The sequence below is a fragment of the Oncorhynchus masou genome, chromosome 31 (assembly GCF_036934945.1).
Source record: "Oncorhynchus masou masou isolate Uvic2021 chromosome 31, UVic_Omas_1.1, whole genome shotgun sequence".
Lineage (NCBI taxonomy): Eukaryota > Metazoa > Chordata > Actinopteri > Salmoniformes > Salmonidae > Oncorhynchus > Oncorhynchus masou.
In genome coordinates this window covers 45,357,736-45,429,824 of record NC_088242.1, presented here as the reverse complement: position 1 = coordinate 45,429,824, position 72,089 = coordinate 45,357,736, and the positions used below count along the sequence as shown (strand labels likewise).

At 42.2% G+C, this 72,089-nt stretch overlaps 2 protein-coding genes and 2 pseudogenes across 2 annotated transcripts; 2 read left to right on the top strand and 2 right to left on the bottom strand.

Annotated features, from left to right (window-relative positions):
* Positions 1 to 2,944: 2,944 nt before the first annotated feature.
* LOC135523998 (pyridoxine-5'-phosphate oxidase-like) lies at positions 2,945 to 9,629 on the bottom strand. Its single transcript, XM_064951069.1, has 7 exons — positions 9,408 to 9,629; positions 7,129 to 7,253; positions 6,932 to 7,031; positions 6,214 to 6,267; positions 5,900 to 6,028; positions 3,724 to 3,794; positions 2,945 to 3,609 (listed from the first exon to the last, which is right to left on the bottom strand). Exons 1-7 carry the CDS (start codon positions 9,594 to 9,596, stop codon positions 3,444 to 3,446), a joined length of 834 nt encoding a protein of 277 aa, XP_064807141.1. The 5' UTR covers positions 9,597 to 9,629; the 3' UTR covers positions 2,945 to 3,443.
* A 750-nt stretch (positions 9,630 to 10,379) lies between these two features.
* On the top strand, positions 10,380 to 11,352 carry LOC135524955 (large ribosomal subunit protein uL10m-like; annotated as a pseudogene).
* An 8,106-nt stretch (positions 11,353 to 19,458) lies between these two features.
* On the top strand, positions 19,459 to 34,664 carry LOC135525211 (oxysterol-binding protein-related protein 7-like). Its single transcript, XM_064952941.1, has 20 exons — positions 19,459 to 19,599; positions 19,858 to 19,998; positions 20,078 to 20,131; positions 20,221 to 20,334; positions 21,659 to 21,820; positions 21,945 to 22,098; positions 27,809 to 27,930; positions 28,411 to 28,509; positions 28,800 to 28,823; positions 29,304 to 29,475; positions 29,578 to 29,669; positions 29,802 to 29,964; positions 30,548 to 30,831; positions 31,113 to 31,250; positions 31,356 to 31,419; positions 31,593 to 31,671; positions 31,765 to 32,060; positions 33,939 to 34,065; positions 34,248 to 34,370; positions 34,517 to 34,664. The coding sequence occupies exons 1-20, from the start codon at positions 19,459 to 19,461 to the stop codon at positions 34,623 to 34,625; spliced, it is 2,658 nt and encodes an 885-aa protein (XP_064809013.1). The 3' UTR covers positions 34,626 to 34,664.
* A 6,460-nt stretch (positions 34,665 to 41,124) lies between these two features.
* On the bottom strand, positions 41,125 to 59,759 carry LOC135523997 (eomesodermin-like; annotated as a pseudogene).
* Between the last annotated feature and the right edge of the window lie 12,330 nt (positions 59,760 to 72,089).

Below are 72,089 nucleotides of genomic sequence, written 5' to 3'. Positions count from 1 at the left end.
TACAATGATGGCCTACCAAAAGTCAAAAGACCTCCTGCGGGGACAGGGGCTGGGATTAAAAATCAAAATTATATATAAATACAGGACAAAACACACATCACGACAAGAGAGACAACACAACACTACATAAAGAAAGACCTTAGACAACAACAACACACCATGCTAGCAACGCAACATGACAACAGCATGGTAGCAACACAACATGGCAGCAGCACAAGATGGTATCAGCACAAAATAGGGTACAAACATTATTGTGCACAGACAACAGCACAAAGGGCAAGAAGGTAGAGACAACAATACATCACGCAATGCAGCCACAACTGTCAGTAAATGTCCATGATTGAGTCTTTGAATGAAGAGATTGAGATAAAACTGTCCAGTTTGAGTGTTTGTTGAACCCTGAGGACCTCAAATTACAATGGCTTGAGAAAGTATTCACCCCCTTGGCATTTGTCCTATTTTGTTGCCTTACAACCTGGAATTAAAATAGATTTTGGGGGGGTTTGTATAATTTGATTTACACAACATGCCAACCACTTTGAAGATAAAAATATTTTTTCTTTTGAAACAAACAAGAAATAAGACAAAAAAACAGAAAACTTGAGTGTGCATAAATATTCACCCCCCCAAAGTCAATACTTTGTAGAGCTACCTTTTGAAACAATTACAGCTGCAAGTCTCTTGGGGTATGTCTCTATAAGCTTGGCACATCTAGGCACTGGGATTTTTGCCCATTCTTCAAGGCAAAACTGCTCCAGCTTGTTCAAGTTAGATGGGTTCCGCTGGTGTACAGCAATCTTTAAGTCATACCACAGATTCTCAATTGGATTGAGGTCTGAGCTTTGACAAGGCCATTCCAAGACATTTACATATTTCTCCTTAAACCACTCGGGTGTTGCTTTAGCAGTATGCTTAGGGTCATTGTCCGGCTGGAAGGTGAACCTCTGTCCCAGTCTCAAATCTCTGGAAGACTGAAACAGGTTTCCCTCAAGAATTTCCCTGTATTTAGTGCCATCCATCATTCCTTCAATTCTGACCAGTTTCCCAGTCCCTGCAGATGAAAAACATTCCCACAGCATGATGCTGCCACCACCATGCTTCACTGTGGGGATGGTGTTCTCGGGGTGATGAGAGGTGTTGGGTTTGCGCCAGACAAAGCGTTTTACATGATTGCCAAAAAGCTCGATTTTAGTCTCATCTGACCAGAGTACCTTCTTCCATATGTTTGGGGAGTCCCCCACATGCCTTCTGGCTCACACTAAATGTGTTTGCTTATGTTTTCTTTAAGCAATGGCTTTTTTTCTGTGCCACTCTTCCATAAAGCCCAGCACTGTGGAGTGTACGGCTTAAAGTGGTCCTATGGACAGATACTCCAATCTCTGCTGTGGAGCTTTGCAGCTCCTTCAGGGTTATCTTTGGTCTCTTTGTTGCCTCTCTGATGAATTCCCTCCTTGCCTGGTCCATGAGTTTTGGTGGGCAGCCCTCTCTTGGCAGGTTTGTTGTGGTGCCATATTCTTTCCATTTTTTAATAATGAATTTAATGGTTCTCCGTGGGATGTTCAACGTTTATGATATTTTTTTTATAACCCAACCCTGATCTGTACTTCTCCACAACTTTGTCCCTGACCTGTTTGAAGAGCTCCTTGGTCTTCATGGTGCCGCTTGCTTAATGGTATTGCAGACTAGTTAGACTGTAAACTCTCCTTCCAGACCCACATCAAACATCCCCAATCCAAAGTTAAATCTAGAATTGGCATCCTATTTCGCAACAAAGCATCCTTCACTCATGCTGCCAAACATACCCTTGTAAAACTGACCATCCTACCAATCCTCGACTTCGGCGATGTCATTTACAAAATAGCCTCCAATACCCTACTCAACAATTTGGATGCAGTCTATCACAGTGCCATCCGTTTTGTCACCAAAGCCCCATATACTACCTACCATTGTGACCTGTACGCTCTCGTTGGCATGTTTTCATCAAGATCCTCACTGAACTTCTGGAGAGTTTGCTGCACTGAAAGTAAAGGGGCTGAATAATTTTGCACGCCCAATTTTTCAGTTTTTGATTTGTTAAAAAAGTTTGAAATATCTAATAAATGTCGTTCCACTTCATGATTGTGTCCCACTTGTTGTTGATTCTTCACAAAAAAATACAGTTTTATATCTTTATGTGTGAAGCCTGAAATGTGGCAAAAGGTCGCAAAGTTCAAGGGGGCCGAATACTTTCACAAGGCACTGTATAGGCACTGTATATATATATATATACACACACCTTGATATACCTTAACATACGTCTATTTCAAAGGCAGTTTTATCCACAGACATGGATTGCCTGTGGAACCAATCCATAACAAATTCAACACAAGGACTTCATGTCACACCCTGGTCTTAGTATTTTGTGTTTTTCTTTATCTATTTAGTCAGGCCAGGGTGTGACATGGGTTTTTGTATGTGGTGTGTTTTGTCTTGGGGTATTTTCACATGTATTGGGATGGTAGCTTAGTGGGGTGTTCTAGGGGAATCTATGGCTGTCTGAAGTGGTTCTCAATCAGAGGCAGGTGTTGATCGTTTGTCTCTGATTGGGAACCATATTTAGGCAGCCATATTCTTTGAGTGTTTCGTGGGTGATTGTCCTTATTGTCCTGTTCCTGCACCAGATAAGACTGTTTAGGGTTTTCACATTTCTTGTTTTTTTTGTAGTCAGTTGTTCATGTGTACATTACGTATTAAAAAGAACCATGGACACTTACCACCCCGCATATTGGTCCTCTGATCCTTTTCTCCTCTAATAGGCTATCGTTATTACATTATGACAGAGAAACTGCTGTGGATGTGGTCCATTAAAAGACATATTAACAGCTAGACAGAACATGTAGGCTATCCCTGCTCCAATAGAATGGAACTCATGTACGAACGTTAAATAACTGACACAGTACTGGAGCTTTTTACAAGTACAGTTTCTAGAGGTTGTAGAGGCCTGTGGAAACACATTGCTGATTTTCTGTCAATCATTACAGTGACTACTCTACTAGACAGACTTTGCACTTCATGAGTCAGACAATGCAAAACATTCCATATAGCATATTCAGATTAGTAAAACCTTGTGTCACAGGTTATGTGCCAGACTGTATAGTACATAGTTGCATCACATGAATCATGCTCCATTGTTGCCTTGGAGACAATAGACAATCAGGCCTCCTAACCAACCAGAAAATGTCTCCTTTATTTGGTATAAAACAATACCAATACCAATTGAACAGAACAGCAAATTATGGCTTAATAAGATACACATCATAGAGCACTTAGTTATTCAACATCAAAATGTTCCTCATGTATTGAAATAATGGTGGTTTGATTGATGATGTTGACATCATGAGTGAGTTGTACGCCAGCCCCAATCTCCAGCCTGCTCTTTAGTCCATTTCCCCTAACCGTCCTTGTCAAGGGGATAGCCTCTGGTACACCCAGCCCGCCTCAGCATGATGTTGATGCTCTTCTAGAACACTCTCTCCATTTTTTGGCCGTGTGAAAACAATACGGTCATGTAGCCTGTTGGTCTGACCCTGCCAGAACTCTACCATGTAAGGCTTGACGATATAGCCTCCCCTGTTGGAAGACAGGCAAAAACAAGAACAGGCTTACATGATAAGACCACTTACTGCACAGGTTTGGCATGGCAAAGTCATGTAGAATTCCTGGTGATTTGATAGCAATACTAACCAATAGTCAGGCATTGGGACATCTGTGTCCTTGTACTTTTCCTCCAGCTCCACATTTTTCTGTCTCAGGTACTGCAGAGTGAAACAAAACCGTCAAATGGGCGATTCCACGCCAGGACAGACCAAGAATATTTTGTGTATCTCAGATTCTGGCAATTCTCACAAAGAAACTTCATTGGGAGGAAGGATGTTTGACAGTCTTTTACATTTGTATCACTCTTTTTTTTTATCACGATGAAAGTGGTCATTTTAGGCCCTTTGAAAAACTAGTTTTAATGACTCCAACCTAAGTGTATGTAAACTTCCAACTTCAACTGTATGTCTTAAACCACTCCACAAATTTCAACCACTCCACAAAATGGGGAGGTTTGCAAGCCGAAGAAAACCATCCCAACCATGAGGCATCATGTTGTGGGGGTGCTTTGCTGCAGGAGGGACTGGTGAACTTCACAAAATAGATGGCTTCATGAGGGAGGAAAATTATGTGGATATATTGAAGCAACATCTCAAGACATCAGTCAGGAAGTTAAAGCTTGGTCGCAAATGGTTCTTCCAAATGGACAATGACCCCAAGCATACTTCCAAGGTTGTGGCAAAATGGCTTAAGGACAACAAAGTCAAGGTATCGGAGTGGCCATCACAAAGCCCTGACCTCAATCCCATAGAAAATTTGTGGGCAGAACTGAAAAAGTGTGTGCGAGCAAGGAACTGAGTCAAATCTGACTCAGTTACACCAGCTTTGTCAGGAGGAATGGGTTCACCCATCTTATTGTGGGAAGCTTGTGGAAGGCTTCCCAAAACATTTGACCCAAGAGAATCAATTTAAAGGCAATGCTACCAAATACTAATCGAGTGTACGTAAACATCTGACCCAAATAAATAAAACAAATCAAAGCTGAAATGAATCATTCTCTCTGCTGTTATTCTGACATTTCCCATTCTTAAAATAAAGTGGTGAGCCTACCTGACCTAAGAAAGGGAATTTTTAATAGGATTAAATGTCAGAAATTGTGCAAAACTGAGTTTAAACGTATTTGGCTAAGGTGTATGTAAACTTCCGACTTCAACTGTATACTGCACATGCCTCCTGTAAGACCCTATGATCTGTGAACCATACATGATACGAAAACATGTCATTATACTTCTTTATAGTGTGCTTTCGAGTATGGAGTATTTCGAGCTTCTAAAATAAAATGTTTAACATTCATTTATTCAAGATAAACAACATGAATAACTCAAAAGTACCCTTTTTGATACATTGTTTGGAATAATATCCTCTTCAAACACATACAATTTCCAGAGTGGGCTCTCTGGTACCATTGAAGATATGACAAATGTAATACATAGACATGTATATTATAGGTCATTACCAATCACAGCCCTCCTTTAGGATTGCACATTCACAAAAAAAACTTTTTTTTTTACTGTGTATATTATTATTTTTATTCATTTAACTAGACGAGTCAGTTAAGAACAAATTCTTATTTACAATGATGGCCTACCAAAAGGCAAAAGGCCTCCTGCGGGGATGGGGGCTGGGACTAAAAATAAAAATAATTTAAATAAAAATATAGGACAAAACACACATCACGCCAAGAGAGGTCAAATGCAACACTACATAAAGAGAGACCTACGACGACAACATAGCATGGCAGTGTGGGTGATGCTTATAAAATAATAACTTAAAAATGGTATGCACTTGTAGAGTATGTCTTAAAATTAACTAAATCAAAAAGGGTACTTTAGAAATATTATTTTTCATGTTGAATAGATTCATGTGAAGAAGAAAAATCTGAATCTAGAGGTACTCCATTATGTTAGAGCATACTAGAAGCATACTATAAGGAGTATAATGACACCAAGATGTTGTCTGTATCATCTACGGTTCACAGATTATAGGGTCTTACAGAAGGCATGTATAGGTTTAAAAAGGACCTAAAATAGCCAATTTCATTATCATTTTCAAAAAAATTGTTTGTCATACATGTCAAGCATCCTTCCTCCCAATGAAGCTTCTATGTGAAAATTGGCAGAACAATCTGCGATACCCCAAAATATTTTTGGGCTATCCTGGCCTGGAATTGCCCAGATTTCATTAATTTCCCTAATTTTGAGGGAATAAGTCCCTCAATGGTGGATGGCAATAATACAGTGGAGTAGCATGGACTGGTTCTTACATTTCTGTCAGGGACGGCAGTGCTTTGTCTGCTCACAATGGCCCCGATCTGGCTACTCTTGGGCCGGGAGTGGAAGTAGTCACAGGAGCTCTGGTAGGGGATTCTCTCCACATTGCCCTCGATACGGATCTGCACACACACATTCTCAAGGGTAGTGCCAACTACTGTACAGCAAATTCAGTGTCATCCTGCATTAGTTAATTAATTAAAAAACCACATCACAATGTGTTTTTGAAAATCAAAGATATTTGAAGATATTAAAACAATGGGTTGACAAGTAGGCTACATTTTAAGAGGTAAAATGAAGCACATACCTGCCTGTTGATGGGCTCCCAGTAAAAGCACAGACATGCATAAGGGTTGCTCTCCTACAGGAAGGGAAAGTAAAAATTCTGATGTAAAGTCTGCAAACAGAAGTATAGGGCTGGGCGATATGGCCCAAATATCATATCACAGTAGTTTTTAGTGTTGATGGTATTTGACTATTTTTAATTTATTTTTAAATAATAAAAGTTCTACATTTGCTTTATGAGTAGTGCGTGATGCTATGGTGGCAACACACATTCTACATGATTTTAATGGGTCTTTCTTCCTTCTGATTGTTTTATACTGTTCAATTTAACTTCAACCTAAAATAATTTCCTGCATTTTTGTCAATTTCTGCATTTCCTCCACTCATTTTAGATAATTTCCACACTGCCAGCTAACTAGCGATTAGCAGCTAACAGGATTTGGCTAAAACGTGCTAAGAAAAGACAATGTAGCTGTTTGCAGATGTAACACAAACTAATTGTGTAATTATAGAACGCTTGTGGATTTAAATTAAGAAGACAAGTGGAAATAACATCGTTGTCATCAACGTTGTTGCATGTGCTGGATTGACCATGCAGACTGAATGGAAGTGTCTCGTGGTCAAGCAACAACAAATGCGCTCCTTGAGTGACAAGGGGCGGGGCTACATCTGTGTGGAAAGCGGCATAGATAAAAAGAGCGGAGAAGGATGCCTGCATTATGACAGTAGCAGACACTAACCAGCTCTCCACCTTTCCGGCTCTCGTAGTTGGTAAAGAAGCGGAAGCCTTCATCGCTGTAGCCTTTTAACAAGACCATACGAGCAGATGGACGTCCTTCTCTTCACAGAGAAATAAGCAGATTGATAGAAAATGTGTTACAATTTGAGCTTAAGAAGCAAGCATTGTGTTTGATGGAGTATTTATGGGGGTACTCACTTAGTGGATGTGGCGATGCACATTGCATTGGGCTCTCCAATTTCAGGACATTTTGTGGCTTGATCAAACCAATCTCCAAACTGCTTGATGGGGTCCAGAGACACGAGCTGATTCTCCTCAAAGCACTACGACATGTTAATATAATGACACTTTTACATCAAAATGCACATTACATTGAAGACATAAGCAGACATTGACATTTAAGGAAATACATGTTGAGCAATGTCTACTATGCCATCTTCAATACATTTCTGATATCTCTCCAATTACTTGGGTGTATGCAGTGAGGTGAACCTTCATAACATTGTAGATGATAAAGATGGTATGAATAGAGGTGACACAATTCTCTATTCTAGTATGTGGACAGCTGCTTGTTGAACATCTCATTCTAAAATCATGGGAATTAATATGGAGTTGGTCCCCCCTTTGCTGTAATAACAGCCTCCACCTTTCTGGGAAGGCTTTCCACTAGATGTTGGAACATTGCTGCGTGGACTTCCTCCCATTCAGCCACAAGAGCATTAGTGAGGTCAGGCATTGATGTTTGGCAATTAGGTCTGGCTTGCAGTCGGTGTTCCAATTCATCCCAAAGGAGTTAGATGGGGTTGAGGTCAGGGCTCTGTCCAGGTCAGTCAAGTTCTTCCATACCGATCTTGACAAACCATTGCTGTATGGACCTCGCTTTGTGCACGGGGGCATTGTCATGCTGAAACTTGAAAGGGCCTTCCCCAAATTGTTGCCACAAAGTAGGATGCACAGAATCGTCTAGAACATGGCTCATCAATTAGATTCAGCCGCGAGCCAATTTTATCTTGAGGTGATGGTCGGGGGACCGGGAACATAATTACAATAATTTGTATATGGCAAATTGACCTCAAGAAATACAGTATGACTGAAACAGAATGATTTCTAACCATGCTTACATTTGTATATGGTCACGTTTCTCTCTATTATGCGTGGGACTACATGGGAACAGATTTTTTTAAGTAAAATAATTTTTAGCTGATTTCCTGGTGTTTTTAGTCTAATATGTTTAACAACAAAACATGTATGTATTTATTTTCTCAGAAAAATTGGGTGGACAAATAAAACCACCAAAGGGCGAAATTCGGACAGCGGGCTGCCAGTTGGGGAAACCTGGTCTAGAATATCATTGTTTACTGTATTGTTAAAACTTTCTTCACTGGAACAATAAAGGGCCTGAACCATGAAAAACAGCCCCAGACCATTATTCCTCCTCCACTAAACTTTACAGTTGGCACTATGCATTGGGGTAAGTAGCGTTCTCCTGGCATCCATCCACCAAACCCAGATTTGTCCGTCGGACTGCCAGATGGTGAAGCGTGATTCATTATTCCAGAGAATAATGCTCCAGAGTTCAAAGGCAGCAAGCTTTACACCACTCCAGCCATGCTTGGCATTGTGCATAGTAATCTTAGACCTCTGTGTGCCTTTTCGGCCATGGAAACCCATTTCATGAAGCTCCCGAGGAACAGTTTTTGTGCTGACGTTTCTTCTAGAAGCAGTTTGGAAGTTGGTAATGAGTGTTGCAACCGAGGACAAAATATTTTTACGCGCTTCAGCACTCAACGGTCCCGTTCTGTGAGCTTGTGTGGTCTACCACTTCGCAGCTATGCCATTGTTGCTCCAAAGACGTTTCCACTTCACAATAACACCACAGGACAGCTCTTGCAGCGCAGACATTTTACAAACTGACTTGTGGGAAAGGTGACATCCTATGATGGTGCCACGTTGAAAGTCACTGAGCTCTTCAGAAAGGCAATTCTACTGCCACTGTTTGTCTACAGAGAGTGCATGGCTGTGTGCTCGATTGTATACACCTGTCAGCAACGGGTGTGTAAGATGAAATACCGGAATCCACGAATTTTAAGGGGTGTCCACAGACTTTTGCATATATAGTGTATATTATAGGGCCGTTATGCTCCCTTTCGCCAGTGGTGGAGCTGTTGGGAGATGCCCCTTCATTACATCACAAGACGTTGCACGTAAGCAAAGTCAGCTTTGTAAGCAGATTTTACATTTGACTAAAGTGCAATGTGATGGAAATGTTGGGGTCATCAAGGTCATGTACACTCCAAAACAGTGCTAAATAATACACCACTGAAACAATGTGGGCAAACTGGATAGGCATTGTTGTGCCGCTGGAATATGCAAGTATCTGCATTTGCCATTGACATTCAACCCAAATTAGAAGGGTAAGTGAGGTAGCTTGTGCCATAACAAGAATGTAAGGAATAAAAACTCTTGTTTATTCTCACCTCTTCGTCTCCTTTGTATTTTTTCCGCATGCCACTGAGATCCATGGCTGTAGAATCACTCGTAGATTTCGTGCAAAAGGACCGAGAAAATAAGGCTCGACAGCAAGCTGTCAAAGAGGCATGGGGATGAAAGTATTGACCTATTTCACTGATATTCTTTAATGTACTGCAACTGGGTATGCGCCTCATGCTTGTACAACAACCACGCAAAGCCTGACTGACGTAATCACGTTCACTGTCTCACGTAAAATATTACGCAAACATTCGCTGACTTTTTTAACCATAAACAATACTGCATGAAGAGAGGCAGAAACTGCTTCTCCAGGAGAAATAGGTGGCAAGCTAAGCTTATACGCAGAACTACGCATATTCAAACTACGCATATACAGGCCGTCAAATCAAATGATTTTTTTTTTACGAAAATGAAAACGTGTCAGTTTGTAATTTGCACGAGGTTGGAGGAATAACATGTTCAACTAGTTAAGGCATTTGCTCGAATCTTGTTTGTTCCTTTAGATTTCGAGAAAATTACATTATTAAATGAATACAGCTACATGTCGAGTCAAACCATGTTGTTGGAGCACGAGTCTATGTCCTCGGTTGTACACAGTGTACACCGCATGACTTCCTAACTAGCCGTCATTAGTTAGTTACACCGGCTAGTTACATTGTAGCAAGTGCATAGCATCAACAGCCTTCAAAAAAACACATGGAGAAAAAACAAATGGCAACTTCATGCTTTACTCTTGGGTGGAAAGTTATTACAGAAAGCTTGATGTGCAAAATGCTGTACACTACCATCATATCCATCCTTTCTTTGATGTCAAACCTGAGCCAAGACCATCACTGTACAAAGATAATCACATTGACAGAAAGATGGATTGTATAACTCACACCATATACTGTATTATTGGAATGTATACACATGAACACTTTTATTCCATGCAACACAGGTTTTATTGCCTGCATAGAATGGTAGGGCTCCTGAGTGGTGCAGCGGTCAAACCAGTTCAGGAGGTCAGTGAAGTCCAGAGCATGTGTTTATAACTCAAAAACAAGCACAAGCAACCTGTCAATGTTCGTGTGCATACTGGAGCTGTCTTTTCAGCACCACACAAACACACATCTATAGTTGTGTAGCGATGAAAGGAGAGCTCCTCCATCCAGTCAGTTAGGAATAGCATTTGGTCAGTTAGGAATAGTAGTGATGTGAGCTGGTATCGAGATGTGGACTGATTTATGAGTCCTGGTTTATTCACAGGAAAGTGGCCTGGTGTTGCTCTTGAAGGATTTGCAGACAGTGTTCCAGGACTGTAAGATGATCGCTGTGATCCAAAACAACCCCACCAATTTAAAGGACATTCTGCTTCTCAAGCACAGGCTCTGCTAGCATGGAATCAACATTAAGTTTATTTATATTGTGCCTTTGAGGCAAATTGTATAGCCGTTTGCATTTGGAAAGATTTTAATATGACGTTTTTTACATTGTTTAACCACAGGTGATAAGGTCCTACCTGCCAGACAGCCCTTACATTAACATGCGGCCTCTATTCATTGGCCAGACTGTTATATTTATTATTAAAGAGCCAAAGGTGAAGCAGATGTTTCTGAATTTGAGGACCAGCCCCCAGGTGGTATTATTGGGTAAGTACAATCTGATGGTCTTACTACCAGTATAGCAAAACTGTATTACATGACTTCAGTGGAGATACTATAATACAAGCAATTGTGTAATGTCTTATTTTTCCTCCCACTGTTTTAGGGGCCCGTAAATGGAAGACATTACTGAGTCGGTAGGGGGTGTTGAACTATTGCCAAGCTGTCGTCAGTGACCCTGGTCCAGGGAAAGCTGGTGAGCGTCCTGACCGTGATGACCCCTCAGACAGCCTCCATGCTGCAATGCCACCCCGCCCACCTCTCATTGCTGCTCCAGCAAAAAAAGTAAATGCACCAACCTACTTGGTTAAAGAGGTTAAGAGGTAATCGTCTGGGGTGATCCTTTTTTTAATATATCAAAATCTGAGTAGACATTTGCAAAAGTCATTACCAAGAGTCATGCATGTTGCAATAGTAATGAGAATCAGTCTAGCCAAAATAAACACAACTGGTCTCGGGGAGATGCTGACAAATGCTAATCTGGGGATTACAGAATGTTCACCTGGGTCAGTCTATTACCGATTACTGCTGCTATTCTGGGTTTGTGGGAGAGAACCTAACATATTCATCTCAATTCAATATCAGTCTGTCACAGGGCAAGCCCTACTAACCCACAGGGTTGTGTATTAATTGAATGTGTGTGTGCTATATCACATGAAGTATCCTGTTCAAATAGCCCTTTTGAGTTTCTAATTTAACTATAGAAAATAGCTTTTCACATGATGTCAAAACATTGGATCATGTGTATTCTATGCTGCAGAACAACATTGAAGAGACTTGATTTAAATGTCTTGTAAACATGCAGTTATCCAATGGAGATGTAGAGACAGACAAGCCTAGGTGCACCATAAATTGCCAGGTCTACATGTCTAGCAACACCCCATAAGCACATCTAATTCCTTAAGCTAATGCGGATAATGCCCTGGCCACATTGCGCAGTGGCACTGCTCTCCATGGATTTGGGGGATGCACATTTTACTCATTGCTTGATGACAGGGAAGCCGTCATTGGCCGTTTCTACAACACTTTTTAAAGGCATTTCTTTTTTTTCCCGCATATTTGTTGAGAAAGCCATGGTCAACGATATGGTGAGGCTCTGTGATTTGACAAACAAATGGGAAATCACAAAGTTTGTTGGACATTTGAAGAAAAAATAATTACCATGATGAGAGTGGTCACACATGAACTTCAGGTAAGCACACAGACTGATATTTGCATTTATTGAATGTGTAGTTTGACGAGATGACTTTTCAAGAAAGGGGAATTTCCAAGAATTGTATATGAATTGCAATTTCAACATTCACACTTTAGCCAACTAAACAAACAACCACATAACCAAAACAAGCTACAGTATTTATTGGGTTGACCTATTTCAAAGTGTTGTGATTGGACAAAAATATTGCAATAAATCAGATCATTATAGATTTGGCTAGTATAGAATACATTTGTTTTAACACTTTATTAAGCTCATCATTAATCAGACTAGGATCTTATGGCTATGAAGGAAATGTTTAATCAATAGATGGTTGGAGAAAAAAAATCCCACATTTTAAACGTGTGCCATGCTTAATTAAAATGGTTTTGTTCAATTTAGACCATGAGTCAAGTTGTGTGGGACAATTTATAATGGGCTTTAGATAAGAGCCTCCTTGCCCCTATTTAACCCTTGTGATGAGGCCCAAGGTTATGCCTTTTTGCATAGTGCTTTCTTGAGAATAACAAGTAGTTTGTATTATTTAACCACATAGCAAGTTGACTCACTTGTTTGATCACCACCTTCATCCTGTCTGTGGTACACTCACGCAATTGTCAGACAGTGGCATCAGAGTTTTCAATCCCAGAGGCACAATATCGCGATACTTCCAGGAACGCATCGCAAAGCAGACTCGACAGACCATACCGAGGTTTGGCAAGTCATTGGAAGAAAAAAAAAATGTGTTTAATTAAACATTTTCTAATTCAAAAGGCAAAACCTAGGTTCGAACCTATATAGTGCGTTAGGAAGGTATTCAGACCCCTTTACTTTTTCCACATTACAGCCTTATTCTAAAATGGACGATTTTTTTTCCCCCTCATCAATCTACACACAATACCCCATAATGACTGAGCAAAAACAGTTTTTTCCTTTCAATTTTAGCAAATTTATTTAACCCCCCCCACATTTACATAAGTATTCAGACCCTTTACTCAGTACTTTGTTGAAACACCTTTGGCAGCTATTACAACATCAAGTCTCCTTGGGTATGATGCTACAAGCTTGGGTCACCTGTATTTGGGGAGTTTCTCTCATTCTTCTCTGCAGGTCCTCTCAAACTCTGTCAGGTTGGATGGGAAGTGTCACTGCACAGCTATTTCAAATCAAAGTGTATTTGTTACGTGTGCCGAATACAAACAGGTGTAGACCTTACAGTGAAATGCTTACTTACAGGCTCTAACCAATAGTGCAAAAAAGGTATTACGTGAACAATAGGTAGGTAAAGAAATAAAACAGTACAAATTACAGTAGCGAGGCTCCATACAGACACCGGTTAGTCAGGCTGATTGAGGTAATATGTGCATGTAGATATGGTTAAAGTGACTATGCATATACAGTATGAACAGAGAGTAGCAGTAGCATAAAAGAGGGGTTGACGGGTGGTGGGTGGCGGGACACAATGCAGATAGCTCGGTTAGCCAATGTTGCGGGAGCATTGGTTGGTCAGCCCAATTGAGGTAGTATGTACATGAAGGTATAGTTAAAGTGACTATGCATATATGATAAACAGAGAGTAGCAGCAGCGTACTGTGGTCTTTGACAATTTTTAGGGCCTTCCTCTGACATCGCCTGGTGTAGAGGTCCTGGATGGCAGGCAGCTTAGCCCCAGTGATGTACTGGGCTGTACGCACTATCCTCTGTAGTGCCTTGCGGTCAGAGGCCGAGAAATTGCCGTACCAGGCAGTGATGCAACCAGATGCTCTCGATGTTGCAGCTGTAGAACCTTTTCAGGATCTCAGGACCCATGCCAAATCTTTTTAGTTTCCTGAGGGGGAATAGGCTTTGTCGTGCCCTCTTCACGACTGTCTTGGTGTGTTTGGACCATTCTAGTTTGTTGTTGATGTGGACACCAAGGAACTTGAAGCTCTCAACCTGCTCCACTACAGCCCTGTCGATGAGAATGGGGGCGTGCTCGGTCCTCCTTTTCCTGTAGTACACAATCATCTCCTTGTCAACACAACCAAATATCAACATTTGAATGATACTTATCTTGGATAATCCCATATGTGCTACTGTGCCACTGTCTGGTGTTAATTCTAGTTTGTCTACAATGAATAATTGATACGTTGGATTCACGTCTCCATCTCAACCAAACATCCTATTCTTTAACTTAGATTTTTGAAATGGAGATGTGAATCCAACATACACATTATTCATTTGAAAACAAACTGGAATTAAATCCAGACAGTGGTACAGATGGAACTATCCAAGTAAAATATACATCTCCTTCAAATGTTGATATTTGGTTGCGTTGACAACCAAACACAATTCAATATCGCTAATTATACCATGGCATTGTTGAATACTTGTTTCTGATTGGCTTGAAGGGCATTCTAGAGCGTGCATTATGTAAGGGATAGTCAAGGGGCTTTGCTTTCTATGGAAAATAATAATAGAATGGCCTTCAAGCTAATCAGAAACGAGTATTCAACAATGCAATGGTATAATTATGCAATAAGGCCAGAGGAGGTGTGGTATATGGCCAAAATACTACGGGTAGGGTCTTGTTCAGTGCAACACGGAGTGCCTGGACACAGCCCTTAGACGTGGTATATTGGCCATACAAAACAAACCCCCAAAGTTCCTTATGAACTGGTTACCAACATAAGAGTGATAAAAATACATGTTTTTTTGCATACCCGTCATTTACGGTCTGATAAAGTGCATTCGGAAAGTATTCAGACCACTTGACTTTTTCCACATTTTGTTACAGCCTTATTTTAAAATGAATTAAATAGTTTTTCCCCTCATCAATTTACACACAATACCCAATACTGACAAAGCAAAAACAGGTTTGTATAAATGATTGCAAATTTATAAAAATACAAATAACTGAAATACCACATAAATAAGTATTTAGACCCTTTTCTCAGTACTTTGTTGAAGCACCAGCTGAGATGGTTATCATTCTGCAAGATTGTCCTATCTCCACAGAGGAGCTCTGTCAGAGTGACCATCGGGTTGTTGGTCACATCCCTGGCCAAGGCCATTATTCCCCGATTGCTCAGTTTGGCCGGGCGGCCAGCTCTAGGAATGATGGAGGCCACTGTGTTCTTGGGGACCTTCAATACCGTAGAAAGGTTTTGGTACCCTGCCCCAGATCTGTGCCTCAACACAATCCTGTCTTGGAGCTCTGCGGACAATTCTTTCTACCTCATGGCTTGCTTTTTGCTCTGACCTGCATTGTCATCTGTGAGACCTTATATAGACAGGTGTGTGCCTTTCCAAATCATGTCCGATCAATTAAATTTATCACAGGTGGACTCCAAATTATAGAAACATCTCGAAGATGATTGATGGAAACACAATGCACCTGAGCTCAATTTCTCATAGCAAAGGGTCTGAATACTTATGTAAATAAGGTAATTCCGTTTTTTATTTTTTATATATTTGCAAAAATGTAAAGAAACAGTTTTCGCATTGTCATTATGGGGTGTGTAGATTGATGAGGCTCTTTTTTTATTTAATCGATTTTAGAATAAGGCTGTAATTAAACAAAATGTGGAAAAGTGTAGGGGTCTGAATACTTTCTGAATGTACTGTATACCACGGCTGTCAGCAAATCAGCATTCAGGGCTGAAGCAATTTATAATAATGCAATAAGGCACAAGGGAGTATATTGGCCATATACCACAACCCTCTGGCCTTATTGCTTAAATAACGCAAAGAGTATATCGGGGCGGCAGGGTAGCCTAGTGGTTAGAGCGTTGGACTAGTAACCGGAAGGATACAAATCTGTCGTTCTGTCCCTGAACAGGCAGTTAACCCACTGTTCCTAGGCTGTCATTGAAAATAAGAATCTGTTCTTAACTGACTAGTTAAATAATGAAAAAATAAAGATAAAATAAAAATATCAGCGAGGTAGAATAGTTCTTAATTCCCCCAACGTTGATTCCACCAGTTTGTGCCCAGTTGGAAGTTTGTTCGAACTGATTTGTGTTCAAGTGGCAGCGGAGTCAATGGGAGTAAATTAAGCATAGTGAGCAGAATAAGCAAGGAGGTGGGCAGAGCCAAGCATGCGCTAGCGAGATCCTATTGGCGTGTTCTAGCATGTATTTGCATATTTCTGTTAGGGAACGCCTTCTCTGTGAAGTACACGTATACAATAACTAAATTCACCCTTGCACACCTTGTAAACAACATTTTGGCAAAGGGTCACGTCTACAAAACTTTGTTTGCAACTGATAATAGTTTTGGGAATCGAAAACTGTATTGAGATCTGATTTTTCTTTGGTGAGAAAATCATCCGAATGTAGGCCCAGTGCCACCTCACTCCATACAGATGTATACATATGGTGAAACAGCTGGCCTCTTGTTCTATCTGTGAACTCACAGTGACAGCACTGAGCAGCACCTGAAAATCCGGAACCGCAGCCACTCCGCTATGGGTTGTAGCCTATAGTTTTTGTATTTTTAGGGATATAACTTCTTGCCACTGTGAGGCAGTAATACATAAGGTGATGGGTCAGGTCATAGGTTTGGTTAGTTATAAACGTAGACTCATCGAGATGGCGTAGATGCACAAACTAAACCGCAGTAGTGGGTACATTTCCGTAACAACAAAGAGCAATTAAAGGCGAGGCCTAAAGGATAAGTTTTTTTTATGTTATAGAAAGGTCCAGACATCTTTTTTTGAGATTTCACTTGTTTTTGAGAAACTTACCCCAACAGTGAATCGTCCTTTTAGAGACGGCAAAGCTCTCAGTATCATGATGCAGCTCTTTAGATGTTGTACACATGAAATTGTCATTCCAAACTTCATCTGCAATATTATATTCCAGTTTTCCCTTACACTGCTGTGCAGGCCGGGTGTGTCTATGTAGTATACGAATATAATTCATGATTTTTACTTTATTTTAGTTTGTTTTGGAGTCAAAGATAATAGTTTCAGTAGAGTTTTAGTTTTTCAAATGGGTTTGTTAATTATTTAATTTAAGTTTACTAAATAGTTTTTTCATTATTCTTTTTTTGTTTCATCTTTCGTTTACGATAATAACCTTATAGTAAAGGTTACTATGGGTGCGAAATACGTCAGGACATGTGTATATTTAGCATTTTATCAGGAATCAGGTAAGACCCAGATGCCGACCATGTCGAAGTAAACATGTTTATTAGAGCAACAGGGGCAAAGATACAGGACAGCAGGCAGGCTCAGGTCAGGCAGAGGTCGGTAATCCAGAGGTGGGGCAAAGGTACAGGGTGGCAGACAGGCTCGGGACAGGCAGAGTAGGCTTGAACAAACAAGACGAACTGGCAACAGAGACAGAGAACACAGGTATAAATACACGGGGGATGATGGGGAAGATGGGCGACACCTGGAGGGGATGGAGATAATCACAAAGACAGGTGAAACAGATCAGGGTGTGACACATTTATCCTTTTGACGTGATATGAAAGTAGAGGGCCTTATGTTTCTAGAACCGAGTTGCAATTGTGAATCGATTCACGCTTAGATCGTGCCGGCCTATTTGACGGTTTTGACTGACATATCCTTCATCCTTCATTGACTCCCTGTCAAAATAAAATAAATTGATTCAGTTAGTTGGAAGTGGTCCCTTGAACATATAGATAATTGGTGTGATCAAATATAAACCATAAACATCACCAAGCATGCGACATCCCCACATAGTATTCATAACCCAATGGATAAATTGCCCGCTTAAAAATGCCATGCAAGGCAATACACGGAGCATGCACTGTAATTGTGTATTTTTCTGTGTTGAGTAAGAAAGCTTGAAGCTTGGCTAGCAGCAAATCTCATTATCCAGTTCCTTCCACATGCTTTCCTGACTGAGGTCAGAGAGGCACCCATCCCTACCTCTGTCCTCAACCATCACATGTAACACCAAGCCAAGCCAAGCCTGCATGGGTGCACATGGACACACAGCCTCACAGCCTAACACACATCATCTATTGTGTTTTTGATGGCTGTAGACGTGTCACTTTTGCATAGGCCTAGCACTCCCATACATAGGCCTCAAACTTTGTTTTGTTGTCACCACTAGCTTCAGTGTTCTCTGCCTTGTGATATCATTATTGCATGTGCAGGCGGGGTGTTGCTAAAAAAGACTTGGCTAAGCCAATTAGAAGGAAGGTTGCTAATCCCGTTCTCAGATTCCCAGCCTGAGCACAACTCTTACCAGCCTACAGGCAATGGCCTCTGATATCATGGCTCTTCCTTTACTGTATATTGAAATGGAAATGGTTATTACACTAGATGGGAAATCTGACATTGATCTTAAATAGCTTAGTAGCACAAATACCTGTAGTTCAAGGCTGAGAGGGATCTCAGGTTCTGTCACAAGCCCCCATTGAAACCATTTGCCAAGACCTAGATGTGGTTTTAGTTATTTAGAAATAACACCTGCTGTCAAGTTATGAATACAGGCCTCATATCTTCATGCAATGACCTCAGACAAGAGATTTGTGAATCTAACATGTTGAAGAGTCTCTTCAGCCTCTTATTCACATAATTGCAGCAAACAATTGTCCTATTCAGAATGGGCAATTTACTCAAAAAAAGCTACACGCCAGTGCTGATGGTCCCTTTCCACACCCATTTGGTCTACCCCAGATGTTGATGTGAGGCTGGCTACTATTGCAGAATTATAGCACTGCCTATATTTGTCTTTAGTGAGAGAGTATTTGTTTCCTGACAAAATCCAGTCTTTCTGAGGTGAACAAGGTAGATCCAGTACAATACAGGTAAGCCAAGGCCATGTGTTCAAGTGAAGCATCTCTCTGGGAACCAGATTAGAGTGAGTCCCCTCAAGTCCTCCGAAGTTTAGTATGTTTCACAGATTTGTGTCAGTGTTTGGGTGTGTTGGACACCTCTGGGGGAAGGGTGCATAGGATTTAGTATTCTTTTTCGGCCAAGAATGCAGCTCTGTTGAGATGCCATTGAGATCATCTTAAATAACAACTATTTCAAAACCTTCCACGTACAGTGTCTGTGTTGTCCACATAAGTCATTGTTTTTTTCTGTAAAGGTTGTTTGATTATTGCTCACATTTCATGTGTTTTACTTTCTTTCTCAGACCCATACCCTCCTGAGATGACAGGGATTTTGTAGCAGGACAGTCTCACTGAAAAATCTACCATTAACACAAGGGAGGGAAGCCTGACATTATAATTTCAAAAATGGAATCATTTCAAAATCCTTACGGGGCCACGCTCAACCGCAGCCAATCGCTGATGAGTGGCCTGGAGAAGAACCCTCCCACCTGCAACAAGCCCACCCACTCTCGGAGCAGTAGCACTGCCTCCTCCCGTCACTCCCGGGTGAGTATGTCTCTTCCACCAAGAGAGTCACAATGACAAAGAATCAACATCAACAAATTCAATAAACAATCAACACATTCACAGTCACTGACAAAACTAATTAAATTCTATATGTAAGGGGTTTTAGGCCCATCCTGCACTTGTTTAAATATCAAATATCCAAACAAAACTTCAAACTGGATGTTAACATTTCACAAACAACAGGACTGTCTCTAGATGGTTGTTGATGTGTCTGTTATGGTGTTGTCTCACCCTCAGAACATTAAAGATTGGGAGGTGATGGACGACCTTCAGGTGGACGTGACGTCAGGTGACAACCCCCAGGACCTGACCATCCCAGGCATCTGTGAAGGATACCTCCTCAAGAGGAGAAAATGGCCCCTGAAAGGCTGGCACAAGGTCAGCAAACTGTCCATTCATCACTATTTTGGAAATTAGTTCATTTTGGCCTTAATTCATGTGTTTATCCTACTTTCAGAGGTACTTTGTGTTGGAAACAGGGATCTTGCGATATTCCAAAACCCAACAAGATGTAAGTGCACATTCCCTTAATTATATATTTTAGTTAAATTATGAAAATCTCCCCATTAATAATGGAAAGCACTTATTTTTACTTTAAAGATCACAAGGGGAAAGCTCCATGGTTCATTAGATATCAGCCTTGCAGTCATGTCAATCAACAAGAAATCCAATCGTATCAATTTGGATGCAGGAGACATTCTATATCACATGAAGGTATGCCCCGTCCTTTCACCTTATTTTAGCTTGTTGACTGTGCTATTCAAAAGTTTGGTGTCACTTAGTGATGTCCTTGTTTTTGAAAGAAAAGCAACTTTTTTTGTCCATTAAAAGAACATAAAATTGATCAGAAATACAGTGTAGACATCGTTAATGTTATAAATGACTATTGTGCTGGAAACGGCAGATTTTTCTATGCAATATCTACATAGGTGTACATAGGCCCATTATCAGCAACCATCACTCTTGTGTTCCAATGGCACGTTGTGTTAGCTAATCCAAGTTCATAATTTTAAAAGGCTAATTGATCATTAGAAAACCCTTTTGCAATTATGTCGACACAGCTGAAACTGTTGTTCTGAATAAAGAAGCAATAAAACTGACCTTCTTTAGACAAGTTGAGTATCTGGAGCATCAGCATTTGTGGGTTCGATTACAGGCGCAAAATGGCCAGAAACGAATAACTTTCTTCTGAAACTCATCAGTTTATTCTAGTTCTGAGAAATGAAGGCTATTCCATGTGAGAATTTGCCAAGAAACTGAAGATCTCGTACAACGCTGTATACTACTCCATTCACAGAACAGGGCACACTGGCTCTAACCAGAATTGAAAGAGGAGTGGGAGGCCCCAGTGCACAACTGAGCAAGAGCACAAGTCCATTAGAGTATCTAGTTTGAGAAACAGACACCTCACAAGCCCTCAACGAGCAGCTTCATTAAATAGTACCAGCAAAACACCGGTCTCAACTTCAACAGTGAAGAGGCGAATCCGGGATGCTGGCCTAGGCAGAGTTCCTCTGTCCAGTGTCTGGATATCGCTTTTTCTTTGCAAATCTGCCTAGTAGGCCAACATCCCGGATTCGCTTCTTCACTGTTGATGTTGAGACAGGTGTTTTGCTGGTACTATTTAATGAAGCTGCCAGTTGAGGACTTGTGAGGCGTCTGGAACACAGGAGTGATGGTTGCTGATAATGGGCCTCTGTACGCCTATGTAGATATTCCATAAAATATTCTGACGTTTCCAGCTACAATAGTAATTTACAACATTCACAAAGTCTACACTGTGTTTCTGATCAATTTGATGTTATTTTAATGGACAAAAAAATTGCTTTTCTTTCAATAACAAGGACATTTCTCAGTGACCCCCAACTTTTGAACGGCAGTGTACATTATGATTAAACAACTTAATAAACTAAGTTGAGTTTTGTCCAAGGTTAAATTGAAGAACAGTTGAGTGGATTATCTTTTTGGGATTACATTTAGATGCCTGTAGTAATTAAAATGAACTTGACGCCACTCTTCCTGTTCTTTCGTCTCCTAGGCCAAGAGTCATGAACTGTTCTACATTTGGGTGACCAAGCTGAGTGCCCACCGCATGTTCAAGAAGAACGAGGCTGCTCAAGTGCACAATGGCTTCCTCCAGGCCTTGTCCCAGGGCACCAGTGTGGCTGGACTAGCACAGCGGAACGGCATGCAGGACGTGGTAAATTCTCTTTGTAGAGATCCAGTCTCTGTTGGTAATGATAGTGGTTCATAGTCTTGTATTGACTATCTTTCTTCTCTCTCTGTCTGTCCATCTGTCTCTCTCTCTCTCGTCCTTATACCAGTCTTCCTACCAACACTACCAAAGCACTACAGGCTCTTACATGGGTGAGATAGCTGCACCAACACTGTCAGAGTTTCCTTCGGTCAACCCTGGGGTGAATGGGAAGGTGTCAGCCTGGTTACAACAGACTCATGACCCAGACAGCTGTGCTGAAGGTACTGCACTCTTATCTTGTATACAAAGTACACCCAATATGTTATAGTTATATACACTCAGGGCTCCTGAGTGGCGCTGCGGTCTAAGGCACTGCATCTCAGTGCTTGATGCACTTGGCCCTGTATCACAATTGGCCAAGTGTTATCCAGATTTGGCTGGTGTAGACCGTCATTGTAAATAAGAATTTGTTCTTAACAAGAATTGAAGCTTTCTACCCATATCAGATATGTCTTTGTCCTGGGAAATGTTCTTGTTACTTACAACGTCATGCTAATCACATTAGCGCATGTTAGCTCAACCCTCCTGCAGGGGGGGACACCGATCCTGTAGAGGTTTTAACTGACTTCCCGAGTTAAATAAAGGTAAAATATCTATATTTTTAATTGTTTGTTATGGCTATCAAATAAAATAAAATTGTATTTGTCACATGCGCCGAATACAACAAGTGTAGACCTTACAGTGAAATGCTTACTTACAAGCCCTTAACCAACAATGCATTAATTTGGGGTGTTGCATGCTATCAGATAATAGCTTCTCATGCTTTCGCCGAAAAGCATTTAAAAAATCTGACTTGTTGGCTAGATTCACAACGAGTGTAGCTTTAATTGAGTACCATGCATGTGTGTTTTAATGAACGTTTGAGTTTTAACGAGTGCTATTAGCATTTGGCATAGCGCATTTGCATTTATTGTTGGCAAGGTGGGACGCTAGCGTGTCGGGTGGCACCAAGAGGTTAATTTAGAAGTTTTAAGAAAAAAAAGTGTTAAGTAAAAAAATAGAAAATAAATGTAACAAATCATAACACAGCAGGAGTAAATAACAATAGTGAGGCTATATACAGAGGGTACCGGTACAGAGTCAATGTGTGGGAGCACCGGTTAGTTGAGGTAATTGAGGCAATATGTATGTGATAGATAATAAACAGAGAGTAGCAGCAGCATAAAAGAAGGGTCTGTGTAGCCCTTTGATTAGCTGTTCAGGAGTCTTATGGCTTGGGGATAGAAGCTGTTAAGAAGCCTTTTGGACATAGACTTGGCACTCTGGTACTGCTTGCCGTGCGGTAGCAGAGAGAACAGTCCATGATCAGGTTGGCTGGAGTCTTTGACAATTTTTAGGGCCTTCATCTGACACTGCCTGGTATAGAGGTCCTGGGTCGGATGCCGAACAGTTGCCATACCAGGCAATAATACAACCAGGATGCTCTCGATGGCGCAGCTGTAGAACCTTTTGAGGATCTGAGGACCCATGACGAATATTTTCAGTCTCCTGAGGGGAAATAGGCTTTGTCATGCAGTCTTCACGACTGTCTTAGTGTGTTTGGACCATGATAGTTTGTTGGTGATGTGGACACCAAGAAACTTTAAGCTCTCAATCTGCTTTAAGCTCTCAACCACTGCAGCCCCGTCGATGAGAATGGGGCATGCTCGGCCCTCCTTTTCCTGTAGTACACAATCGTCTCCTTTGTCTTGATCACGTCGAGGGAGAGGAAGTTGTCCTGGCACCACACGGCCAGGTCTCTGACCTCTTATTGATGTTGGTGATAAGGCATACCATCGGAAAACTTGATGATGGTGTTGGAGTCGTGCCTGGTCATACAGTCATGAGTGAACAGGGAGTACAGGAGGGGACTGAGCACGCACCACTAAGAGGCCCCGTATTGAGGATCAGTGTGGCACGTGTTGTTCCCTACCCTTACCACCTGGGCTGACCCTTCAGGAAGTACAGGATCCAGTTGCAGAGGGAGGTGTTTAGTCCCAAGTTCCTTATCTTAATGATGAGCTTTGAGGGCACTATGGTGTTGAACGTTGAGCTGTAGTCAATGAATAGCATTCTCACATAGGTGTTCCTTTTGTCCAGGTGGGAAAGATTGCATCATCTGTGGATCTGTTGGGGTGGTATGCAAATTGGAATGGGTCTAGGGTTTCTGGGATAATGGTGTAGATGTGAGCCATGACAGCATTTCAAAGCACGTCATGGTTATAGAAGTGAGTGCTACGGGTCGGATGTCATTAAGGTAGTTGTGTTCTTGGGCACAGGGACTGTGGTGATCTGCTTGAAATATGTTGGTATTACAGACTCAATCAGGGACATATTGAAAATGTCAGTGAAGACACTTGCCAGTTGGTCAGCAAATGCATAGAGTACAAGTCCTGGTAATCCGCCTGGCCCTGCGGTCTTGTGAATGTTGACCTGTTTAAAGGTCTAACTCGCTCGACTATGGAGAATGTGATCACACAGTCATCCAGAACAGCTGATGCTCTCATGCATGCTTCAGTGTTATTTGCCTCAAGGCGAGTATAGAAGTAATTTAGCACGTCTGGTAGACTTGTGTCACTGGGCAGCTCGCGGCTGTCCTTCCATTTGTAGTCTGTAATAATTTGCAATCCCTTCCACATCCCTCGAGCGTTGGAGCCGGTGTAGTACGATTCAATCTTAGTCCTGTATTTATGCTTTGTCTGTTTGATGGTTTGTCGGAGGGCATAGTGGGATTTCTTACAGTGCCTTGCGAAAGTATTTGGCCCCCTTGAACTTTGCGTCCTTTTGCCACATTTCAGACTTCAAACATAAAGATATAAAACTGTATTTTTTTGTGAAGAATCAACAACAAGTGGGACACAATCATGAAGTGGAACGACATTTATTGGATATTTCAAACTTTTTTAACAGATCAAAAACTGAAAAATTGGGTGTGCAAAATTATTCAGCCCCTTTACTTTCAGTGCAGCAAACTCTCTCCAGAAGTTCAGTGAGGATCTCTGAATGATCCAATGTTGACCTAAATGACTAATGATGATAAATACAATCCACCTGTGTGTAATCAAGTCTCCGTATAAATGCACCTGCACTGTGATAGTCTCAGAGGTCCGTTAAAAGCGCAGAGAGCATCATGAAGAACAAGGAACACACCAGGCAGGTCCGAGATACTGTTGTGAAGAAGTTTAAAGCCGGATTTGGATACAAAAAGATTTCCCACGCTTTAAACATCCCAAGGAGCACTGTGCAAGCGATAATTTTGAAATGGAAGGAGTATCAGACCACTGCAAATCTACCAAGACCTGGCCGTCCCTCTAAACTTTCAGCTCATACAAGGAGAAGATTGATCAGAGATGCAGCCAAGAGGCCCATGATCACTCTGGATGAACTGCAGAGATCTACAGCTGAGGTGGGAGACTCTGTCCATAGGACAACAATCAGTCGTATATTGCACAAATCTGGCCTTTATGGACGAGTGGCAAGAAGAAAGCAATTTCTTAAAGATATCCATAAAGAGTGTCGTTTAAAGTTTGCCACAAGCCACCTGGGAGACACACCAAACATGTGGAAGAAGGTGCTCTGGTCAGATGAAACCAAAATTGAACTTTTTGGCAACAATGCAAAACGTTATGTTTGGCGTAAAAGCAACACAACCCATCACCCTGAACACACCATCCCCACTGTCAAACATGGTGGTGGCAGCATCATGGTTTGGGCCTGCTTTTCTTCAGCAGGGACAGGGAAGATGGTTAAAATTGATGGGAAGATGGATGAAGCCAAATACAGGACCATTCTGGAAGAAAACCTGATGGAGTCTGCAAAAGACCTGAGACTGGGACGGAGATTTGTCTTCCAACAAGACAATGATCCAAAACATAAAGCAAAATCTACAATGGAATGGTTCAAAAATAAACATATCCAGGTGTTAGAATGACCAAGTCAAAGTCCAGACCTGAATCCAATCGAGAATCTGTGGAAAGGACTGAAAACTGCTGTTCACAAATGCTCTCCATCCAACCTCACTGAGCTCGAGCTGTTTTGCAAGGAGGAATGGGAAAAAATTTCAGTCTCTCGATGTGCAAAACTGATAGAGACATACCCCAAGCGACTTACAGCTGTAATCGCAGCAAAAGGTGGCGCTACAAACTATTAACTTAAGGGGGCTTAATAATTTTGCACCCCCAATTTTTCAGTTTTTGATTTGTTAAAAAAGTTTGAATTATCCAATAAATGTCGTTCCACTTCATGATTGTGTCCCACTTGTTGTTGATTCTTCACAAAAAAATACAGTTTTATATCTTTATGTTTGAAGCCTGAAATGTGGCAAAAGGTCGCAAAGTTCAAGGGGGCCGAATACTTTCGCAAGGCACTGTATAAGCTTCCAGGTTAGATTCCTGCTCCTTGAAAGCGGCAGCTCTACCCTTTAGCTCAGTGTGGATGTTGACTGTAATCCATGGCTTCTGGTTGGGGTATGTACGTACGGTCACTGTGGGGACGACGTCATCGATGCACTTATTGATGAAGCCAGTGACTGATGTGGTGTACTCCTCAATGCCATCGGAAGAATCCCGGAACATATTCCAGTCTGTACTAGAAAAACAGTCCTGTAGCTTAGCATCTGCTTCTTCTGACCACTTTCTTATTGACCGAGTCACTGGTGCTTCCTGCTTTAGTTTTTTCTTGTAAACAGGAATCAGGAGGATAGAATTATGGTCAGATTTACCAAATGGAGGGCGAGGGAGAGCTTTGTATGCATCTCTGCGTGTGGAGTAAAGGTGGTCTAGAGTTTTTTTCCCTCGTTGCACATTTAACATGCTGGTAGAAAATAGGTAAAACGGATTTGAGCATCCCTGCATTAAAGTCCTTGGCCATTAGGAGCGCCCCCTTTGGATGAGTATTTTCCTGTTTGCTTATGGCCGTATACAGCTCATTGAGTGTGGTCTTACATTTACATTTACATTTAAGTCATTTAGCAGACGCTCTTATCCAGAGCGACTTACAAATTGGTGAATTCACCTTCTGACATCCAGTGGAACAGCCACTTTACAATAGTGCATCTAAATCATTTAAGGGGGGGGTGAGAAGGATTACTTTTAGTGCCAGCATCGGTTTGTAGTGGTACGTGGACAGCTACAAAAAAAATACAGATGTGAACTCTCTTGGTAAATAGTGTGGTCTACATCTTATCATGAGATACTCTACCTCAGGCAAGCAAAACCTTGAGACTTCCTTTTTGTATACCAGCTGTTGTTTACATAGACCACCACCCCTTGTCTTACCAGAGGCCACTGTTTTATCCTGCCGAAAAAGCTTAAAACCCGCCAGCTCTATGTTATTCATGTTGTTGTTCAGCCATGACAAGGTGAAACTTAAGATATTACAGTTTTTAATGTCCCGTTGGTAGGATATACGTGATCGTAGTTTGTCTATTTTATTATCAATTGATTGTACGTTGGCAAATAGGACTGATGATAAAGGTAGATTACCCTCTCGGCGACGGATCCTTTCAAGGCACCCGGATCTTCGTCCCCGATAGCTCCGTCTCTTTCTCCTGCGAATGACGGGCATGAGGGCCTTGTCGGGCGTCTGAAGTAAATCCTTCCCGTCCGACTCGTTGATGAAAAAGTATTCCTCCAGTACGGGGTGAGTAATCGTGAGTAATCGCTGTCCTGATGTCATAAGACATGGTGGCGGAAACATTATGTACAAAATAACTTACAAATAACCCGGAAAAACATACTCAGTAGCACAATTGGTTATGGTATCGCAAAACGGCAGCCATCTGCCAAACGTATAAATATAAGATTTTTTTGTACTCATGCAAACAATATCTATAGCTCCTAATTATCATGAATCATGGACGACCACAGTTAGGAGATACAAGTGTTTTGGTCTTAACTCCCCAGTAGAACTGTTCTAGGACCTGCCCTAACAGCATCTGTATTGTTTTTGCAGAGCTGAACCGTTGTCAGTTGGACCTGTCTGAGCTGAACCGGCTGGTCCAGAGGCTGCAGTCACTGGAGGGGGGGCAGCAAGCCTTCACCAATGGAGAGCTGCAGCGCATCATCAGCATGCAGGTGAGATGACGCAACACAACTTCGGCCCAGTTCCAAACTAAAACTTCCTAGGATAGGTTTAGCAATGTGGTAATGGTTCCACCCCAGCCGTCTGAGAGTGTAGGATCAAATATCAACACTTAACCAGATGTTTCATGTCTACACATTTTCCCAGGGGCTAGGGGTGACTTTGGAACTAGGCATACCAGTGAGTTGCAGGACAAAGGGTGTGAGACATGCTTGAATGTAGTAATGTAATGAGACAACTGGCTCATCCCACTGGGCAAAAACTGGTTGAATTAACATTGTTTCCACGCCATTTCAACCAAAACATTCAACGTGATGACGTTGAAAAGGGAATTTCATATTGTCTTCACCCAACTTTACTAAATCCAATGACAGGGTGAAATGTTGGGTTGATTTCACGTTGAATTCATGTTTGTGCACAATGGGATGCCTGTTCAGTGATTTAAGATGAGTCTGTTTTTTAATTCCACCAAGAATCTTTCCCTTGAGAAACCCAAGAAGTCCAGGTCTGGCAAGATATGGGGTCACTCACGCACAATGTCAAGGGTGGAGGCCCTCGGAATGGTAAGACAGGTTTGTAACACATAAAGCTTTTGGTTTTAGCTGTGGTTCTTAGATTAAATGTGAAGGTGATTTAGGAAAACTTTAGACTCACCTTTTAGTTTTGACTTATGGATATTATTCCAGTGAATTTTCCAATGGATTTGGTACTAATATTCAGATATTTTTAAATCCCCCAAATCCTGAAATTCCTAAAGGTGATTGTGTACCACTAACCAATCTGTTATGAATAGAATGTGTTGCTTTTGTGTATTAGCCAACCCAATCCCCTGATAACTTTTAGGCTTCTTTTTAATCCAAAGCCTTTTCGTGGGATTACAAAATCGGTGAGTCAAGACTATGACACTAGGCAGACTGCCAAAGCATGGAACAACTAGTCCTGATTTAGCTCTTCCATGTTGACCAGACAGCCAAATATAGACAAAGGGGTATATTTGTTTACAATGGAAAGTAACATCATATCAGATGTAACTTTAGGGACAGAGTAAAGCAACGGTTTTACAGTAAACATTGCTATCAGATGGAAGTTTGCAAATTGTAGTTGTGATAAAAGTTTGAGAAATAAGACATTTGTTTTGGCTAAAACCTTGTAGGACATACATGCTCCTAGAACTTGACGCTAGCTTTTAGCCTTCCATAGTAGTTATGTTGCATGGCTTGTACACAGCTCTCCTTAATTTTCCATTTACATTTGAACATATTTAACATCTCACTAATGTGGGGAATCAGTGACTGACACATACTGTAGAAAATGGCTATTCTGTTTGTTCTACTTTTTCATTCTTCACAATTCCTCAATTTTGTAGCTGTCCTCCAGTCACCTGAACAGCTCTTCCCAACTGGGTGCGTCTGTCCCCTCCCTCCCAGACTATGTACCCTCCATCCCAGACTACGTCTGCTCCCAGCTGTCCCCTCCCACCAACACCTCCGCTGAAGGCAAGAAGATCCAGCAGGACATCTGTACTTTGTCCCAAAGAGGTCAGAGACAAATACACACAGACACACACACATTTTGCCTTCAGGTGTTACTGTTACTACTGATGCTAAATGTGAATTTCTTGATTTTCCTGTCCCCATCAGTGCACACGTCCCTCAAGTCTGTGCATGAGGCCTTGGCCCAGGAGCGTCAGAGACTGCAGGACACTTACCACCAATCAACCACACAGGCTGAGGTGAGGGTACACACCTTCAAGGAGACAGGTTTGGTTTACAATAGACCTGTGAGTGCTTTAAGTCACCGATTCTGTCTGTTTTGCTGTCTTTCTCATGGTGTCTATTGTTCGTCACTCTTCCCCTCTCTTTAGACTGCATCTGGGAACCAGTCCCGCCGCACTCCCTCAGTGACAGACTCTGCAGCAGAGTATTTTGATGCAAGTGACGACGTCCTGAATGGGAGCTCCTCTGAGTCTGACGAGTCTGGTCTGAGCGACAGGACCACCAGCAACTCTGAACCTGAGGAGGGCCATGGTGAGCGTGAACACACACACACGCACGCACGCACACACTCACACACACACATGCGCACACACACAAACGCACAAGCACACGCACACGCCCACGCACACGCACACACACTGTGACCAGTTATCAATTAGAAGTAGTTTTTCAGTGTTGCGGTGTCACTACAGCCTGGGGTTCGATCCATGACCGGGAGTCCCATAGGGCGGCGTACAATTGGCCCAGCGTTGTCCGGGTGAGGGGAGAGTTTGGCCAGGGGAGCTTTACTTGGCTCATCACGATCTAGCAACTCCTTGTGGCGGGATGGACGCCTGCAGGCTGACTTAGGTCGTCACTTGAACGGTGTTTCCTCCGACACATTGATGCAGCTGGCTTCCGGGTTAAGCGAGCGGGTGTTAAGAAGCGCGGCTTGGTGAGTCATGTTTCGGGGGACGCATGACTCGACCTTCACCTCTCCCGATCCCGTTGGGAAGTTGCAGCAATGACACAAGATCGTAATCATGAAGTTGGGGAGAAAAATGGGGTAAAAATGTAAAAAAATGAAATATGTTGTTTTTCAATGTATTGAAACATTTATACATTTTCCTCACAGCTTCGGCCACTCGTGAGTACCGTGCCAGCATCTCTAAGGCTCCCAACAGTGTTGTGCCCATGAACACTGGCCGCCGTACCACTCTGCCTGCCCACTGCCCAGAGAATGCCCATGTGGGCCTGATGCAGATCCTCTACAACAATATAGGCAAGGACCTGTCCCGTGTCTCCATGCCTGCTGCTCTCAACGAGCCTATCAACCTGATACAAAGACTGTGTGAGGAGCTGGAATACTCCGAGCTGCTGGACATTGCCAACAACACACAGGACCCCTACCAGAGGATGGTAAAGATTTTATTTAAATACATTAATGTATATGTCTTCGATATTTGGTAAAGCAAAGGATGTACGGCTTTTAGATACATCTTAAAGACACTGAATGGGAAAGTGCTCAAAGTAGCAGCATTTTTTCACATCAATAAACTATGATAAAGATTTTCCATACTGTCAAAGGTATATGCTAGAGTACAGTATACATTGAGCCTCAGGATTGAAAGGAAACCCCATAACGACAGCTGCAGTATGTTAGATTAGAAGACTGAAGGTGTTTCTCTGTTCTTGCGCAGGTCTACATTGGTGCCTTTGCCATCTCTGGTTATGCTACAGCTCACTACCGCAACCGCTACAAGCCCTTTAATCCACTCCTGGGGGAGACCTATGAATGTCTAAGAGAGGACAAGGGCTTCCGCTACATCAGTGAGCAGGTAGGAGGACTGAACCTTCTCTGACATCCCTCAGCAGAACTGAAGAGTGACCAGGCCAGACTAGTTCTGTTGTGTTCAGACTAGACCATTCTTGTCTTTCATCAGGTTTGCCACCATCCCCCCATCTCTGCGTGTCACGCAGACTCAGATAACTTCTCCTTGTGGCAGGGTGAGATCTCTTGATTATAAATGAGCAAAACCTTTCTTCTAGTCAGCTAGCGATAAGCGTCTTAACATTTGCCTTGAACCATTTTAGATTTTTTGTTGTTGTAACTATACTATCGTACACTTGTATCAATAATGTTTCTCATGGAACACAACATATTTATGTCACCTGAACAGACCAGCGATGGAAGAATAAGTTCTGGGGAAAGTCACTGGAGATCATGCCAACAGGGATCGTGAACGTCACTCTCCCAAGGTAAGTGTCCTGGTGGCCATTTCTTTACTGTCTACTCTCTCTAGCTGTTAGAAAATAAAATGTGAAATGCTCTACCTTCAATCACTCTTTCAGGTTCGGGGACCACTATGAGTGGAACAAAGTAGTGACCTGTGTCCATAATGTCCTGAGCCAGCAACGCTACCTGGAGCACTATGGGGAGGTTATCATCCGTAACCTCAACAGCAACGCGTGCACTTGTAAGATCACCTTTGTCAAGTCCCGCTATTGGGGGTCGGACACCATCAAGAACGAGGTGCAGGGCACTGTGCTGGACCAGACTGGGAGTGTTATCCACCGGTTTGGCGGGTTGTGGCATGAGGGCATCTTCTGTGACACTTTTCCCACTCCGCAGTGTATCTGGAAGCCAAGTGAGTATCCCACCCACACAAGGAAAAAACTCAAAGAGAGTTTAAAACAGAAATCTTGTATAAAGGCTTTATTTCTCCTGTAAAGAAAATTGGACTCATTATGTTCGACGCCCATTGAATAAAAATATTTAGTATGGAGGAAGCCTATTTAGAAAGACCAAGTTGTAAAAGGTCATTCTAAATGTGCAGTTTTGTCACACAACACAATGCCACAGATGTCTCAAGTTTTGAGGGAGCATGCAATTCAAATGCTGACTGCAGGAATGTCCACCAGAGCCGTTACCACGTGTAACCACGACGGCTGATGAAACTGGGAATTGGCACAACGGAATCATTTCCGCCTAAACCGTCTCAGGGAAGCTCATCTGTGTGCTCGCCATCCTCATCAGTGCCTTGACCTGACTGCAGTTTGTCATTGTAACCGGCCTCAGTGGGCAAACGCTCACCTTCGATGGCCACTGGCACGCTGGAAAAGTGTGCTTTTCAGGGATGAATCCCGGTTTCAACTGTACCGTGAAGAAGGCAGACAGCGTGTATGGCATCATGTGGGCGAGCGGTTTGCTGGTTCACATTGTGAACTGAGTGCCCCATGGTGGCGGTGGGGTTATGGTATGGGCAGGCATAAGATACGGATAATGCATTTTATCAATGGCAATTTGAATGCACAGAGATACCGTGACGTGATCCTGAGGCCCATTGTCGTGCCATCCATCCACCGACATCACTTTATGTTTCAGCATGATAATGCACGACTCCATGTCACAAGGATATGTACACAATTCCTGAAAGCTAAAAATGTCCCAGTTCTTCCATGGTCTGCATTACTCACCAGACATGTCATCCATTGAGCATATTTTGGAGGCTCTGGATCGACGTGTACGACGGTGTTCCAGTTCCCTCCAATATCCAGCAACTTCGCACAGCCATTGAAGAGGTGTGGGACAACGTTCCACAGGCCACAATCAACAGCCTGATCATTGTCTAGTAAAATAAAGGTAAAATAAATAAAATCTCTATGTGAAGGAGATGTTTGAATTTTTTTGTTAAAATTTTACCTTTATTTAGCTAGTCAAGTCAGTATTCTTATTTTCAATGACAGCCTAGGAACAGTGGGTTAACTGCTTGTTCAGGGGCAGAACGACAGATTTGTACCTTGTCAGCTCGGGGATTTGAACTTGCAACCTTTCGGTTATTAGTCCAAATCTCTAACCACTAGGCTATCCTGCCACCCCTGTGTTGTGCTGCATGAGGCAAATGGTGATCATACCAGATACTGACAGGTTTTCTGATCCTACCTTTTTTTTAAAGGTATCTGTGACCAACAGATGCATATCTGTATTCCCAGTCATGACACTTTTTTTTGGGTGCGCCAGGACCATTCACAGCGGAGCTCACTCAGTTTAGCTCAACACTGTTTGGCTATTATTTTTATTATTATTATTATATATATATAATGCTCGCTGGCTCCCCTTACATTCAATGCTACGGGCGGCAACAATGTCATACTCTTTTTAACCAGACAGCATCAGATAGATATGCTACACATACTAAGACAGAGGGGCACTGTTTCATTCGATCTGATGCTTTCTCCGGTGAGATACATTCAGCCTCTTGCATATTGAAGGAAATGTATGAACACAGAGAGACAAAAGATAAATTATTTTTTTATGTTTGTTTATTTTATTTATTGATAAATATTTTGGGGAAGCCTGGTTTCCCTTGGCATCCATGAATACACACCACTTGTTAAGATAAATCTGTGTTTTAGGACATTTTCTCATGGTTAGTGGTATGCTATCTAAAGACATTGTGGTTTGAGACTGTGGTTACATTAGCTCATTATTGTAGCTCACCTCTTTGGCTTCTTTCACTGTGCAGATACACAGCCCAAGGACTACTACCTGTATTACGGCTTTTCCAACTTCGCACTGGAGCTGAATGAGCTCACCCCAGGCTTGAAGCCTCTTCTGCCCCCCACAGACACACGCCTTCGCCCTGACCAGAGGTGAGTGGTGCCTCAATGGGCTGTGGAGGGCTTTATTATTATGAAACAATTTTACAAATCATGTTTTTATATTGATAGGGCCTTACATTTTTGAACCAGGAAAAATTCAGGGCCTTACTTGTTGATACGATGTGGGTTTGATGAATTGGAGCGTTTTTGTATGAGGTTTTTCTTTTCCTCAGGATGCTGGAGGATGGGAGGGTGGATGATTGTGATAAGTTTAAAGAAGAAGTGGAGGACATGCAGAGGGAGCGGAGGAAACAACTGGCTAAGAAAGGACAAGAGCACAAGCCACGCTTCTTCAAGTAAGTCCCTGCTATTTTAGTCTTCAGTGATACTGAAGCAATAACAATCAGTGTGTCATCTTATATCTAGGATAATACTTCACCAAGCCCTAACTTCAAGGTATGCTTTCAGTAATTTATATTTTCTGTTCATTTTCTATATTCAGGAAAGCCGTTGATTCCTCTGGGAGGGATGTGTGGCTGACCAACGGAACCTATTGGAAATTCAGAGAGAATCCGGGGTTTGCTAACACAAACAACCTGGAACTATGGTGAAGAAACGCACTGGGGCCATTTGGTGGTCTGCAAGAATCAAATGACAAAATTACCCAAGTCTGTATTGAAACCCAGAGGATACGTGGTGGGAATTGATGAAGGCTTGGATGAACTGTCCTGAGAACCCACCTTCTATCATCACCATCTTATATGCACTCCCAAGACAAAGAAAACTTCCAGGAAAGTCTGGAAACTACTTGGATCCACTGAACAGTCAACAGTGAACAGTCAAGTTGAAAATAGTTCCCAGAATTCCCTGAAAGTGTAGCATCACCTGTTCCATCACCTAAGAAGGATAAAGAGAGACTTTGTTCATTTTTCTATTTCATTTCTACTGGTACTTGTATTGTCCATTGCAATGTAGTTACGATCATTCCGTAATGTTTGTGTACATTTATGTTCCTCTATCAAGATGCATTTGCTGTCCAGACTCCAGTACTTGAATAGCCCAAAAATACACATTTCTGTTGTAGCCCTGGACAAGCACACCTGGCTCAACTTGTCAACTAATCAGCAAAGCCCTCAATGAGTTGAATCGGGTGAGTTAGTCCGGGGCAACAACAAAAATGTGTGCTGTTGGGGGGTACTGGAGGACTCGAGTTGAGAAACACTGTCTAGAGCAGGGGTATTCAACTCTTGCCCTACGAGGTCCGGAGCTAGCTGGTTTTCTGTTCTACCTGATCATTAATTGCAACCACTTAGTGTGCCAGGTCTAAATCAGTCCCTGATTAGAGGGGATCAATGAAAACAATCAGTGGGACTGGCTTCGCGGTCCAGAGTTTGAGTTTGAGCGGCCTCGAGGGGTGGAAGTGTGAGGTTAATTTGCTCAGGTCAAGAAAACATTTACTCTGGACTAATATTCAGAGATTGTATACAGTGCCTTGCGAAAGTATTCGGCCCCCTTGAACTTTGCGACCTTTTGCCACATTTCAGGCTTCAAACATAAAGATATAAAACTGTATTTTTTTGTGAAGAATCAACAACAAGTGGGACACAATCATGAAGTGGAACGATATTTATTGGATATTTCAAACTTTTTTAACAAATCAAAAACTAAAAAATTGGGCGTGCAAAATTATTCAGTCCCCTTAAGTTAATACTTTGTAGCGCCACCTTTTGCTGCGATTACAGCTGTAAGTCGCTTGGGGTATGTCTCTATCAGTTTTGCACATCGAGAGACTGAAATTTTTTCCCATTCCTCCTTGCAAAACAGCTCGAGCTCAGTGAGGTTGGATGGAGAGCATTTGTGAACAGCAGTTTTCAGTCCTTTCCACAGATTCTCGATTGGATTCAGGTCTGGACTTTGACTTGGCCATTCTAACACCTGGATATGTTTATTTTTGAACCATTCCATTGTAGATTTTGCTTTATGTTTTGGATCATTGTCTTGTTGGAAGACAAATCTCCATCCCAGTCTCAGGTCTTTTGCAGACTCCATCAGGTTTTCTTCCAGAATGGTCCTGTATTTGGCTCCATCCATCTTCCCATCAATTTTAACCATCTTCCCTGTCCCTGCTGAAGAAAAGCAGGCCCAAACCATGATGCTGCCACCACCATGTTTGACAGTGGGGATGGTGTGGTCAGGGTGATGAGCTGTGTTGCTTTTACGCCAAACATAACGTTTTGCATTTTTGCCAAAAAGTTCAATTTTGGTTTCATTTGACCAGAGCACCTTCTTCCACATGTTTGGTGTGTCTCCCAGGTGGCTTGTGGCAAACTTTAAATGACACTTTTTATGGATATCTTTAAGAAATGGCTTTCTTCTTGCCACTCTTCCATAAAGGCCAGATTTGTATATACGACTGATTGTTGTCCTATGGACAGAGTCTCCCACCTCAGCTGTAGATCTCTGCAGTTCATCCAGAGTGATCATGGGCCTCTTGGCTGCATCTCTGATCAGTCTTCTCCTTGTATGAGCTGAAAGTTTAGAGGGACGGCCAGGTCTTGGTAGATTTGCAGTGGTCGGATACTCCTTCCATTTCAATATTATCGCTTGCACAGTGCTCCTTGGGATGTTTAAAGCTTGGGAAATCTTTTTGTATCCAAATCCGGCTTTAAACTTCTTCACAACAGTATCTCAGACTTGCCTGGTGTGTTCCTTGTTCTTCATGATGCTCTCTGCGCTTTTAACGGACCTCTGAGACTATCACAGTGCAGGTGCATTTATACGGAGACTTGATTACACACAGGTGGATTGTATTTATCATCATTAGTCATTTAGGTCAACATTGGATCATTCAGAGATCCTCACTGAACTTCTGGAGAGAGTTTGCTGCACTGAAAGTAAAGGGGCTGAATAATTTTGCACGCCCAATTTTTCAGTTTTTGATTTGTTAAAAAAGTTTGAAATATCCAATAAATGTCGTTCCACTTCATGATTGTGTCCCACTTGTTGTTGATTCTTCACAAAAAAATACAGTTTTATATCTTTATGTTTGAAGCCTGAAATGTGGCAAAAGGTCGCAAAGTTCAAGGGGGCCGAATACTTTCGCAAGGCACTGTATTTTGAAATGTGTATTTTATACTCTCTGGGCTGAATCCTAACTAAATTTTTGTGTTTCATCACTCAACGTTTTCACGTAAATCTCCCAAAGAAATCTATGCATGATTCTTAGTTACGTGAGTGGATCTTAAGTTAAGATACGACCCTTTATGAATTATTGTTGCATCATATTTATTTCAGTGGCACTAGTGTATTAAATACCTCTCTTTTACAAGAGTTAATTTTAGTAAGTCAAACAATTTGACATGGGAATATAACCTATAACTTGTCATCTAGCTTGCATAAATTGTTCTTTTGATTTGTGATTTTAGTTAACACTAATAATGCTATTGTGATGATTAAAGATATTTCTCATGAAAGGGGTTACCAAGTCGAAACTGGTTGAGTGGGAACTGAATGTACTGTACTCATCATAATTCATCTGCTTTATGGTACCTTTTATAATGGTGAATTATGAGTATAATCAAATTATGATCAAACTAGACTTAATATCAACATGTGTAATATACAGTACAATGGATATATGGCTATTATTCAATAGTTTGTATTTACATTCAATTAGATACCAAACCAAACAGTTAAACAGTTGTGATTTAAGATAGTTAAACTTTAATTCATGAATAAAAAACAACAGTACAATACACACGTAAGCCACCTTTAATAAATAACATTTATTTCCCCCTCTGTTTTCTGCCATTCAATTCTTTTTTTTTACATTAGAATAAATCAAACACAATATTTTGCATTTCTCTACTGCATTCCTGAATCATCTGAGTCTGTATCCCTTTCCAGCCTCCTCGGACCGATTGAGTTAATGATGATTTATACACCTCTATAAAACGTGAGGATAATTCATCTCACAGAATGGAAGGTGCCCTACTCCAAGACAAACAGTGCACATTAAACACAAAGGAAGATGATTCACTATCCAATGTTGGATGGAGAATTTGACCTTTCAAGTCTACACGTTATTCTCAAAGCCTTTTAAAGTAATCATTACTTCTGTAGACAATGGCAATCCCAGGGGATTACATTTCCCATTCACAGGTTTATTCTGATATTGGGGACATGAACGTTAAAGGATGGAAAATAATCATCGGTTATGGAGTTTTTACGGAAGATTTCTATTGTCACGAGTTGGGTTTGTTTTGCTCATTGTAAGGAGTAAGATTACCACTAGGTGGCAGTCCTGAGGAGTCCACACCATACATACAGAATTCTCTATTTCCCCCAACAGAGACACTCACGAGCTGTCATGTTAGTGCAGGTTCAGTGCCAGTGTAACATACAGAAAGATACAGAGTAAAATGTCAGCACATTTCCATAGCATTTGATAAAACCAACATTTTTAATTGCTCTTGCCATATTGAACACCTTATAAATAATTGCACTTAAATAACGTAAATAACTCTCCGCCTCTTATCAAATAACTCTAATTTTTAAGTTAAGATATATTAAGAAACCTCGTCCTTTTTTCGTTTTTTTCATTTAAACTGCTTAAGGGTAAAACCAAAATGTTCAGGAAGCAATATAATAGTTTTGTACAGTGTCCAGCATAAGATTCTGCATAAGAAAACATCTTGCTTGACTTTTCAAGTTCCAGTTTATTCCCTTTCCCTATTCTCCAAACATGAAGTCAGTCCAATGTCCTGTGCGATACCTTTACTGTGCTGCAGCATTATTCCATTATGATGGTGTCACAGTAGTCAAGATTATAGTTCCGTTTAGGGATGTCTTTCTGTTTACAAACATACTTAATATAGAGTTCTGCAATACCATAGACCTGATTGTCTTTTCCATCCTATTGCTCCAGTTGTCAGAGAATCCCTGATTAGCCTGACACAAATGGCAGAATTTCCTTTTGAACGTTGGCACCTACTGTATATAAGTCATGAATGAATAATATAAAAACACTTTGATGAGGTCAACAAAATGAACATCTAGTATACTGTATATGTATGTTTTTTTAATACAATTATATCTTACATGAAGTATATTCAATCTTAGCCAGCAGTGTTGACTATAGACACACAGACCTCTATTCTTTTTTCTATTTTAAAGTGGATGTGTTTGTCACCTTCCAGTGTGAGTGGTTGACTGTGTTTATGAGTCATGTTTCCATGGTTGGCCTGCCACTCACTAAATGCTAATTATTCCATGTCTGTCCTCTGTGCATCATATACTGTAATCACATACTTTAGCTACAGAAGTGTGATAAATAATGAGGTCTTTCCTTGATTACATTCCTGTCTCTTTTCTGATGGCCTTGCAATTGGAGCACACAAACCCAGTAATACGTTGTTTAAGACCACCACTATCCCAGGGTCCTCTGAGTGAGTGGCTGACTGTCACCCAATAGTTGTCTGTGGTCATTAGCACCTTGTGAAGGCCAGGGCTCTGATCAGCTCAGACTGGAGGCTCTCTCTCTCTCTCTCTCTCTCTAGATCTCTTGTCACCTTGCCAGGAAGCTGCACCTTTGTCACGACATGATGAACCTAACGTCTGGGGGTGGACATGGTCTGTCAGGTCACCCTAAACAAGCCTGGGAGTGACAATACATAGGCTACATGTGCCCTGTCTGTTTGGCTCTCTCTTAGCCCTAGGATACATATTTGCCTGGTATCGGGGTGGTTGGAAATGGAGAAGCAACAGAGGTCATCAAATCCAATAAATAAATACAAATACTACCCTATATTACTATTACCCTGTGTAGGCCATATAATGGGCTTTTGGCATTATGATTGTGTCTGTGTGTTTGTGTGTGTCATTATCAGCTCTCTGTTAGTAGGATTTCCAGTGTGTGTTGTCCGAGTGGCCCCCGTTTTAATGCAGTTATTGATTGTGGTCTTTATTTGTGTGGTGACGGGGGCACTCTCAGATTGATTTAAATCACAGAGGGCGACCTCTGTTACAGTGAAACCGTCAAAAACTTTTACCCTGTAATACCGAACGCAGCTCCCTGAAATGGTCTGGGATGGAAGCCTGAGAGTAAATTCATCCAATGATTTAGGTTCCCATTGTGAGCTTACAAATTCAAATGAATCGCTATTGTAGTTGCCTCCAGAGTGTCTGTGAGATATGTTGAATTCCATTGTGTTGTGAGTCAGAGTGGCGACTCCTATTGGCTGCTAAGGCCAATAGTTCTAAATGACAGACTGCTGTAGGCTTCAGAAGACCAGAGGAAGACTGGCCCGTCGGGCTTGAGGCTGATTAGCGTTGCCACTTCAGGGCTAAGGTCCCCCTCACCTCTGACACTTGACCTCTCGCCTGTGTGCTCGACCCTCAGCTTGCAGTTTTTCACTGCTGTCACAAGGGGGAGTTGCAATCTCCTCAGACAGTAGAGGGAGGATAAGTCAGAAATTCTTCAATTATGTTATTAACATGCAACCAGTCTTGTCTGCATCTTAGTACATTGGGGCATGTAATTGTGATCATATACTAAAAGAGTTGGGGGAATAGAGAAATGTCTGTGTGTGAGCGAGAGAAAGTGTGTGGGCGATTGTGTAAGTCTGTGTGTGTGTGACGTGGGAAGACCGGACAGGCCCTGCAGGGGTCTGTCAGCAGGTGTGCAGACGTCTTATTTTATAATCCCCAAACGTTAGGAAGACTTAAGTCACAGGTCTGCGTGTCGTTGTGTCTACGTGTCTCTAGGGCAGTGTCAGTGGACCCAGTCAAATCGCCTTGGCTCTTTGGCCCTCACACACTTTGACAGTCACCTTCAAAGTGTTAGTGTCTGACCTCAAATGGTCCTTGTTCTGAAACACGTAGCCAACACACAAAGAGAGGGCCTTATGAGTAGAGTAGCCACACGTTTGGGCTATAGAGAGGTCTACTCTATTTGTAAAGTAAGTATATATATATATATATATATATATATATGTGTGTGTGTGTGTGTGAAAATAGCTGAGGTACAAGATATCTGACTTGTCTTCACCCTTTTGTTGTTGGACTTCCGTAGCCAATTGAGCTCCAGTCCAGCGCCATTACATGACTTCATTGGACAGGCAGAGACATACGGCCATGTGGGAGATACTAAAGCACAAAGAGGATCGGGTAGGACACGAGGAGAGGGTATTTACGTGGTGGGTGGGGGGCTCAGTGGGTGTAAAAGCCGTAGTAGCCGGCGTCACTACTGCTGTCCTTTTCACAGACCTCCGCACTGCGGGTGGGTGGCGAGTTCTCCGTGCTAGAGGCGTAGGGCGACACTCGCGGTTTCTTGCTCTCCACCCCACTCTCGAACAGGCCGGAGTCGGCCGAGTCCACTGATTTGACCGAGGGGGGTTCCAGCCAGGGGTCCTCTCCCCCAACCTCCTTGGGCTTGTCCTGTAGTGGGGGTGGGGGCGGAGCGGCTCTAGCAGGGATGGGGGGTGGAGCCTAGCGTGACCTGAAGAGGAGGAGTTGGTAGAGGATACGGGCCTGAACCAGCCTAGACTGGGGCCGGCTTTACTGGGGTGGGGGTGGTTAAGGTACTGAGGGGAGGGTCTGCTGGTGGTCCAGGCTGCTGAGGAGGCTCCCGAGACGGATACGCTGGCAGAGGCGAAGGGGCTGTCCCCGTAGTAGCCCAGTGTGTGGTGGGCCGACGTCTGCAGGGGAAAGGGCTTGTAGAAGCTGTTGCTAGCAAAGTCACTCTCGTAGGTGTTGAAGTCCAGCCGGTTGGAGGTGACACTCTGCTGCGGGGAAAGGTACCAGCGGCTGTGGGGGCTGGCTGAGGGGTCTTTGGACTGCTGGCCCATGGCAGCCATGTGCTCCCGGCTGTAGAATCGGCTCTGAGGCAGCGGGTTCATGTACTGGTCCGTCAGGTACCCCTGTGTGTAGCAGGTCCCCGCCAAAAACTGCTGGCCCTCGGTGGGGGACGGGGTGAGGCGGTCCGTGTCAGGCGGTGCATACAGCCTAGGCAGGGGAGGTGTTACTTCCTGGCAAAACCTAAGCCAAAAATATCTCTCAATCAACTAAAAGGCTTCTAACGCCTACTCATATCAACACATCTTTGTGAGATAGAAATACATAGGCCTACTAGCGTTAGCAATTTTACATGATATATTAGATGGAGATATCTAGTGTTGATACGGTTGGACTGAGTAGGTGTGTGAGCACTGTGCCTCAGCGCCTGCTTGTATAGACATAGAGCGGCTTTAAACATTCTCATTCAAGACTAGAGGCCCCTCTGGAGAGCAGGGTTTTGTTTTCTCTTTATTAATTCAGTTATTTTCTGGCATACTCACGTGTCATAACTGTCCCGGAAACCTTTAGCAAAGGGGTTATGGTCTATTTTCAGCTGAGTGATCTGTGTAAGAAATAGCAGGAGACAGGATGGGAGAGGGGGCAAGGATAGGACAGACAGATCGTTGGAGAGAGAGTGTGAGAGCGTAGATGCATTAGAAACAGAGAGAGAGAGAGAGAGAGATCACTGACTGCATGAAATAATTAATGAGGGTTACACACAGTTTATTTTCTTATCATGGGAAAGTCTTATGCTTTGGCACCTTTGTGCGAGTATACTTCTATTCCTAATTAAGTTATAATTGTCTATGATACGTTATGGAAAAGGGCACGCCCAATGAGCTGTTGAGGTCAGGCGAGGTGACTCACGTCTGCATTTTGATAGGCTGTGACAGCGATGAATTGGTTTTCCGGAAAGACGAAGGTCTGGGCCTTGGTAGTGAGGAAGGGGTCCTCAGAACCATCGTCCTTCACCTCAATGATGTGCAGCCGCGGCTGGTACTTATGGAGTGACTGCAGCACGATCATCTAGGAGGGAACAGCACTGTAGAGTTAGTTATAGAAGAGCATTACGACCATCATAGCCTTAGGAAGTAGTGAGGGTGCTGCGGTATTTTTCGCTGTGGGAGGGGAGGGGGGATGCTGAGAATTTTGGGTCAAAGGGGGAGGGGGGCGGCGCTGAAAAAAACGTGTTATCCGCTCTACAGATGGCTATATTGGTCTGCTAATACAGGACTAGTAAAGGCCCAGTGCACTACATTTGTGAGAACATACATGCGCACACACACACACACACACACACACACACACACACACACACACACACACACACACACACACACACACACACACACACACACACACACACACACACAGAGCGCATTCAGAAAGTATTCAGAAAGTATTCAGACCCCTTCACTTTTCCCACATTTTTCACCACAATACGTTACAGCCTTATTCTAAAATAGATTAAATAATTATTTTCCCTCATTGATCTACACACAATACCCCATAATGACAAAGGAAAAGCAGGTTTTTATAAAAGTTTGCTAATTTCTAAAATTTATAAACAGAAATACCTTATTTCCATAAGTATTCAGACCCTTTGCTATGAGACTCGAAATTGAGCTCAGGTGCATCCTGTTTCTATCGATCATCCTTGAGATGTTTCTACAACTTGACTGGAGTCCACCTGTGGTAAATTCAATTGATTGGACATAATTTGGAAAGGGACACACCTGCCTATATAAGTTCCCACAGTTGCATGTCAGAGCAAAAACCAAGCCATGAGGTAGAAAGAATTGTCCAGCTCCGAGACAGGATTGTATTGAGGCACAGATCTGGGGAAAGGTACCAAAAGATTTCTGCAGCATGGAAGGTCCTCAAGAACACAGTGGCCTCCATCATTCTTAAATGGAAGAAGTTTGGAACCACCAATACTCTTCCTAGAACTGGCCGCCTGGCCATACTGAACAATCGGGGGAGGCGGACCTTGGTCAGGGAGGTGACCAAGAACCCGACGGTCACTCTGACAGAGCTCCAGAATTCCTCTGTGGCGATAGGAGAAACTTCCATAAGGACAACCATCTCTGCAGCACTCCATCAATCAGGCCTTTTTGGTAGAGTGACCAGATGGAAACTATTCCTCGCTAAAAAGGCACATGACAGCCCACTTAGAATTTGCCAAAAGGCACCAAGATTCTCTGGTCTGATGAAACCAAGATTTAATTATTTGTCCTGAATGCCAAGTGTCACATCTAGAGGAAACCTGGCACCATCCCTACAGTGAAGCATGGTGGTGGCAGCATCATGCTGTGGGGATGTTTCAAGGGCAGGGACTGGGAGGCTAATCAGGATCGAAGCAAAGATGAACGGCACAAAGTACAGAGAGATCCTTGATGAAAACCTGCTCCAGAGCACTCAGGACCTCCGACTGTGGCGAAGGGTCACCTTCCAACAGGACAACAACCCTAAACACACAGCCAAGACAATGCAGGAGTGGCTTTGGGACAAGTCTCTGAATTTCCTTGAGTGGCCCAGTCAGAGCCTGGACTTCAACACATTTGAACATCTCTGGACAGACCTGAAAATATCTGTGCAGCAACACTCCCCATCGAACCTGACAGAGTTTGAGAGGATCTACACAGAAGAAAGGGAGAAACTCCCAAAATACAGGTGTGCCAAGCTTGTAGCGTCATACCCAAGAAGACTTGAGGCTGTAATTGCTGCCAAAGGTGCTTCAACAAAAGTACTGAGTAAAGAGTCTGAATACTTATGTAAATGTGGGGGCTGGTGCCAGGTTTCCTTCAGATGTGATGCTTGGCATTCAGGCCAAAGAGTTCCATCTTGGTTACATCAGACCAGAGAATCTTGTTTCTCATGGTCTGAGAGTCTTTAGGTGCCTTTTGGCAAACTCCAAGTGGGCTGGCATGTACCTTTTACTGAGGAGTGACTTCCATATGGCCACTCAACCATAAAGGACTGATTAGTGGAGTGCTGCAGAGATGATTGTCCTTCTGGAAGGTTCTCCCATCTTCACAGAGGAACTCTGGAGTTCTTTCAGAGCGACCATCGGGTTCCTGGTCATCTCCCTGAACAAGGCCCTTCTCCCCTGATGGCACAGTATGATGGATCTCTACGGTCAATTCCTTCGACCTCATGGCTTGGTTTTTGCTCTGACATGCACTGCAATCAAGTTGTAGAAACATCTCAAGGATGATCAATGGAAACAGGATGCACCTCAGCTCAATTTAGAGTTTCACAGAATTGGTTCTGAATACTTATGTAAATACGGTATATGTTTCTATTTTTAATACATTTGCTAAAATGTAAAAAAAAAACTGTTTTTGCTTTGTCATTTTGTGGTATTGTGTGTAGATTGCTGACAATAATTGTTTTCTAAATCCATTTTACAACAAGGCTGTAACGTAACAAAATGTGGAAAAAGTTAAGTGGTTTGAATACTTTCCGAAAGCACTGTGTATATATATATATATATATATATTAGAGGTCGACCGATTAATCAGCATGGCCGATTAATTAGGGCCGATTTCAAGTTTTCATAACAATTGGTAATCTGCATTTTTGGACGCCGATTATGGGCGATTACATTGCACTCCACGAGGAGACTGCATGGCAGGCTGACCACCTGTTACGCAAGTGCAGCAAGGAGCCAAGGTAAGTTGCTAGCTAGCAAGCATTAAACTTATCTTATAAAAAAACAATACATCTTAATATAATCACTTGTTAACTACACGTGGTTGATGATATTACTAGTCTAACTAGCTTGTCCTACAAATAATCAATGTGGTGCCTGTTAATATATCATCAAATTACTGCTTACTTCGCCAAACAAAAAAGCACTGTTATTGCACCAATGTACCTAACCATAAACAGCAATGCTTTTCTTAAAATAAAATCAATACACAAGTATATATATTTTTAAACCTGCATATTTAGTTAAAAGAAATTCATGTTAGCAGGCAATATTAACTAGGGAAATTGTGTCACTTCTCTTGCGTTCAGTGCAAGCAGAGTCAGGGTATATGCAACAGTTTGGGCCGCCTGGCTCATTGCGACTGTGTGAAGACCATTTCTTCCTAACAAAGACTTGCCTGAATTTTAGCCAGAAAAATTTAGACTTATGGATGCCACCCGTTCGATTAAATACGTAACGGTTCCATATTTCACTGAAAGAATAAACGTTTTGTTTGCGAAATAATAGTTTCCGGATTTGACCATATTAATGACCTAAGGCTCGTATTTCTGTGTGTTTATTATATTGTAATTATGTCTATGATTTGATATTTGATAGAGCAGTCTGACAGAGGTGGTAGGCAGCAGCAGGCTCGTAAGCATTCAATCAAGCAGCACTTTCCTGCGTTTGCCAGCAGCTCTTTGCAATGCTTGAAGCACAGCACTCTTTATGACTTCAAGCCTATCAACTCCCAAGATTAGGCTGGCAATACTATAGTGCCTATAAGAACATCCAATAGTCAAAGGTATATGAAATACAAATGGTATAGAGAGAAATAGTCCTATAATTCCTATAATAACTACAACCTAAAACTTCTTAACTGGGAATATTGAATACTCATGTTAAAAGGAACCACCAGCTTTCATACTGTACAGTGCCTTGCGAAAGTATTCGGCCCCCTTGAACTTTGCGACCTTTTGCCACATTTCAGGTAGAAAACTGTGAAGAAACAACAACAAGTGGGACACAATCATGAAGTGGAACGACATTTATTGGATATTTCAAACTTTTTTAACTAATCAAGAACTGAAAAATTGGGCGTGCAAAATTATTCAGCCCCCTTAAGTTAATACTTTGTAGCGCCACCTTTTGCTGCGATTACAGCTGTAAGTCGCTAGGGGTATGTCTCTATCAGTTTTGCACATCGAGAGACTGAAATTTTCCCCATTCCTCCTTGCAAAACAGCTCGAGCTCAGTGAGGTTGAATGGAGAGCATTTGTGAACAGCAGTTTTCAGTTCTTTCCACAGATTCTCGATTGGATTCAGGTCTGGACTTTGACTTGGCCATTCTAACACCTGGATATGTTTATTTTTGAATCATTCCATTGTAGATTTTGCTTTATGTTTTGGATCATTGTCTTGTTGGAAGAAAAATCTCCGTCCCAGTCTCAGGTCTTTTGCAGACTCCATCAGGTTTTCTTCCAGAATGGTCCTGTATTTGACTCCATCCATCTTCCCATCAATTTTAACCATCTTCTCTGTCCCTGCTGAAGAAAAGCAGGCCCAAACCATGATGCTGCCACCACCATGTTTGACTGTGGGTATGGTGTGTTCAGGGTGATGAGCTGTGTTGCTTTTACGCCAAACACAACGTTTTGCGTTGTTGCCAAAAAGTTCAATTTTGGTTTCATCTGACCAGAGCACCTTCTTCCACATGTTTGGTGTCTCCCAGGTGGCTTGTGGCAAACTTTAAACGACACTTTTTATGGATATCTTTAAGAAATGGGTTTCTTCTCTCCACTCTTCCATAAAGGCCAGATTTGTGCAATATACGACTGATTGTTGTCCTATGGACAGTCTTCCACCTCAGCTGTAGATCTCTGCAGTTCATTTAGAGTGATCATGGGCCTCTTGGCTGCATCTCTGATCAGTCTTCTCCTTGTATGAGCTGAAAGTTTAGAGGGACGGCCAGGTCTTGGTAGATTTGCAGTGGTCTGATACTCCTTCCATTTAAATATTATCGCTTGCACAGTGCTCCTTGGGATGTTTAAAGCTTGGGAAATATTTTTGTATCCAAATCCAGCTGTAAACTTCTTCACAACAGTATCTCAGACCTGCCTGGTGTGTTCCTTGTTCTTCATGATGCTCTCTGCGCTTTTAACGGACCTCTGCGACTATCACAGTGCAGGTGCATTTATACAGAGACTTGATTACACACAGGTGGATTGTATTTATCATCATTAGTCATTTAGGTCAACATTGGATCATTCAGAGATCCTCACTGAACTTCTGGAGAGAGTTTGCTGCACTGAAAGTAAAGGGGCTGAATACTTTTGCACGCCCAATTTTTCAGTTTTTGATTTGTTAAAAAATATCCAATAAATGTCGTTCCACTTCATGATTGTGTCCCACTTGTTGTTGATTCTTCACAAAAAAATACAGGTTTATATCTTTATGTTTGAAGCCTGAAATGTGGCAAAAGGTCGCAAAGTTCAAGGGGGCCGAATACTTTCGCAAGGCACTGTATGTTCTCATTTCCTAAGCAAGGAACTTAAACGTTAGCTTTTTTACATGGCACATATTGCACTTTTAATTTCTTTTACTGTGTTTTTGCATTATTTAAACCAAATTGAAAAATTTTCATTATATATTTGAGACCAAATAGATTTTTATTTATGTATTTATTATATTAAGTTAAAATAAAAGTGTTCATTCAGTACTGTTGTAATTGTCATTATTACAAATATATATATATATAAATAAAAATCGTCCGATTAATTGGTATCAGCTTTTTCCGGTGTATCGGTATCAGCGTTGAAAAATCATAATCGGCCGACCTCACATTATATACATATATTTTTCATTATTTTTAGTTTTTTTCTGGGGGGGTGCACCCTCAGCACCCCTACTATGACGACCATGAAATACGATCAAAAGCACCATCAATAGAAAATCTAATTTAGATAAATATTCAAACTACTGAACAAACACACAAACAGCAAAAAAGCAACAACATAAAACATTAGGATTTTATGACATATTCAAATGACTTTCTGAGCAAACTGTATTCTGTTACCTGTGCAACGTTGTTGGAGCTGCCCTTGTTATTGGTGAGCTTGAGCTTGCCAAACGACACCTCCTGCCTCATCCAGTGAGCCCCTGTGTTGGGAGAGTCTGGGTGCATATACATCCTATTCCCTATGGGAAAGAGTTAATAACAACGTTAATGAAGCCTTCTTGAGCCCTTTATAAGTCTACATAAGCCTACATAAATGCTTCACAAATCATTTACAAGCAAATGCCCTACTACACAATCACAGCTCCAGTTGACATCGGCACAACAACATTCTAACCCGCCACCACATAATCGTTAGCTACCATGGCAATGTTACCACAACTACCACTACACTGTAATAAGTCCGGTGCCACACAGCCACCATACCTGCTATGACACAGGTTGACCTATTTCGATGACTGCAGTGCTGCGTGGCAGTTCAAATTGATGCTCTAACTCTCAAGGCTACTCTGGAGGAGTATTGGGGATTCACTGATTGTACCACTGTATGTCATTGATTGGAGCTGCATGGATGACAGAGAGTGTGGTGTGGAAATATTATAAACTGGATGGATCGAGCTCTGAATAGTGATTGGCTGAAAGCCGTGGTTTATCAGACCGTATACCACGGGTGTGACAAAACCTTACTTTTAACTGTTCTAATTATGTTAGTAACCAGTTTATAATAGCTATAAGGCCCCTCGGGGGTTTGTAGTATGCGGCCAACATACCACAGTGAAGCTCTGTATGCAGGCACTCCACGTTGCGTCTATCTTAAGAACAGCCCTTAGCAGTGGTATATTGTTCATATACCACAACCCCTCTGGCCTTATTGCTTAATTATACAATCATACCTGGCATGTTGCCCTCTGCTTTGCCACACTGGACCCACTTGCCTCCCTGGTACCTCCAGTGGTGCTGGTCAGCCAGGACCACGTCCACATACACATTGTAGTGGGCTGACGGGTCCAGAACGCTGATGTTGAAACTCAGGAAGGGGAACATCCTCCTAGAGTAGAAGAGAGATCATGGTCAGATGAGAGAAGAGGGAGATATATTCGGTTAAACTACAACAAAAGAGTGGCCTCCCTGGTGGCGCAGTGGTTAAGGGCGTTGTACTACAGCGCCAGCTGTGCCATCAGGGACCCTGGGTTCGCGCCCAGGCTTTGTCGTAACCGGCCGCTACCGGGAGGTCTGTGGGGCGATGCACAATTGGCCTAGCGTTGTGAGGGTTTGGCAGGTAGGGATGTCCTTGTCTCATCGCACCAGCGACTCCTGTGGCGGGCCGGGCTGAATGCACGCTGTGTAAAGAAGCAGTGCGGCTTGGTTGGGTTGTGTATCGGAGGACGCATGACTTTTGACCTTCGTCTCTCCCGAGCCCGTACGGGAGTTGTAGCAATGAGACAAGATAGTAGCTACTAAAACAATTGGATACCATGAAATTGGGGAGAAAAAGGGGTCAAATTAAAAATAAATCAAAATTACAACAAAAGAGATGTACTGTAGTACATTCTTATAGGGCAAGATTTAATTGAAAGGAAAATACCACTAAAATGCATTTCTTGGTATTTTTTTTATTAGTCCACTGTTGATACAGTCAAAAAGACTTTGGGACAGTTGACTAATGAAACAAATAGCAAAATATAGTTTGAGTGGAATTATTCCATGAAGAAACACAAATATGCTACTGTATTGCTCTTTCTAATAACCTTAAATTGTACATGTTTTACCCCTATTATTCCAATGTGGATATACACAGTACAAACAATTGGAATTAAAATACACAAACATTTCTTGACTTGACAGCTTTTACAACACTACCATCAGAATGACTAAATCTACTTCGAGCTACAAATTGTACTACAATCTGAACCAACCCCAAGGCATCTTTGTCAGAAACAACATTGAGCAAGATAGAGAGGGGATTTCTTTTTAAAAGCTCTGTGTGTGTTTCTTCTGTGTGAGGTCAGATGGCTGAGGGGCAGAGCGGGGTGATAGGAGAGGGGCAGGGTGTTGTAGTGGAGGTGAATATTTAATATGGCTGTTAATAAAAGATGGGCCAGAAAGCAGCGTCTGATTGCTGGAGCTTTACTTGGTGAACTGATTTGATCACCGGGGCAGTCACTGAGGAGGTAACGGGGAGGTCAGCCTGTCCCAAGGCAATACAGTGGGGAAATGGAGGGTAAAGTTTGACCAAAAACAGGAAAAACACACTCATACATACATAATGTACTGTAAAACACACACACACACACACAAGGCTACCGGGACAGCATGGCACAACACAACCACAGGATTACTTTCTGTCGGCGTGGATTAACGGTCTCTAAGCCTGTGTACATTTTATAACCCCTTGCCCCTTGTCGCCCTGGCATATACACTATACATATCAGTTTACACTAGGCTGTATATGCCTTCATTATGATACTGCAGGTTGAGGCTGTTTGAGATAAGCACAAGGTAATTGATGTTGCTCAAGATTCGCGGCATGCTTTTGGCCTGCTGTTTTGATACTTCATAGTACCTGAGGCTATAGCTTCCAACGCAACACATAGACCGAGATAGTGTGCCTCTAGTGAAGGTAGATACTTGATCAGATAAGGCTGTGCCCACTCCTTAGTGGTTCAAAAAGCTGTGCTAAAAACACACTTCCTTTCCAGATACTCTCACCACCACCACCAACTAGCCAACTCAGGAAATTACTATTATGGTGAGAACCTGAATGCAATTTCTGCTACGATATTTATCATTAATACTGAAGGTGCTTACGTTTTAGAGGGTTATTTGTTGGTTGACTACTATGGTGAGAATATGAAGGCAATTTCTGCTATAATATTCCGAATTAATACTGAAGGCACTTACTTTTTATAGGGTTATATGTAGGTTGCTTTAAATGAAACCATGGTAACGTATGTAATACTACAATACTATAGCAGAGATTGAGAGAGAGCTACTCTCTGCCTCTTTCACTGACAGCCCTGTCTACCTCGGTATGACAGAAAGGGCATTACCTTTTCCACTTGGTGTGAGCCTATAAAGTCAGCTCATTTAAATTCAGCCTGCTCGACCCTCAAGCTCTTTCAGCATTTAGCAGTGTAAAACAAGTGAGGTGTATAAAGAGACATTTCTTTTGGGGGCAAATGTTTGTTTGTGTGTGTGTGTGTGTGTGGGGGGGGGGGCAGAGGGCATCCACTCTGGAGGGTAACTCCTACTCCAATTGGGTGTGTGTGTATGGCATATGTGTGTATCTCACAGATTTCAATACCACAGTCAATTAGTCAAGCAAACTGTACTCTGCTGAGACAGCGTTAACCTCTCCTCTTCAATGACAAACATTAGGGAACCCAAAGGATCTGTGCCAGAATACTATATAATAAATTAAAATGTATTCAGAAAACAGACCACCTGAGGTTGTGACATTGTTATAAAATCTGTTTGGTTTGTGTTTGTTCTGCATGCTTTTATGTGACAAGATGGAAGAGGCTGTCATATCTGTACGAGGAAATGTGCCATTGACAAAACCCACACGAGACCTTACACACATCATACCCTATGGTAAGACAAAATACAATTGGGTGATGATATTTTTTCCTTTTACAGTAAATCTCCACACTGTTGGATATGAATATGTCTACCTGAATCATGGGCAGTCCAGTGCAACAATCAATCTCAAATCTCTGTGAAACCCAAGTATTGTGGTAGCTCCTTAGCTGCTAGGACATAACAGGTGATAGGTTTCTCCTTCCATGGCTGTGTTTAATATAAGTGAAAACAGACACGGGCACTGTTTGAGTCATGAGTGGAACCCCATTACCCTAAAACAGAAAACAAGAACACTGATAGCTGACATTTTCCTTCACTGATATTGTCAGACTTATTTAAACTGAGGCCTTTTATAGGAAATCAGAACTTGTCGAGAGGAAACCAAAAGGCGAGCCACAGAGATGTGGGGGAGGTTCAGGGGTTTTCATTATTGATTATGCAGGATGAGATCTGGAAACTTCTCTGGCTGAGTCTGAAAGGCAGAGAGCCTGACTGAGAGTGGGCAGCCACAGACTGGTCTAGCCATGCCATGATTCCATGTCTATTGAGTCCTACACTACTGTCTTTAGGCGAAACCTGTCTGGAAGGACAGGGACTGTGGTGTCACCGGTAGTACCTGTTCTAACTAAATCAGCATATTTAAGTCAAATACTTGCCAGACAGCCAATCATTCAACATGTGGGTGTAGTTGGGAAAAACAAAGCTCAATGACAAACAAACATCGGCTGGGTTAGAGAGAAAGAGAAAGGGGGTAGCCCTGGGGATGTGAAGCAGAAGCCGGTGAGTGACTGCATATTCACAGGGGAGAAGACTTTTCTGCTTGAGTGCACCTACTGATTCAACAGGACAGGAGTTCAGGTCCAGTTTATGTCACCACACATGTACACTTGATCATCGGTGATGAAAACATGCCAGTCTACAGCTGCTGCTGGACACAAGGAGAGTATCACACTATTTATAGGCACCTATTCTCTATCCAATGGATCGAGGTACAGTACAGAGAACCTTTGTGTAGACAGAAAACCGAACAGCAGCTCAGGAATATAGTCAGATGATGCCACTATTGTGGCTAATCCTTATTGTGGCTAGCTTTACAGATGGGTCCGACCACCATTACTCAAATAAGAACTGTCTTAAAAATTAGGGTAATTTTAGATGATGACACCTAGCCTTATAGTTAGCTAGCTAACTATAGCTATTGAAACAGATTGTCGTTTTGCTATTTTTTTGGGGAAGAACATTGTTTGCATCCATGAGCTAGCTAGCTAGATTTTTTTTAATGACCTGCACTGTAGGTGTGCGAGACAACTTTACCAGCATCATAGCATACATATCGATGACTCATTGTGACATATGAAATACGAGTGATAGTGTAATCAATGTGTAATAACTACGTAAAAAATGTATGAACGTGTTAAATGATTATGTGATGTGCAGTCACATTCAAGTCCTGATTGGACAACAAGTTTACTTGACACGTCAAATAGTGTTATTTCACACGCCAAATAGTGTTAAATAGTATATTTATGGACATGCAAAGACCCCAACGGCATTCCATAGAAGTCCTGGTTGAGAATGAAATGACTGAACAAATGGACAACGAAACAGCACAGCAAGTATGTGAAAGAAATAGGTTTTGATTATGTTTTACTGGTAATGGGGACATACGTAAATGCCAACAAAATAACCTTTTGGTCAGTGTGGTGTGTGTAACCTTTATTTAACTATGCAAGTCAGTTGACGGACTACCCCGGCCAAACCCGGGCGACACTGGGTCAATTGTGCGCTGCCCTATGGGACTCCCAAACACGGCCGGATGTGATACAGCCTGGATTCAAACCAGGGACTGTAGTGACGCCTTTTGCACTGAGATGCAGTGCCTTAGACCGCTGCGTCCATGTGTTGCATCCATGTGTGTGTGTGTAACTGTACTAGAATGCTTAAAAGGCTGCTAGAATTGTAAATATCGGATATCGGTATCAGTTTTGTTTTGGCAAGGAAAATATTGATATCGGTATCGGACAAAAATGTAATATCGGTGCATCACTAACTTCAAATCAAAGGTTTCTATGAGTGGGTGCCACCATACATGCAGGGCTCTACGGCAACGCAGCCTTTTAAAACACTTTGTTTTTACAAGTAGCATGTGTGCGCCTAAGTTTAAAAATTGAGACACACACAAAGAAATTTGTGCTCCTAAACTATTTTACTACAGTGTGAGTAAAATGGTCACACTGTAGAGGCCTGACATGCTATGCTCCCCATTCTCGACATCTTTCAAGAGGCAATGAGAACCTAAACATCAGAGCATATAGGAAGTACTTGGGTTAGTTCCTTCTGAAAAGTTGGTATTAGAGGTTTCTGCAAGACACTGCATACTTTATGTATGCACACACCAACATCTGTACAGGATGTGACAAGTTGTTTAAAAAGCCTAAGACATCAAAACCTTGAAATAGTCCTACTTCTGCTTCACTGGAGAGAGAGAGAGGTGGAGCATATATGCATTACTCAGACATTGACTAGGTTGCACTTGATGTTGAAAAACACTGATTGCTATATCACTACAAACGCTTATGTACATTTTTATTTAACCCCAGTTTTCAGAAACACCTCGACAGCTATCCTTTGAGGCGTGTTCATTACTTGTTTATTTATAAATGGGTTATAAACAGTCAAAACACAATGGTTTAATTACATTGTGATTGATTGATCCTAGTTACAATTTTGTATGTTTAAATGTTTTTTTGGAACATATTAAGTGAGAAATATATACACAATCAAACACAATCAACATTACCGAGATTCATTGAACCAGAGAGACAGAGATGTATTTTCTCTCTGAGCAGGTTACCATGATTCCCGTGAGTCTCAGGTTAGGGCAGAACTCTTCCTCTGAAATGGGCTGCCTACACTGTAAGAACTTACTCAATCATATCTTCGTCCAAGAAAACATCTTGCTATAGATCAATAACAGTTAGAGATGTCATCAAATTATAGAGTATTCAAAATTTGAATTCTACAACAATCTAAAAAGCACACAACATAATGCTCATGTCTTCTTTGACAATGGCTGAATGCAGTTGTTGCTAAAAATGCATGTCTTGGTTAAAACCTCTTGAGTGTAGGGGGCAATATTTTGATGTTTGGATGAAAAACGTACCCAAATGAAACTGACTATTTCTCAGGCCCAGAATCTAGAATATGCATATAATTGTCAGCTTAGGATAGAAAACACTCTAAAGTTTCCAAAACTGTCAAAATATTGTCTGTGAGTATAATTGCAGGTGAATACCTGAGGAAAATACAAAGAGGAAGTTCCTTCTATTTTGAAAGCTCCCTGGTTCATTGCATCCCTTCCCTCCATTTAAAGGGATATCAACCAGATTCATTTTCCTATGGCTTTCACATGGTGTGAACAGTCTTTAGACATAGTTTCAGGCTTTTATTCTGATAAATGAGCGAGAAAGATCACATCACGTCAGTGGATGGCTGGGTGCCAGCAGCGTTTTGCATGCGTGAGCAGCTTGGGGAGACATTTTCTCTCTCTCTCTCCTATTGAAGAAGCTACGGTTGAAATATTATCAATTATTTATTGTAAAAACAACCTGAGGATTTATTATAAAAAACGTTTGACATGTTTCTACGAACTTTACGGATACTATTTGGAATTTTCTTCTGCCCCGTCGTGACTGCTCGAGCCTGTGGATTTCTGAACATAACGCGCCAAACAAATGGAGGTATTTTGGATATAAAAATAATCTTTATGGAACAAAAGGAACATTTATTGTGTAACTGGGAGTCTCGTGAGTGCAAACATCCAAAGATCATCAAAGGTAAGCGATTCATTTAATTGCTTTTCTGACTTTCGTGACCAATCTACTTTGCTGCTAGCTGTTTGTAATGTTTTGTCTGCTGAGAGAGATGCCATTACATAAACACTTGGATAGCTTTCCCCCGAAAAGCTTTTTTGAAATCTGACATGCCAGGTGGATTAACAACAAGCTAACCTGTGTTTTGCTATATTGTACTTGTGATTTCATGAAAACTAATTATTTTTAGTAATTTAATTTGAATTTGGTGCTCTGCAATTCAGCGGATGTTGACGAAAATGATCCAGCTAAAAGGATGGGGTGCGCCAAGAAGTTTTAAATTCCAATCATGTTGAACCAGCACCTAACATAATCTCCTCAGTTATTTTTCTATCAGCAATCTAAGTACATGGTGGACCACTATCACAATCAATAGCAACCTCTCACCAACAGATATGGTTCCATTGCCACTGCCATGAGTCAAAGAGTCAGTGGTGGTGGAGATGGCTGGTCCAAGCCCATGTTAAATTAATTGGTCTTGTCTTACAGGAACACTTGAAAAGAGCAGGAGAACCCTTGCCCCTGCTGCATGCCTAGGGATTGCTGCACATTTCAAAAGGCCAGACTTGTTCTTCTGAGGGAATGGGATCCTCACTCCCTATACTCTTAACTGTACCAGAGAAGAGGTGTGAGTGAAAAAAGAGGGAAAAAAGCTTGCCTTCCTTCCTGGACTTCAAAAGGTGCCTAGCACCACTGCTCTGTGTATGGCCATCTGAAGCCTCGCTGGTGCCTGCTCTGCCCTTCACCCCATACCCCTCTCTCTCCCTTTCTTGCGTGCACTTGCGTGCTCTCTCTATGTTTCTCTCTACAGTATGTCTCTCTATGTGTCTCTCCATGTCTCTCTCTCTACAGTATGTCTCTCTGAGTCTCTCTATATGAGTCTCTCTGTCTCTCTATGAGTCTCTCTCTGAGTCTCTCTCTGAGTCTCTCTGTCTCTTTATGAGTCTCTCTCTCTGAGTCTCTATGTCTCTCTCTTTGAGTCTCTCTCTGGGTCTCTCTATGTCTCTTTATGAGTGTCTCTCTGTGTCTCTCTCTGTATCTTTATTTATGTGTCTCTGTGTCTCTCTCTCTCTGTGTCTCTATGTCTTTCTCTCTGTGTCTCTCTCTCACCCTTTCACTTGGCTCCATTGGAAGTGAGTAGCATTAGAGAACCCAATGGTTCCAATACTTTTCTTTCACTATCAGTGGAAAATGATATCATGAGAGTAGCTATTTGGTGGTAAGTCTGTTTACACATACAGTATTTCAATTCAATGTGCATGTGATCATTAATATAATGAATATGTAGGCATGTATATTGCCTGTGCCTCTGCGTTTCTCTCTCTGTGTGTGTGTGTGTGTGTGTGTGTGTGTGTGTGTGTGTGTGTGTGTGTGTGTGTGTGTGTGTGTGTGTGTGTGTGTGTGTGTGTGTGTGTGTGTGTGTGAAGGGGGTGGCGGGGGGCACAGCAATATGTGTATTTTAAGATATGCATTAATTACTTTAATTATAAGAGCCGAGATGACCATGACCAGACTGTCATTTTCCACAGGGTTATCTGCCAGGAGAGGTTATATCAAAAACTGACAAACGCACACACAGACATACACAGAGGCAAGCACCAATATACTGTAGGCCTACACAATCATGATAGTAATGATTCGAGTAGAGAGATGAATGCGATTGACAGAACCTGAACCAACTGTCACTGATTTAAACCATTACAGAGAAGTGGGAGTGTTCTTTTAATTTGGAATACGTTTTTATTTTCATATTTACCATTGTAGCAGCACAAAATTGCATTTGAAACAAATAGGAAAATGGTTCAATTAGAGACAGCGGATTATGCCAGCGTGGTGATACACTCGGCATGCACTTCAGGGAGTCAGGCTGAAGCATCATAATGTTTTCCAGCAACAATATTTCCATGATATTGTGTCTAGTATTTATGCTCCTCATCATAGCACATTGGACTCAAACCAGCGCATGAGAACTTGGATTGCTTTGCCCAAAATGTTCATGATAAGTTGCACAAGTTAAATCGGTTAGAACATATAATAAAAAAAATATGCAAAGGAAAACTAGAAAAATATGTGAGAAGCTCACAATGTTGGAGTTTATTTAAAGTGAAGCTTAAATAGCATGCAGATTTCATGATGGGCAAAAAGCAACAACTAAAATAGCCAGCTAGTTTAATATGTAAATGATTATGTTTTGTGCATCATATTAATTAATATCTAATAAACAAGCCTGAAGATTTTTGAGCACTTTGTTAATCTGTAGCGGGTCAATAGTCCCATGCCGTGTCTGGATTCATTCTTATAGGCCCAATTAATTTTCGTGTGACATACTCGGCTTTGGCAGTTTGGCACACACTGATATGGCTAACATTATGTAGCCTACACATACAATGTTTAGGAATGAGTTTGAGGAAAACATGAGCAATGCACCAAGGAACAACTTTCCCTGAACTTCTCACCAATGATTAGCTCACATGTTTTCCTTTTTAGCGCGATTGACCTAGGCCTACAGTAACTATGGAAGGCACTAACACATTTTGCTGGTTGAATTCATGTTATTTCCACCGAAAACAATACGTGCGATGATGTTGTATCAACATGGAAGAGGTGTGGATTGGATTTGAAAAAAAATCATCAAAGGGATTTGATTTTTTTTTTTACCAACGTTTAGCCTAAATCCATTGTAACGGTGTCATGTTGAATTCACGTTAGTTGACAACTCAACCAAAACAATACATTTGGAACTGACGTCTGTGCCCAGTTTATTGTCATTTGTAGTCTACATCAGATGCTATAGGCTTATAATAAACATGCAATAACGTTTCCCTCTGAGGGCATTTGCTTTTTTACTCACCGTCCCTGTTTCGTTATGATCATTTCCGTTTGGTATTTGTGGAACTTCGCCCACAGAGGATAGTTGTTGAGGAGAGCCTGCGTCTTCCCGCACACCTGTAGCCCAGGTAATGGGTAGAGCGGAGTGCGAGGGTACCCGTGTTGAAAGGGTGCGGAATAACTCTCTGGAGAGGCAGGGTAAACTTCTTTGCTCGTTGTCGAGAAACCTTCGACTCCCGTCGGCAAATAAGTCTGTCCCATTCCGTTTCTAGTTGGCGACCTGACACTGCTGAAGTGGCAGCTATTGAGGGGAGTTGGTGAGTAAAACCTCCCGGGTTGTGCTCCGAAACCTGCCACAGTTTGGTCTGCGTGGTATGGCAGTACCAACCCGTCTTGTCCGTTTTGAATTGCGTCTTGGTAATATAACCTGGTGTCCTGAATTCCCATTTTGAACTCCGCTAAATCCTTGCTGCGTTGAAGGTGATTGTTGATATCGGTGTCTTTTCCGAAAGTTTGCGTATCAGTCCCATTCAACATACTGAGATAAAGATTGGGACCTAAATGCCGCCCATGTGCAGCCCCAGTCTCAGTGTATGCGCAATGTCATAGGTTCACCGTGCCCCTTTTGTTTCAAGTCGAGTGGAATGAAAGCGCTTTTAACGATTTTGAGATAAAGGCACACAAATCAACATTTCGTCCACCTACCGTTTTTTGTTCACCCAATAACTAAATAATACGTTCTAAAGTTCATAGAACAATAGGTCTATCGACTTCTGGAAAACGCACCCTCAATTTCAATATATCAAGAAATAGTCAATATTTTTAGTAAAAGTCACGGGTTAATGATTTTATCGTTAACCTTCGGAAATAATTGCCTTGCCTTTTTTTCCAAGAGTCCCTACCAGTGTCTCAAACACATGCCCTGCTTCCTAACCTATGATATATACATTTAGCGATTGTTAATTGGCTGGAGGTGGGTCTGATGCCGAAGCTGGACGTGATAGGCTTGAATTTCGCAAAGACCCTCCCCATTTCCCAAGGACTTGCTCGTGCGGCTCATATATTCTAACTAAGAAGACAACACGATAAACAATTGTTAAACTATTAAACTCTCTGCAACGTTTTCTCACTTTAGGCTACTTAAGGTCAATAACACATTTTAGGAAATATAAAGTCCATTGATTACTGGAATTGCATGTGATCAAAATAAACTCAATATTTTATTGTAGTGGAAGATGCAGGTAGGCAATGATAAAATCATTAACCCGTTATAATGAACATTATAATAATAACAACATCAACAATATTATTATGATTACTTAGTAGTAACCTACTATAATACTACTGTACTAGGCCTAATAGCCTAATGATAAATGAGTCATTTTGAATACAGCATACAGAGAAATTAAACAGATAATAAACATATACATACATATAGGCATATTGTTCATCAGATGTAAATTATTCCTATAGCTTGATAAGATAGTCATACCCTAACTGTTGTGAGCCTATTCTTCGATAACATATTCTTCTCTGATTTTGGCCCACAATATTTTGCCCTTTTATTTTAAAAACAAACAAACAAAAACAAGTTAATGGTTAGTCTTTCGTTTAATCGTAACCTTAAGATATAAACGCATGCACATTTCTGGGCTTCATGTTGTCATAATTCAAATGTTGAAATATCAACCATTTACAACGCATTGGTTAACTGAGAGAGCGTGCACTAATTTGCGCAACATGTTTTGTACCACACTGACACCAGACTGTGATTAATATACTCTCAACCCGTCTCTGACTTTAAACCAACTTTTTTACCTCAGCCTACATGCAACATTTTAATTAAACGCTATTTTTTTCAATGTTTTAGTCATCATCAGAGGGAGAGTTGATAAAAGTATCCGCACACCCACAAGGTTTGGATTTAATTTAGTGTCTAATCGGGTAACAGAACGAGTGTGAACGATTCAATTTAACAAAAGTTTCAGAGTTTTGTCATGTTTAATAAAATGCCATTTCTAAAATGTTTTTGTTTTGTAAATTAATGCATATCACACGTATTTCATATATTGACTCAATCATGTTTTAGAAACTGTAACAAAAAAAATAAGAAATACCAGTAATTGTCACCGTGATGCATTTAAATTAGCCTGATTATGATCAGTTATTGATTGGTTGAAAAGGGATGTATAAAATTTGAATACATAATAGTCCAGAGGTGCTTCGAACAGTGACGTTTAAAATGTTTAACAGTTTTGTTTTTGAACTTACATTGGTCAAATCTGTGACATTTGCTGTCAAATGAACAACATAAATGCATTGATTTCACAAAGAAGGGAGTTATTTCTAATAATTCAGTGAAAATAAGGGGATGTGACCGCTACAATAAATGTACAAGCTCAGTAGCAGAGTGAAGAATACTATAGAATAGTGTACAAGATGAAATAGAGACTGAGGTGACTGAAATATTGTCTATGACTGACTCCAGCAACTGTCCTTGTGTGTTTCAAGAACACAGACACAACTGTTAAATCTGCTCAAAGAGAAGATCTTTATGTTAAACACAGATAAAACAGATAACTCCAGGGGTATTGACCCCCCCCCCACTAATACACAGAAATCCCCCAAGTGCAGGTATGACACAGTCCTCCCACTCCACACTGTCATTGCTCTAATCTTAACTTCCTGTGTGTCTCCTAGCAAGGTGAGCTCACAAGGGCACGCCGCTGAAGTCATCGTTGTTGACACGAATGGCGAGAGGGCCACAGTCTGAGCAACACAGCGGCCAGGCCAGCCAGGCGTACCCATGAGCCTCCGGGGCAGAGCCACCATTTCTCCCGCATTGCTCTCATGTCATCCTACTGCAGGTTTCCCCAGGACATTACCTTGGTGTGCACAATCAGCTTTCATTTGATCCTTTAACAATTACAAACAGGCCACATGCTAGTTCTCAACATATTCTTTGGTTTTGGATCTGAGCAAACAGACCAACAGAATTACAAGGCACTAACCTCACATTTTATGTGTGGACAAATTATTTCAGATATTTGTTTGGCCCTATTTCCCAAAAATGTACTTACTATATATTGGTCAAAATGCAGATGAAAGCTGACTTTGACCTGGCATTCGAAGGAGCTAGAATGGATCATTAGCTTTTTAAAGACTTCCATGGGCTGACAGATTTAACATTAGAAGTGCTAGACCTCTGAAGGATTTACGCTCCGGTGTGGAGTCAGTTGGTTAATCCAGATCTTTATCATGATTGTCATCTAGCGCCTTGACTTAACAGTGACAAATTTTTGTGAAAAGTATTACATATCTCACATCGGACATTAACGAGTGGCCTCTGAAGATATCTACCCAAAGGGTTACATGATCGTAAAAGTTACTGATAGATTAGTCAACACCTCAAATGATCAATGAACACTATGCTTGGTTGTTACCCATAACATTTACAATTACATTTACAAACTGTTGACAACAGTACGGTCCTTATGCCTTCAGGCGGATACATTGTATCTGTCTGTATCATGCCCCCATTGGCTCAGTGCGGAGAGGAAGGGAACAAGTGCCCTCAACCCCCCACTGAACCTGATTGGGCAGTATGGTGCCTAGACGGAGGACTACAACACGGGACACTATATCAAACTGAACTCCATAATTCATGCTTCTCAGTTGACAACACTTGTTTACAATCTAGTTTATGTTCGTTAAACAGAAACATGCTTAGACCGCTGCTTTCCAGAATTCTGTCAAACTCTATAATATAATTGTTATCCATGTGTTCGGTGTCAACTTTTCCCACTGAGAGCATAACCTCTAGTCATAAATACCAGTGCCTTGACATTTCACCAATGTGGGTGGGCCTCCCAAGTGTGACCCACATGGATCTCAAATCAATGAATCAGTTGTAGCCTGTATGAATCATAATGTTGACTTGTGGTGCACCACACTTGAAGTTGGTTTCGAAGCTCCTGCAAAACTCTTGAATGGAGCAAATAAAAACTCTGCAGTCATTACACCTGTCACTATCAATACGAAGCATGACGAATTAGAATCTTTGTTCAACATTAAATTGATAATAATCCCAGGGTTATGTCAATTGACGTAAGTCTTACAAATGTTGTTATAATCTGTCGTTACGTTACGACAGGTGTCGCATCTTCGTATGACTGTGTTATAAACCATACATTGGTGCGTGTTTCATGGCAGCTGTGAGAATGTGATGAAGTCTCGGTTTGTGTTTGGGTGTGTTGATTCTGCTGAGGCGGTGCGGTGCAGGTGTGAAAGCCGAAGCGGGAAGCTCCTCGTAATCGCTCTGCAAATGGTTCTGATTAGAAGGACTTAGCAGCAACACATGCTTCTCAACCGGCTCCTGGAGAACCACCTTCCATTCTGGGTGCGTCGTGGCAACGGGGCCCTAATTAAAGCAACATATGTTTATTTAAATCTCCATGCGGAGTGTGAAAGGAGGCTTCAGGAGGCACCACCTACCGAGGCTGTGAAAACAGAGGGAGGGCAAATTAAGTGGTGAAGGGAGTAGAAGGATAGGGAGAAAGAGCGAGAGACTGCGAGAAGAAGTGAGAGAGGAGAAGATAGCACTTAGTACTCGGCGGCATTCGCACCCGATATCACATGAACTCTTGGAGAAGTGAAAATGTATTTCACTGCAACCCTATAAACAAACAAGTTGCCACTTCCTTAGTTTATAATTAGATGGTAATCAATGCTGGGTTAGTTTCTCCCTCAGTAATAGAGCTCCAGCCATGGACGGGCAATGCCGGCCCTGCAGTTGCAAACAGACAACTGAAGATAGGACAGAAGATCCATATAATTCTTTGACATTAAATAAGAGACACTTTCCATGCATTCTTGGCACAGTATTTGGCATGACTTAACATGTATTTTACAAACATACTTTATGGATTGGCCTTGAAAAAATCATTTTTGGAAAGTCCTGATTCAAGAATTCACACATGGCTAGCCTAGAAAATAACTTCAATTAAAGAAAGCTGGAGGCCATGTTTGTTTCACCAGTGATTTCACAGAGAAAAGTGGCCATTGACATGGCCTCTAAAAGCATTGTTATGGAGCATCCCTTTGACATTTGCCATCAGAGAGAGCTTGCGTAAGATGAGGGCAGTGTTGTGATGGCTAGTGGGAGAGTGCTCATTCTCTGGTCAGCCCGTGAACCCTGTCTCACCTCCATAAACACCCAGAGTGTTTTTAAGCCACAGACATCTGCCTGCACCTTCTCAAGCACACAGAGCTGCCCTCACACACCCAGACTCCAGACATGACCTTTCAGCCTGGAAATGCTAACATTGGAGCAAACTGTTCAGAGATCAGTCACAAAGACCTCTGTGCTCGCCGTGGACACTCAGCAGACCCAGCTGTAGGACCAGTCAACCTAAATCAGTTGACCTAAGATTAAACACACAGTCTGTGATTAGATGGTTCAATCCCATTTATAGGTGCTAAAGCATAAAGGCAAGATTAGCACCTCACCATTTAAACACCTGCAGGATCAGAAACTTTACGCTGTAAGATGAGCAAGCCTAGTTTCCAAATGCCAAGGAATTGTATCCCACCTTGAGGGGGTTGAGTGTTTATCACCGGGAAGTGCTTTTATACAGAACGGTGCATGATGCATCCCAGGCCCTAAACTCCATCCATGAAAGGTCCTGCTCCTCAGACAGCACAGTGCCTGTGGTTTGATGGGACGGGGCAGCTGTGCACTCCATCGCATTCCTCTGGCTTGCTCCGGGGGCACAGAGCGACCCCCATTCCAAAACACTGCCAGTAAGTCTCAGTCTTCCCTTACAGGGACCATGCGTCTCACTTCCCCTGCACCCCCCAAATGCACAGAAGGATGCCCCGCCCCCAGTACATCCACAGTTCACCCACTGACTGCATTAAGAAATCATCGCCCCTGTCGTCCACGCTGACCCCTAAGTACAGGCCTGGGGTCAGCCGATCTAAGGTAAACCAGAGAACACTGAATCTGGAATGATAGCAAATCAAGTATGGATACTTATTAGTTTGCCCCCAAAATACATAATATACGATTGAAATCATGAATGTGTAAGAACCGACGCTGGAGATGAGAAGCAGGTACAGAGAGTGAACATTTAATTTACACAGACATGGAAAAGGACAGGAACAGCTTCAGAACCGGGTACTACAAAGACTTATGACAATTAACGCTGGAATGGGGAACAGAGCTGGGGAACAGACAGATATAGGGGAGGTAATGACACAGGTGTTTGAGTCCAGGTGAGTGCAATGAATCGCTGATGCCTGTGACGAGGGGAGCAGGAGTGCGTAATGATGGTGGCAGGAGTGCGTAGTGCTGGGCAGCCTGGAGCCTTCGAGTGCCACGGAGGGGGAGCGGGAGCAGGCGTGACAGAATGAAGTGTAGCTGTGGAAGCGTAGCGGTTGGCCACTAGCTCTGGAAAATTTTCTCTCGTCATGTCAAGCCACAGCTTTGTTAATGTGCTGAGACCCAGTTTATATACACTTTTGTGCAGAAGTCAAAACAAAGCTAGATGAAGATCTGGTTGGTCTAAATCTGACAGGGCAAGAAGCAGAGAGATGGTAGAAAAGAGACGCTGTCACGAACATCGTCTTGAAAATGACCGGACCAAGGTGCAGCGTGGTGAGGGTAAATTTTTCTTTATTTTTTTTATGTTGCCAACAAAACAATAAACAACAAAAACGAACGTGAAGCTCCGTAAGGCTATACATGCATTAAACGTAGACAACAACCCACAAATGAAAAAAAGCTGCCTAAGTATGATTCCCAATCAGAGACAACGATAGACAGCTGTCCCTGATTGAGAATCATACCCGGCCAAAAACAAAGAACCAGAAAGCATAGACTTTCCCACCCGAGTCACCCCCTGACCAAACAAACAGAGAATAAAAGGATCTCCACGATCAGGGCATGACAGACGCGTTGTTAAATGAAGACATGAGAGTGTCGAAAGGAGTGATGTAGAAGAAGAAGGGCCGTACTATCATTGATGGAGGAGACACACTGAAAAGAGGATAATCGTATATCAAATGCTGGGATCCTGAGAGTTTATTGATTTCATGTTGTTCATTGAGTCATTCACTGGTAGAGGTTTAAATGTGTCTGATATGTATCCAGAACACAGTACTGGCCCCTACCCTATGACCTGCACAATGGCTTTTAGCACATCCACTGTATCTGGAGGAGGAAGAGCTGAATGAACCACACAACTCCTGTGCCCCCTTACGCTAAGTCCAGGCAGTGTATCTCTCCCTCCAGTGTTGGGTTGGCTCTGCACTCTCCGCTCCCTTCCATTCACCCAGGGCAACAAGAGTCTGCAAAGAAAAGCAGGGCACATTAGTCACTTAGCTTGATTCGGCATATTTCAGTAAGTTCACAGCGAGTTCAAGACATCTTTAATGAAAGAGTAAACAACAAGGTTAACAGCTTTTGAAGCCCCGAAACAAGCAGAGTCAACGAGATGAGCCACTAATTCATAGCATCCTCATCACTGGAGTCACTTTCATAGTGGTGCGGACGAAGCTGACTTAATGAAATGACATTCATACAAACAGAGTAATACAGTAAGTTTACATGATGCAGGCAGAGGCTAGTACCAAGCGGAACATCTGACTTTATTTTCACTGCTATCGGATGTACACTTTAGCTGCCATTTTGAATAGATCTAATGCCTAATTATCATGTCATAAATCCCAGTGGACAAGGTGTTAGATGCTGTCAGTTCAGATGAAAACTGTGGAGGGTTCCATTTCCCCCCTCCCCTTCCAGACAAAGGCGCTGTCTGTCTGTTCACTCAATAATTCATCCTTTCTCCTCCAGCCCCCATGTTCAACACTTTCAGACACTCCACATGCTTATTTCCTTCCAGTCTCAACATTTGATTTGTCCCCTCATATTTCCCCATATTGACACTCACAAACTGATTGATGATACATTTATTGTGGATTGATGTAGATTTTGATGCATAGCATAATGCCATGATGGTCAATGCTTGACTCAGTGGATGTAACGGCAATAAGGCAGGAGACATATTTCGCATGAGGGGCTCATTTGCGCAAAGAACATACAGTTGAAGTCGGAAGTTTACATACACCTTAGTCAAATTGTCACGATCGTTATAATGAATATCTGACCAAGGTGCAGCGTATGTTGAGTTCCACATCATTTATTAAAGAAAGTGATTAGGTTTGAAATTTAGCAAAGACAAAAACAAATAAACAATAAACTAATAACGAACCGTGACTACAGAGAATGCTATGTGCACTAACTCAAAACAATATCCCATAACAGACAGGTGGAAAAAATGCTACTTAAGTATGATCCCCAATTAGAGACAACGATAGCCAGCTGCCTCTAATTGGGAATCATACCAAAACACCAACATAGAAAAACCAAACTTGAACCCTACATAGAAAATATAAACTAGATTAAACCCCTAGTCACGCCTTGACCTACTCTACCATAGAAAATAAAGGCTTTCTATGGTCAGGACGTGACAAAAATACATTTAAACTCAGTGTTTCACAATTCCTGACATTTAATCCTAGTAAAAATTCCCTGTCTTAGGTCAGTTAGGATCACCACTTTATTTTAAGAATGTGAAATGTCAGAATAATAGTAGAGAGAATGATTTATTTGAGCTTTTATTTATTTCATCACATTCCCAGTGGGTCAGAAGTTTACATACACTCAATTAGTATTTGGTAGCATTGCCTTTAAATGGTTTAACTTGGGTCAAACGTTTCGGGTAGCCTTTCACAAGCTTCCCACAATAAGTTGGGTGAATTTTGGCCCATTCATCCTGACAGAGCTGGTGTAATTGAGTCTGGTTTGTAGGTCTCCTTTCAAGCACACGCTTTTTCAATTCTGCCCACAAATGTTCTATAGGATTGAGGTCAGGGCTTTGTGATGGCCACTCCAATACCTTGACTTTGTTGTCCTTAGGCCATTTTGCCACAACTTTGGAAGTATGCTTGGGGTCTTTGTCCATTTGGAAGACCCTTACCTCATGATGCCATCTATTTTGTGAAGTGCACCAGTCCCTCCTGCAGCAAAGCACCCACAACATGATGCTGCCACCCCCGTGCTTGATGGTTGGGATGGTGTTCTTCGGCTTGCAAGCCTCACTTTTTTCCTCCAAACATAACGATGGTCATTATGGCCAAACAGTTCTATTTTTGTTTCATCAGACCAGAGGACATTTCTCCAAAAAGTACGATCTTTGTCCATGTGCAGTTGCAAACCGTAGTCTGGCTTTTTATGGCGGTTTTGAAGCAGTGGCTTCTTCCTTGCTGAGCGGCCTGTCAGGTTATGTCGATACCGGACTTGTTTTACTGTGGACATAGATACTTAAACCTGTTTCACCCATCATCTTCACAAGGTACTTTGCTGTTGTTCTGGGATTGATTTGCACTTTTCGCACCAATGTACGTTCATCTCTAGGAGACAGAACGCGTCTCCTTCCTGAGCGGTATGACGGCTGTGTGGTTCCATGTTGTTTATACTTACTTATACTTATACTTATTGTTTGTACGTACAGATGAACATGGTACCTTCTGGCGTTTGGAAATTGCTCCCAAGGATGAACCAGAATTGTGGAGGTCTACAATTCTTTTTCAGAGGTCTTGGCTGATTTCTTTTGATTTTCCAATGAGGTCAAGGAAAGAGGCATTGAGTTTGAAGGTAGGCATTGAAATACATCCACAGGTAAACCTCCAAATGACTCAAATGATGTCAATTAGCCTATCAGAAGCTTATAAAGCCATGACATAATTTTCTGGAATTTTCCAAGCTGTTAAAGGCGCAGTCAACTTAGTGTATGTAAACTTCTGATCCACTGGAATTGTGATACAGTGAATTATAAGTGAAATAATCTGTCTGTAAACAATTGTTGGAAAAATTACTTGTGTCATGCACAAAGTATATGTCCTAACCGACTTGCCAAAACTATAGTTTGTTAACAAGAAATTTGTGGAGTGGTTGAAAAATGAGTTTTAATGACTCCAACCGAAGTGTATGTAAAATTCTGACTTCAACTGTCGTTGAGCCTAAGGGAACAAGGAAATGTATGCAGTCTACCAAAGTAATTTTAATGAAATCTCAGAGCATAACATGTGACATGATTTGGCATAAAATACTAATCTGAGGCTAAAATGGTTCAAATGTTTCAAAATATTTTTTTTTGTTCTCATCTGAGCTAAACGACTACCACCCCGTAGCACTCACTTCCGTCATCATGAAGTGCTTTGAGAGACTAGTCAAGGACCATATCACCTCCACCCTACCTGACTCCCTAGACCCACTCCAATTTGCTTACCGCTCAAATAGGTCCACAGACGATGCAATCTCAACCACACTGCACACTGCCCTAACCCATCTGGACAAGAGGAATACCTATGTGAGAATGCTGTTCATCGACTACAGCTCGGCATTCAACACCATAGTACCCTCCAAGCTCGTCATCAAGCTCGAGACCCTGGGTCTCGACCCCGCCCTGTGCAACTGGGTACTGGACTTCCTGACGGGCCGCCCCAGGTGGTGAGGGTAGGTAACAACATCTCCTCCCGCTGATCCTCAACACTGGGGCCCCACAAGGGTGCGTTCTGAGCCCTCTCCTGTACTCCCTGTTCACCCACGACTGCGTGGCCACACACACGCTCCAACTCAATCATCAAGTTTGCGGACGACACAACAGTGGTAGGCTTGATTACCAACAACGACGAGATGGCCTACAGGGAGGAGGTGAGGGCCCTCGGAGTGTGGTGTCAGGAAAATAACCTCACACTCAACGTCAACAAAACTAAGGAGATGATTGTGGACTTCAGGAAACAGCAGAGGGAACACCCCCCTATCCACATCGATGGAACAGTAGTGGAGAGAGTAGCAAGTTTTAAGTTCCTCGGCATACACATCACAGACAAACTGAATTGGTCCACTCACACAGACAGCATCGTGAAGAAGGCGCAGCAGCGCCTCTTCAACCTCAGGAGGCTGAAGAAATTCGGCTTGTCACCAAAAGCACTCACAAACTTCTACAGATGCACAATCGAGAGCATCCTGGCGGGCTGTATCACCGCCTGGTACGGCAACTGCTCCGCCCTCAACCGTAAGGCTCTCCAGAGGGTAGTGAGGTCTGCACAACGCATCATCGGGGGCAAACTACCTGCCCTCCAGGACACCTACACCACCCGATGTTACAGGAAGGCCATAAAGATCATCAAGGACATCTACCACCCGAGCCACTGCCTGTTCACCCCGCTATCATCCAGAAGGCGAGGTCAGTACAGGTGCATCAAAGCTGGGACCGAGAGACTGAAAAACAGCTTCTATCTCAAGGCCATCAGACTGTTAAACAGCCACCACTAACATTGAGTGGCTGCTGCCTACACACTGACACTGACTCAACTCCAGCCACTTTAATAATGGGAATTGATGGGAAATGTTGTAAATATATCACTAGCCACTTTAAACAATGCTACCTTATATAATGTTACTTACCCTACATTATTAATCTCATATGCATACCTATATACTGTACTCTATATCATCGACTGCATCCTTATGTAATACATGTATCACTAGCCACTTTAACTATGCCACTTTGTTTACATACTCATCTCACATGTATATACTGTACTCGATACCATCTACTGTATCTTGCCTATGCTGCTCTGTACCATCACTCATTCATATATCCTTATGTACATATTCTTTATCCCCTTACACTGTGTATAAGACAGTAGATTAGGAATTGTTAGTTAGATTACTTGTTGGTTATTACTGCATTGTCGGAACTAGAAGCACAAGCATTTCGCTACACTCGCATTAACATCTGCTAACCATGTGTATGTGACAAATAACATTTGATTTGATTTGATTTGATCTCAGTGCAGATCTCAGTTAGCTAGCAAAACTTGGATCAAACACGATAATCAACATCAACATCAGCCATTTCAATCTGTATATAAACAACACTGATTCCAGACCGGCCTGCCTCCCCGTCTCCCTTTTCTCCCCCTCTTTTTACCCATCCATTCGTGGTGACAGACATGGCACAGGGTCTTGACCCTGCCACACTCACTCTCCCCTTCGATCCAGTTCAGACGTCCCTGCCACAAACCTGCCAGTGCCTGGTATATTTAGTCCCAGGCCACGAAGGATCACTGTAGGAAAACAGCCTTGGTGAGCCATGCTCTCAGGGACCCAGGAAGGATCACTGTGGGAAAACAATCTGGGAGAGCCATGCTCTGAGGGGCAGGAAGGATCATTGTGGGAAAACAGCTTGGGAGAGCCATGCTCTGAGGGGCAGGAAGGATCATTGTGGGAAAACAGCCTGGGAGAGCCATGCTCTGAGGGGCCCGGGAAGGGGGACCAGAGACTAGATCCTGTAATGATATTGCATCTTAATACGCTTGTGCTTTGCTATTTTTCTTTCCTCTTGTGGTGCTGGTGGGTAGAGAGGGTGAGAGTCCTGGGTGGGTCACACAGGGCTGACCCTGCTGGCAGCAGACCCAGTGTCCCTGGCTGGCAGACTTGGGAGTCATGGGGGACTGAGGGCATGAGAGGAGAGGATCTCAAGATATTCTTAAAAGCCCTATAGGAAATGAAGGTGTGCAGTGTCATTTCCATAAAGGGTTTGGATTGTGTATCCATTCTTTAAAACAAAAACAACGAAACAAACCCTAACAAAAATTTTCAACATGTTCTTTAATGTTATACATTAGATTTATTTATCAAAAAGCGTTTTGGTGTCCAATAATGGTTAAACCATCGTTCTCTGTGGTCTAATGTGTGCCACTAGAGATTCTGGGTTCGAGTCCAGGCTCTGTCGCAGCCGGCCGCAACCGGGAGACCCATGGGGTGGCGCACAATTGGCCCTCTGTCATCCGGGTTAGGGGAGGGTTTGGGCGGCAGGGATGCCCTTGTCCCGTCGCGCACAGTGCACGCTGACACGGTCGCCAGGTGTATGGTATTTCCTCTGACACCTTGGTGCGGCTGGCTTCCGGGTTAAGTGGGCACTGTGTCAAGAAGCAGTGCGGCTTGGTTTGGTTGTGTTTCAGAGGATGCATGGCTCTTGACCTTTACCTCTCCCGGGTCTGTATGGGAGTTGCAGTGATGAGACAAGACTGTAACTACCAATTGGATACCATGGGAGAAAAAGGGTTAAAAAATAAATAAAATAAAAACATTGTTCTCTGAAAATTGCCCAAT

Coding starts and splice junctions, on each gene's coding strand:
- LOC135523998 (XM_064951069.1), bottom strand. CDS start 9,596: ATGAGGCGCATACCCAGTTGCAGTACATTAAAGAATATCAGTGAAATA. Junction 3,795..5,899: donor CTGCCGTCCCTGACAGAAAT/GTAAGAACCAGT, acceptor TTCACTCTGCAG/TACCTGAGACAGAAAAATGT. Junction 3,610..3,723: donor GTCCCAATGCCTGACTATTG/GTTAGTATTGCT, acceptor GTCTTCCAACAG/GGGAGGCTATATCGTCAAGC.
- LOC135525211 (XM_064952941.1), top strand. CDS start 19,459: ATGGAATCATTTCAAAATCCTTACGGGGCCACGCTCAACCGCAGCCAA. Junction 20,335..21,658: donor ACATTCTATATCACATGAAG/GTATGCCCCGTC, acceptor TTCGTCTCCTAG/GCCAAGAGTCATGAACTGTT. Junction 34,371..34,516: donor CACAAGCCACGCTTCTTCAA/GTAAGTCCCTGC, acceptor TTCTATATTCAG/GAAAGCCGTTGATTCCTCTG.